Consider the following 72,089-nt stretch of genomic DNA (forward strand, 5'->3'; position numbering starts at 1 on the left):
TTTTTAACGAATATATACTTATACAGAATGCAAAACGTTGAATATTTATAACGTGAATAATATACACGTTGAATATTAAAATTCATTTTAACTCCGAAAATAAATTTAATACTTTTATTCATCACTTTGTTCTTATAATATTACTTTAATTCAAAAATGGACGTAAAGTTATATGACGTAATGAGTAGTATATGAGTTTGAAAAAATCATACTATATTGTTCCAACATACGCACAGTTGTGATTATCATTCGTCTTTACCTGATACCAACAGACCTACTGTTTCTACAGTTAGATCCGTCTTCAGTGATATGTCGTTAATTATCACAAACAGCTTTCTCCCTCCTGATTTTACTATGAAGTACACAATAATAGTATTGTATGAAGAGTAAAATTTGTTGAAAAATCTTCAATTCAGGCTGTGTTCCAATGAAGGACATACAGTATAATCTAGTTTATGTGCATTATTGAAGCAGAGGAGCTTGTACCTAATAACATGGTACTACAGAAAATCTACTTACCATAAAACATAATATCTCAAAACTCATGGTTATGCTATTTATAATAAAATTGAAGATGTAAATTCCTTTTAACCGACTTCTAAAATAAGGAGGTTGTTAAATTTTACCTGTTTATATGTTTCCTTTTGTTGTGTGTCAACCGATATTTTTTCAGAAACTCTAACACTGATTTCGATTAAATCGTCTTATAAACGAAATAGGGCCCATGGTGATCCCAAAAAATACATTCTATAGATTGGAGAATTATCTGACCAAGAAATTAGTTCAGAAGTTGTAAAAGGAGCGAGACAAAACAAAATGACGAGGATTTGGTCTTCTTGCAGTAGCAACAACTTACCTCAAAGTTGCGAGGAAACGTTATTTAACTTTGTTTAGCTTTGTAATGAAGTCCCTAAATCCATTTTCAATTAGTTGTGTGTACTGAATTTATTATTTTCTTTCATATGCATACCTTTTGATAAAACCTTGTTATTATTCGTTTAAAAACACTTTTCGTATAAAATCAAGGGTATAAAGAAATAGTTTTATTGAAGTTGGTGTAATCGATTTTGGTGAAGGAAGGTATTTGTGGTTAAATTTATTGCTCGCTAAGATAACTTTCTAAAATAGTGACAAAGTTTATACAATTCTTTACAACGTGAAATTACAGAAATATGGTATTAGTGTATTATTTTTATACAACAGTTAAAATATATTTGCAACTCCAAGCACTCCAATACCTTTGTATATGTACTCAAATTAATAATCTAGAATATAAAATATATAGAAAATTATTTCATACCTGTAGTTTTCAGGAAAAAATCCAAACTTTAAAAAAACTCCACGGTTTAAAACAACAAATGCAATTTTAACCTATTTAAGCAAACAATGGAATGATTTGACAGCATTATTTACTATATTTTACGAGTAGCCTTCTCAAATTAATTCCGGTTTAAATAATAAGTATTAGCGTGTAGTCTATTTAGTATGTAAAAATGTTTACTGTTAATATTAATTGTTTGTAAAATAAAATTTTCATTTCTTAAAATCAACGGCCTGATCTGTATTTCATTATCTTAATAATTTATGATTATTCATGTATGTGGAAATCAATGTAATAATATATTGCATATAAAGTTGTTAGTGTGTAATCTTAACATGGCAGAGAAAATACATTAAGACTTTATAAAATCTTAATAAATGAGGAAACCACCATGATACTAGTAGTTACCTCTTTTTCATTAATTTAGGTAAAACATAAACCTATTATAAAAGTTTATAAAATGTTGTTAATTTATAGCTCAACCACTTCAATATTTAAAACAAAACTTATATGTAAGCTTTATCGAACTAGACATGATAAACAGGGTAAGCATATAGAACAATACACGGTTCTGTTGTGGTGCACTTTTATGAAGGGGAGGGGAAGTAACAAGGTCCTGGGGGTCCAGTTTGTCACAATCATCCACCACGTGATAGCGCCCGTATTCTGCCCACCTTTATTTGTTTCACTCAGCCATTCACTCGGTCGCTCCCCGGCGTTAATTATTTTTATTCAGTGAACACCTGTTTTGTAAACTATACAGATAGTCTGGTAAGTTTTATAAAAGTTTGCACTATGTTAAACCGATATATCTGTATACAATTGAGCTAATATTTTAATACATGGGATTTAAATTTTATTTAGAGATGTTAAAACTTATAAAAATATATAATCTGAAACCATCATCATCAATCAAACATACCCTGAGATTAGTTATAATAAACTATGAAACTTATTGTGTTACAATAAAATGTATCTTCTTAGTACAGAATCCCATTGATTATGGAAGAGAAAAGAAAAATATTTCTAGCAAAAATTAATGACAATTAAAATAATCAATGTTAGACACATTAAACTGTATGTGTCCCATTAAACTGGGTCCTTCACTTTACAAAAATGAATAGAAATACCTCAGTGAACATAAATATAAATATATAAATGATAACTATAGACTCAGTAACCAAACTACCGCAAATGACAATGTTATCAACTGTCCTGGAGTAGCATATTACTAACTCGTTCAGTTTTTAAACATCCTGAACAACAGTTAGCCCTCTATTATTATAAAAACAACATGGAAAATAAATCTGAGTTTTTTAATTCACTTGTAACTCAAAAATGTAAAGCCTTGTAAGTAGTTATATTAACATGTTTCATTATTAATCAATAGAATCCTAAATCTTAAAGGACCCTTTAACGTGAATGAAACGAAACGTAAGCAAAAATTCAAACAAGGTAGGCCTACATTAAATTATATGAAATACGGTGGCTGCCTTTATTTATAAAACCATTAAAATGTTTCAAAACAGTTTTCAAGTGTTTTTTTTTTTTTTTTTTTTTTTTTTTTTTTAATTATCTGTCACTATTTGAAAATTCATTAAATTTAATTAAACAGAATTGGATTATTTACACACACATAGTTAATTACACAACATTATGGATTTAAATACATAGATAAGTAAAGAAGTGTCTATACCTAAACATCACCATACGTTTCCTCCCACAGACCGTCTCCCTTATATTTCGACAACACTCCAGGTAGGAAAAATATTTTCAAACAATATGGGCACTTACTATTGGTAAGAAACAATCTCCAAAAGCATATATTTCCAAACCTACTCTAACTTTACAAAATAAATTTTTATGCTAATAAAAGTTTTTAAATGTAAGGTTTCAAGATGATGAAGTTTATAACACTTTTAATATCAAGAAAATAGATATATCAACATTTAGAATTATCGTTGCATCTTAACTATGCAAATTTTCGGTGTATTTAATTTACACTGGTATTTCATTTACAGTTGATGACTGATGTCGCTGCGGTGAGCATCAACAGTACTAAAGCTACGTTGAGTGTAAAAAGGAACACGTGCTACTAGGCCATTTGATCCACCTAGATTTAATCGCACCCTGAAATTGTGAATGCAAGAATATTCGTCATATATCTGGTTTTTACGGGTCAGGCAAATAATCGGATTTTAGTATTTATTGTTTTCTTCTTCAAATATTATATTTATTTTGTACGTCACTTTCAGCTTTTCCATTTCATCTTTAAGTTTGTTGTACTCCGTCTCAGTTTGAGATAAAAATTCCGGTGTACGGTTTCTTTACAGATTTTCTTCTGTTTTTTTTTTTTCAAATAGTCCAAATGAAATAGTGAAAGTAAAATAATGAATATTTTCCCAAAAGAGGGAATAGCATCAGATTTAACAAATTCTCGTACATGAGATGTACTTGGACTAAATAAGTCTTTTCTTTTATACCAATCAACCCAAATGTTCCTCAAATTGGCACATTTAGGGAAAGTTAAATAAGTTCTAACTTCATTTATTTACTTTGTTTTCGCATGCCTGTCATTACACCCTGCAACAGCGCAATGGGTCCCAGGCAGGTATTTATGTTGTTTGTATAAAAAGCAAATAAAGTTGTACCTGGAATAAAAACGGAAGGGGAGAAGAAGTTAAACATAATGTGTTGCAATATTGAAGAAGTAGTAAACGAGGTAGCCTAGTGAATTTATCGTAATGCTGTAATTAAATATAAACCTTACTGAAACGTCTAATTAGCACAATATAACCACAAAACAATACATTCTAAACAAAGTAAATCCTTTGTATTTACCACATCCACAAGTCTGTGGAAACTAATATTTTTGTGGGAAATTACCGATGACAGGAACATTGAGGCGCATGCATCCTGATCTAGGGCGTTACGTCACTGCCCGCACTCGGCACAGTCTGGCCTTGCCCCTCTACTCTACCCATCTTGGTCCTTACTGTCCTCCGTGTCTCAAGAGGAAAACAAAATATCCCTGCAAGGTCTGTGGGAAATCTGTATGCTTGGAACGTGCTAATAAAGTGTGTTTTCAGTGCATTAGAGGACTTGGTTTTTTTATAACCACATATTACACAATCATTACACATTTTCTGTAAAAGGGTTACATTTTTATACGAACCTATAAACAAAACATATATCCTACATGTTATATATAATATCCATTTGCATTGTAATGCTTTGAGCATTTATTAACTTTTCAACAATAAGGTTTAATTATATTAAAAGCAATATATTATAGTGTTTTTTACATTATATATGCATTTTAAAGCTTTTCATATAAAATAAAACAGGTGTGTTTGATTAATTGCTTACATTCATAGTTTGAAAATTTAGGGTGGGCCTAAGATTAGTAACACTTCATATCTAAACCTTTTGTATAATAAATGTTGATTACAGAAGTTGTTCAGAAAATAACTGGATGCCTCCGAACCCTATATAAATTGTCGATACTCTTTATACGTAATTTGGTTTAAATTAAAAGAACCTTACGTTAAATATTTTAGTTTTACTGTTTTCTTTTTAAGTTATACAATACAAATACAACGTGAAATAAGTCAGTCAAAGTATTGTTAAGAACGTTTCATCGCTAATTGTAATTTATATTTTTGATTAAAACCAATACAAATGTTAAAATATTTAGTAAACCTAAAAATATATGTCGTAGAAGCAGAATTAAAAACAAAATGAGGGCTCACCAACTAGTTAGTAGTAGATGCATTATTTCATATAGTACAGTAACTAAGGGGTACAGGTACGCGAAAATCTAATTCTAATAACTTTCTGCTCATAAATTGCAGATTAAAAAGACAATCATACGACGAAACAAATTATGTTTTCCCCACCAATAAGGTAAATTGTACGTAATAAAACAAATATATGCACGATTTGAGCACACAATAAGATGAAAATAGGTTTATAATATCGCTTATAAAAAGAATAAATGTATATAAAATGTTTTAAAGTCTCAATTAAACATTTTTATAGCACATGCTGACAAAAAATATTCAGTAAACTCACCTAAAAGTCACTGATAAAAGGACGCGAAAGAATAGAAATTCATCAATTTCTCTGTTTAGTCTCTACAACAGCGGCTTTTAGAATATTGTACCATATAACATGATAGCACAATTCACGAGAAGCTCTTTTCAATTTTATTGATTTAATACAGCTTATTTCCTTATACCAAACAGTTATATTATTGCTCTCCTTACTGTGGAAAATTGTTCTATTACCAGCTAGAGATAACAACAAATTTATAGGGCATAACTTTGTTGCTACTATTTCAACAAAGTTTTTGTTCAATACGAACAAAAGCCATGGCTCAAATATTATAAACATACAATTTTATTGACGCCTAAACGCCATAAAAATGTTGTTAACAGCATTAGACTTTTCGTATGAAGTTACTGTAACGAACACTTGGACGCAAATAATGTGGCAGCCAATGCAAACAGCACGTGTCCTAAATGTATGTAAATGTTATGCAATTACTATGAAAGTTATAATATATAAAAATATTTTGTAATGTTTAAAGTGTAACTTCAATTTCAGTTCAGGTTCTCTTGAGGAACATATGTCAGAAAATGTCAAGGAAATGCTTGAAACATGGCCTGCTCTCCGTAACATTTATGGCTGTTCTCTAAAATGAGGGTATCTAATGGAATTAATTGAAATTCAAAATTTAAGTAGGAAATGATTTTTTATGGTTTAAGAAGTAATAGTTAAATTCCTATTTTTAAATACTTTTAAGATTTATGAACGAATACAGTTAGAATAAAAAATTCATATGTGAGTAAATGATATTAAGTATAAGTTTATACTGTCACTACATTACAATTACATTACACTTTTACATTTGAATTAAAAATAATAAAGTCTTTTTAATTCTAATGTAATTTTTGATTTGATACTTTCTATTAAGATCTGAAGCTGATTTTTTAAGTAATTGATATCTTATCTTTAAGTTATAGTAAACTAATTACAACTTTTTACGTGAAAACAAATTTACATTCTTATGTCAGTAGCCTAACTCTTAAACGCAATTCAACCAGAGGTATAACGCTTGGCCCTCCTCATAATAACATTATCGAGACATAAGGTTTAAAGTTAACTATTTCCTGTCACTCTTTCCCAATTCCGAAACAACACCGGACCTTGTGAAATTATTTTCCCCCAGTAGCCATAAGTGCAGCCCTGGATGGTTTACTTCCTGTTGGTATATGCCTGCCAGTCGAACCTACACTGAATACATTAAAACCGATGTGTTATTTATGTAAATAAAACATCGGTTTTATTGTATTACATGTGTTACAGCACCGCGAGTGTTCAGAGCTGCACACCACTAAATATATATAGGTGTGGAAGGTTTTATAGATATAAGCCTTTCTTTCTTATAAGTGGGGCTTTTTAAGGGTGTTCAAGTTTTAAAATGAAAAACTATCGTTTTTTCATCCGAAGTGGATAAAAAAGTGATAGCTTTGGATACTTCCAAAATAACATGACTGAACAACCATGGAATTTGTCTCAGCACTAATGAAGGTTATGACACAATAGGATGAAACATTCTCTCTTTTTCCTGCCAGAGGAGATTTAAAAGTATTTTAATTACACTCCGTCTTTCTATTGATTCCTAAGACGTCTCCAAAATAAAATTACCCATTTGTTTGAAAGTTTACATGCAACCTCAACATGGAAGTACCTAGCTTAACCACATTAAATAAACATATTTGGAATATTTATTGCTTGTTCTTCAATAGTGTTTGTTAGTTCCTGGATATATTAAAATACTGAGTATTAGAAATACCATTCAGATTAAAATTCACTGCAAAGAAAACAAAGGTTCCTTGCCTTGGGAGAACCTATCGTAAACCCAACGCAGGAAAAGATGTCAATATGACCTGACGCGCTACTAATTGTCTGAAATAAAAGGACAACAGAAAAAGATCATAACTGGTGTTAGCGAACCATATTATTTAGGCAAAACATTCCTCACATATATATTTCTGTATTTAGAGATACCCAAAAACCGCTTAATTTATATTCGTCTACTGTACCGAAAGTGTAAATTGAACAATCAGATAGTGTTAACGTCTCTAGGAAACACTACTATGTACATGCCATTTTAATGATAAAACATAGATAGCCTTAAGCTAACAATATAAATGACGTAGGTATTGATAAGTTATTCATTCTTTGTCATAATTTAGTTCGAATTGTACTATACACGGTTAATTGCAAAATATATGATTGTGCATTAAACATCGACGACAAGGGTGAACATATATGGAAAATATAAAGATTAAATGGAATGTCTGGAAATATAATCTAAATGGATAAATAGTGGAAACCATCCAATACCTGTGATACTATTGCTATCTAAAAAACATCATAGTAACAGCATATTGTGTTGCCCAGATATAACTTTAAGAAGAGGTGGTTGTTCACCACGCGAGGTGGTTGTTGACAATTCTAGTGTACTATAAGTGTCATCACTAGATCCCTTTATCAATGACTGGATATAAATTATTACTTAATAATTTATTTTCCAGCCTTTTGGGAAATAACTTTTATCTACCACCGTATTACTTGTAACGACAATTTTCTGGTTGGTAATGAAAGACGCAACAGTGTTAAGAACTAAGGCACGCACTATGCAAAAATCACCATTCTGCAATTTTTATACTCGGCACACTTTTATCTTTTCACTTACAATGTGGCAACCGCGTCAATTACAAACAACAATTCGTAATCTTACTAGGCATTTTTTAAATTTATGAAAACTGTCTACATTATAATAAATTTAGTTGGGTCAATATTTATATCTTACAATCTTAAATTTATATAACATTTAGACACAGTACGTATTATATGTATTAATTATGTATAAGTATAAACTGCAAAAATTAATAAATAATTATACTTACTAAATAAATTCTCCGTATTTTTATTTTTGATAATTGTGAGTTTGTGTTCAGGAAATCAATTTTAGAACATCTATAAGCCCTTATCTGATCTCGAGTTTGGAAACTTGAACTTTTATTCAAGTGGAACAATGAAATGAATTAATTAAAAGATTAATTATTTTCCTCTCAGTGAAAGTACTTCAGAAAGCACTAATACTTTTCGATTTATTAAAAGCAGGTTTTCATCTTGAGAGTTAGTTATTTTATTTATGGTTAATGATGCCTTAAACATGTAAAAATTACAATAATTAGGCTGTTCATTACCACAGTTCTAAACTTTGATATAGATTATTTAATAGCATTATCTAACAAAATAAAGATGTTTACAGTTAGAATAAAAAACTTTCTTATTCTTCAAAGAAATTCATAATGTCATTTTTACTGTATTAAACATCAAAACGTTCAAAAAGACTGCAAGATATTAATTGTACCAAACTTTAGTTATTGTTATTGTTTGTAGTTTCTTAAATAAATAAAAATAATACTTAAAAATCATACACATAATGATACAGACGGCAAACAAAAAGACAATTAGTTACAATAAGTTTTAGCTCATCTTGTTTAAAAAAATATCCTAAAGTTTGTGTATAGATTTTCGACATTCATATATAATATATATGATAGAATCATAAAGGAAGTTTATCAAAATATGGAAAATGTTCAAGAATTCTTCCACCTGAAATTTATGTAATAAATTGTTTAAAATAATCTTTTATTTTTAATAATATTTTATCACGTAAAATATTTTCAGATATTGGTTTATGTTAATGTTTCAAGTATATTTTTGTTAAAAATAAAGACAGACATACGATTACATATGTTAAATAAAGCGTAAATATAGGCCATAGCGTCAAAGAATCATTTTTATTTTCACCTATTTAATCGTAACCTAAAATATTACCTCATATTTTTTCAATACACTACATATACTTACGACATTTTTTTATTGTGCAACGCTGTGGATCTACAAGCTGAAAGCGTGCAGGTTGATGCATTTTGGAAGAAAAGAACTCCGTATACTTACTTGCCATCAAAAAAGAAATTACTGAATACAATAGTGGTGAAAGTATCTTTGCAGGCTTAATAAATTTCAGTACAATTCACATGATATATTAATTAATGTCAATAGAAATAGTATATTCTATTATATGAACGGGATAAGAATTAAATACAATCGTCTTTTGCAGAGTATTAAGTCAAGAAGTGAGGATCCGAATAAAATATCACCTAACATAACAGGTGATTTTTATTTTTTACCTCCGCAGTGATTGACATTGACCTGGAGATGTTTGGTTTGGGTACAGAGGAGTGGCCGTGTACTGCACACCCTCGGGGAGACAGACGACCATAGCCACAATTCAGTATTTGTGTTGTACCGTCCCTGTTTGTTTACTATTCTACACATCAGTGGAACGCCGCAAGATATTTGGCTGCTAGACCCTTAGCGTTGTTTCTCTCGAAAGTTTACCAGAAGCCAATAGTTTTTACTTATAACAGTACTGATATGTTGCTCGGTATTTTAAATAACAACGTATATCCTTTTGGTTATTTACGTTTTATTATTTTGAATTATTTATTTTTGTATACTATACATATTTAAAATGATGTTAACTCTTTGAAATTTGCTGAAAACTAATACTCCGTTATAATTTATTATATCTTATCGTTATATATCTTATAATTTATTTTCACAGTTCACAGTTCAAAAATCTTTATTTTTACAATATATTGTAGCAAATACATATTGTCAAGTGCAGTATGCACTTGTGACAAATCTTTACACATATCACATACAATTTTAATATAATTTGGTCGACTGCACATTAAATTAACAAACTAAATCCTGCTACTACCATTATTATACAATGTTTATATGGTATATAACTTATACTATATTAAACTGAAGAAATGGCAACAACAGACTCCCAGCTCATACCAGATCCAAGTTTCACATATGACAACCATAACAACAAGTCTACATATTCACACATGCATTCATAAGCTAATAATAAGTACATATTAAACTATTAATACAAATAACAACAATATACATCTATATATCATAATAACATCAATAAATAAACAAGTCAAACTAAATAACTAATCATATGAATTACAATAAATAAACAGATAATAAATTATAAAATATCTAATTATAATAACAATACAAATAACATTTAAATAGATATATAACAAATAACGAACTGTAATAAATACTATAACAAATCAACACGAAATACACCAATATCGTGAAATATAAAGAAAATTCAAGAATTATTCATTAAAAGAAGGGCTATAGACTGCAACAGATTCACATAATATTGTTATGAACATATTCTTTGACTTTCATTTTGAATTTGGGCTTACCTTGAAAAAAACAAATCATTACCACATTCCTTCAAAAATGTATTATAAATTTTAATACCGTTATAACAAAATTGGTGCCTGGAGATTTCTTTCGTAAAATTAGGAACAATTAATGATATTTGACTAGATGACCTAAGATTTAGTATACTTTGCTTAACACTGTAATTAAAGATATGTTGTTGAATGTAATTTAAAATACATGACACATACAATTGGTTAATGTTCGGTATACGAACATTAACTAATTTTCGTACCAATGGGGGGGGGGGGTTATTTTATCCCTATAACACATTTAATAAAAATTTTTTTCACGCCAGTATAACCTTTTTGGCTATAGTATCAATATAATTAAAGTAAGTTATTCGGGGGAAATGATAGATCGATTGGAAACGTACTGTTTATAAGGGGAATGTTTGTGCTCAGCATGTCATTGAATATTTTGGCTAAACGCTTGAAATCATGGATATGAACATTATGTATCAGAGTATGGTTCCATCTGCCGCATCTGGCGCGGACATTCTAGTCGACATCATGTTAGAAATCTTTAATTAATAATTTCTCGCCAATTTAAGTAAACGTAGTCCAGAGCCTCTTGTCTACGTATTGAAACAAATATTTTTTAACCAACAAATGTTTTAGATGTACTAGTGATATTATTATGACACATTGACACACTCTATTTTAAAAACAACCCGGACGTAGCATACTGACATGTATTATTCATGTAAAATACAATTGCATAAATTTTTTATTTACATATTGGAGAAAAAATAAAACGAGAGAAAGAACTTAAAACTTTAATAAGGGCTCGTATTTGTTTCACAGAAGTATGGAAATTGATACATTGTTAGATTACTATAAAGTTGTTCTGTAAAAGTATAACTGTAGTTTTCTGAATTAGGGTTATTGTGTATGAGTATTGTTTGTAAATATAAGACGTTAATGTATTATTTGAACACATACTTATATCACAGTTTAAACTCTTTAAAATTTGATATCCATACCATTCACATAAACGCTATTGCTATATAAAAGTTATAATATTATTTAAAATAACGTTGAAGTACTAAATTATAGGAGTGGTGTAGGAAGTGATTTTGACCCTAGAACTCTACCCTTAGGTCCGATCTGCTCCAACAACAAACTTGACCTAGCCACTGAACTGTAGAACTTCCATGACAATTGTAGTAATTCCTAGTTGACACTGTTGTAATAATTGAAATTCAATGCATATTAAAATAGATATTTAAACCTAAAATTCTGTGTCAAGACCTTTTTTCTTATAAAAAACACAAATAATTGGTCAGTGAAACGAGCAGAGGTGAATACAAGTTATATAGTACTTTGTAGAGACACATTTGCTCTACAATTATTTTATAAGACGTATGTTTTAGAGTAACTAAGACTTGACAGAAACATTTCCTATTAAAAAATATTTAAAGAATTCAATCAAATTTAATATTAAACTAAAACATTTGTACAACAAATTAATCAATCCAATGAGGTAAATCCATCCACATTCTTTAAAAATAATTAGGAATTAATTTTAGCAAACTATGTATGTTATAAATTTGTTACTTTTGTGATACGATCGTAGTTACTCGTGAGACTACTTAAAAATGTTGTGTTTTAATACTTTGACACCAATATCAATACATGTTCTTCCTAGGACTTACATCTTTAAAGTCCGTAGGATATTTTGGCCGAGAGAAGAAGTAGCACAGATAGAAGAACTAAAATTCGGTCCTTAATAGTGTATAAATTATATAGTGTATAATTATATGTATTTTAAAATATTAGAAAATTCTCTCAATAAATTATATAATTTTATCAAATAAATCTTTTTGATTATTTTCAGGACGACCATCTTAAATATTAATGAATGATCAGTACAATTTTATGATAATCTCTTTCGTAATTAAAGTAATAGTCTTATATAGGCATTTCCCTCGTATATACACCGTTTAAAACTGTGATCGGCTTATTTTGTAGTAATTTTAAAACCTTATTTTTGAGCAATATGGCAAAGCAAATATGCTCGGCGAAGTGCGAAGAGTCCTTTCGGAAACAAGTAAGCAAACAATATTTCTAAATTTGCAAACAAGAAAAGTGGGTGCGGAAGCTCTGAAAATGTTTGCTCTCCATTTGCATTGGTTCCATCTTTGTATTTACTTTTTGTACAGATTTGTCTTTCGTATACTTTAGTTTGCTTCCTGGAAAATCCCATTATGATGTGTTTATCAATCTATGACTGTTATTTAATGTAGGTACATCATGCGGGTGTGGGATGATATGAAATATACTCTTGATAAAAGCAAAACTTTGCGAAATGACAAGTTGAAGGAAACTATTATAAAAATGCATGGTTATACCACTGTAATAAACCATATATCACACAAATAAAAGTGGAAAATTTTGGCCAGGCGTTTAATAACCTGCAGTTTTACATTGGAGCGTATTTTACAACTCTATTTTGACGTGACAACGTCTTAAATTAGGTTGCGGCTCGGAGTCACTCATGAAAAAGTGTAACGCCCGGTAACGTTACGATGCCCGTCCAGTGGGTCCGCCGCACGGGATCCGCACGGGATAAAGCAGATAACTGTGGGTCTGCCGCACGGGATAAAGCAGATAACTATGTTTATTCGTGAAAATGTGTAGTGCTTAGATTCGTCATTTACAACAACTACAACAATAAAGGTAAATAATTGTACACTGATATTTCATTATCGTAAACTATGATTGATTGATTAATTGTTAGATTGACACAAAAGTTGAGAAACTGAGTTTATAGGTTATGTCATACCTCTGCAATCAATCTTAATTCAGTCGATTGAGAAAAAACAGCGCGTATTGCTAGTCAAACATTTAAAATAACAAATTATAACCTCTAACCTGTCATAACAGTGCGACCAAACAAACGAACTAAACCGACCAATCACCACGCGCGGAGTTAGAATTTAACTGTGTTTAGCAAGAATTTCAAATTCCAATTTTAGTAAATGTTTTATTCAACTTTACCATTTACAATAACAAATTTTAATTAATTTCAAATTATGTACAATGTTTTAGTAAACAAAATATATTTCTATAGTTAAAATTTTTGCAATTCTTATTTTCATTCAATTCCTTGTTCCTATTGTGCAATTTAATAATATTCATATCAATAAATATTCTACCGAGAAAAAGACGTTGTCACGTAAAATCTTCGCCCGTAAAACCGACTTTACAGGCAACCATAATTTTTATTATATTTTTAACAACTGGCAAGACAGATGGCGTTTAATTGAAAATTCGATATTTTAACATAATTATTAATAATAAGATAAGCTTTTTATTCCTTTTAAGAGGGATTTGGTTCTTAAGTTACATGATGCGAAATGTGTTAATTTTTAAATACAGGTAAATATACTCGATCGATACATTACTTGGATCTAATATAGAGAAATCTGGCTGGTAGGTGGAAAATGATCTACCAAACAAGTTTAACCTTAGATACGCTGAGAAGTATTGCCTTGTCCAGACAACACTACAGGAAGTTACTCTAACTTTCTGAGAAAGTTATATCAATGAGGTATAAAGATAATAATCCTAAACTTGTTCTAGATACCTGTGAACTTCGTTTATTCTAAATTTGAAGCATAAAAAGACAAATTATGTACACATAGGGAGGCAGAATGTTTTCTTAAAAATAACAATTAGAAGAGCTGCTCAAATTATTTTACCTTTAAGTTTGAATGTTAAATCACGGTTTCGTAGCATTTTGGAGGACTTGAAACAACACAATTCTCCACCTCCTTCTCCCTTAAAAAATGTATTAAAGCCATGATAAAACCAGTCTAATACCTCGTGCTATAGTGCACGAAAAAACGTGTTGTGCTACGAGCACATACGTCAAAATAATGTTTCCTTCCGAAAGGAATATGTCATAATAAGGCAGGAATTACTTCCGCAATACTCGTTGGAAACTGGAGCAACAAGTGTGACAGGTGTTACGTGCAGCTCAAGACACGATTCTGTGAGCCTTATACTTTTAACAACTACATACTGGTAACATAAATCCAAACAATAATCACTTGAACAAGTTTTAATATATTTTACGATCATTAAAAAAGACTCGCCTAACGAGTTTTAATATTTTTAAGTGAATGAAAGGAGGTTTATTAAAATGCCCAACATATGCGTGGACGAAATTCTGGTCTTTACAAACAAAAATATACACTGAAATCAGAATAATGCTTGGATGATTAAATAATTTTATTAACTTTTACGGTCACAAATTTGAATTTAAGTGTTAATTAAAATAACATTTGTATTTCACAAAAAACAAGCGTGTTCTTATTAGCTTTTAAGGACAATTAAAAAATAAAATATTAATTTTAAAATTTACAGTAAATGTTTTTTTATTAAAGTAGGTTTCCGAGACCTAAGTATTATATTTTTGATACGGAGAAACAAGGCAGAGGTGTTTTTGAAATTGTAATTAATTCGAACCAGAAATACTACTACACGTGCAAAACATGATAAACGTGACAAATAAAACATGAACATAATCATGAACATTGAAATAATATATACCTGATGAATGCCTACTTATGTTAGAAAAATTAATAGAAAAAAATCATAAGTGCTTTTAGGTATTTTAAAGACTTGAAATTTCAAAATTGAATGTGAATCAGAGGGTAACAGCTAATAATAATAATAATATCAATAATAATGAAATGCCTTTATTTCTAGGCGTAATTTAGTTATAATACTACCACCTTATGTATAACTACACTATACACTAAATAATAACAGGGATAGCTACTAATAAAAGCCCATTGCCAGTAACATATTTGACAAATGTATCGTACAGTTTTTTCAGATTTGGTTTTATATTATCTATTAAAACGAAATGTTTTAACTTATTTGTGTACGATTTGGAGGCTGTCTCTTTTAACTGTTTAACATACGTTCGGGTAGGTGGTTACATAATTTTAGACCGATATAGGAGAAGCTTCTTATTCTGACTTCCACCCTTTCTTTGGAAGATAGAGCTCGTCTTGATAGATGCTGCGTTCAGCGACCTCGGTACTGAAGTCTCTCACCTCGATACCGTAGTTCCACAAAAGCAAGCATTTTGAAAACTAAACATTAACCTCAATATGATGTTCATTGTAAACAGAGTGAAAGCATCCCTACAGGGAGACGCTTGATCGTAATATCAAAAAGCGCTATTTTTCATTTGTTCGGATTATTTCTGTGCACACAACTGAGAGGCTGTTATCATATATGGGAAGGGAGTATTTAAATACCACCGTTACATGGTCATTGAAATACATGATCTGCGGTATTGCATTAGAAGTAGAGCTCTCAGAATTGTGCAAGTATCATGGTCAGACAAAGAAAAAGCAACCTTAGTTAACAAAATGTTTCTTTAACTTTAGAGTGCCGCAGCAATGTTATTTGCTCATTTGCAGTAAGCTAATGACGAATACTTATATTACCCCATACTGTTCCAAATGTGGTGATAGCTCTTTTAATGCGAATAAAATACATGAGATACATTATGTTATATCTATAAATTGCTTGTTAAGAAATGTATTTGGTATGATTTGGGAAAGGAATATATAACTATTTCGGGAAAATGCCAGTTACTGCATAAAATATTTCATCTGATACAGCCTACATTCAGGAATATGTCATTCATAAAAATGATGTATATAAAATAGTTATAATGTTGTTTAATATACTTCTATACACGTGAAATATCCCCGGCTCATACAGCCAAGACGATTACTATTCAGTGAAGGACAGACCAGGTGTAGGCCCATACATTACAGTAATCCAGGTACCTCGCCCTACCCTCCAATTAATAATACGCTGTGAAGCCAGGGTATGCATTACTTACCTTGCGACGTAGTACTATGCATGAAGCTGTAATAAAAGATTTATTTTTGGAATTCTGATTAAACCCCATTGTTAAATTCAACTAAATACGGTACAGATTATCCAGCTAGTGTGTTTAATATGATTTAAAATGTTTCTGTAAAGGTATCTAAGAACTGCATCTAATTATCTACATAAAAACAATAATTATTATACGAAATTAGTTGGATTATAGAGTGCAATATAATTTGCTTTTCTCACTTTAAAATAATTAAAAGTATATACATATTTTGAACAATGTAAATTAAACATTTATTTGCCGGTTAAAATGAGATACACGAAAATGTACCCTTTAATTTACATTTGTTAAAAACAAAATATAATATGTTTTAAAATATAAATTATTTTGGTATGCAACTTTTAAGAAACGATTATGTGACATCATTTTAAAGGAAAATTACTGTATGATAACAAAATCAAAGTTAAAAAAATACCATGTGTAATGTGTATAAACCTTTTTTATTGCTTACTTGCTCTTTTGAAATGGTACAATTTTTTAAACATAGTTCCCCAAAATATTTCTCTTAATTAAACTTGTAAAACAATGTTCCACATTATGTAAATATAATGTTTTTATTCGAACCCAGGATCTGCAGTTTTAGCCCTCCTTTTTTATTTGATTAAAATATCATGTAAATTCCCTAAATTTTAATTAGGGAGGATTTCTTGTTGTTTCTTTGATACAGTGCTAATCGATTTCCTAGTGAAAGATAAAATCATATTATCTGACTTACTTCATATACAAAACCACATTTATTTAATAATATGTGTTTGTACAATAATATAGAATTTAAATATTGTACTTATATTCATTAAAGTATCTATTAATAAGAATGAGTTCCATAATTTAAAGAAAACTTTTCATAAATAACGAAACCAATATTTTTCATATTGAAACAAACCACTTTCTTGTTAATTGAATAATCAAATAAAAATATCAAGACAAATGAAAATTATTTACAATTCCATGCAGATAGTATACACAACATGTTGCTGTCCTCTACTGTAGTTAAATACAAGTTGATTGAGTTACCGCATTGCGCTTGAGGTATGGTGTTCGGTCAGGAAATTTCCAGAGGGAATAATCGCTTAATAGGGGAATTATCTAGAGACCGGTAAGCCTTACGGAAATAGCTGTTATAATAAGGGTTATATTATTTACTTAGCAACACATTAACCTAAACAGTTAAGTCTAAAAAGTTTTTGGAAATTACTAATAATGATTCATAAGATTATTACTTATACTTCCTTAAAATATTTACTACAAATATACTCGTATAAGCGATTTTTTTAATAATAAGTAAAGCAACGATCAGATAGAGTTCATATAGTTTGATAACGATATCTGCTGCGATTTTACTTATTTCACATGTTTTCCTGCAGTACATGAAATTCAACGAGTTTTTATAATTTATTGAAAGTTAGACAATGCATAATAACAAGATATAATATATTATAAAAGTATTTATATTCATATTTTATTATGCAATTAACAAACAAAGTTATTATGTTTAGTTATAGATGAAAATAAAACTATACAAACTGTATGGATCTCCGTATTATAATTAGATATATTTATTTATATATAAACCCGCAAACAGTAAAACATGTAAAAAAATATCCCTGTTATATTTGTATTACTACATTATTGTAAAATTTACTTTTTTGATTATGCTTCCTACGCTTGTTATTACATCGTAATGCACCAGAGAATAAAGCATATTCGTATATGGAAATTTTAGTGGTCAACCAAGCCCGAAGATCATTTTTGAATCTATCTGAAGTTGACCAATTTCTATATAGCAGTAAATCGTAAAGATAAATAATTTTCTTACAGGTGAAGTTCAATTTTCCAGAACATTAAGTGACTTATTTGATGTTGTGACTATGGATTTTAAATTATAATGACATGTAGAAACGTTGTTAGTTGTAAATTAATGACATTACTGTATTACATAAACTGTATACGCTACGAAACCCTCCTTTACTGCATTCGTTCAAAGTCAAATAAAATAGTCGTATACATTTAGTGGAGCAGTTCAGTATTTATGTGAAAGAAATGGGCCTGCATTATTCAAAGATGAGCACTGATGAGACCTAACGATCATCTTTCTTTTGTATTAAGTTTTTTAGTCGATGTAGAGGTTATTAGCATGGGTTTTACGTGACACACCAAGATCCTATTTTATTAGAAGTTATTATGTTACAATAATTATAATCACTTTATATATTTATATTTCTATTACTTCAGGATGCGTACGACTTTTCATCCCAAAAGCTTAGTTTCCCAAACTATAATTTCTTCTGTTTTTCAAAAGATAAGGGATTAAATTTTCATTGGGTTTAGTTTAACATATATTTAGGTTCAGCTGTCAACTAATACATCGTGAAACCGAATTCCAAGGAGTAAACTAGTTCGAATACTCCAAATTACGGACTATAATTTGTATAAAAAACTATCATAAACGCATATTTTTTTAGAGAGATAGCACGAGAAACGTGTGGAAAATCTCATGCCTTTATAAAATCTGGAAGAATTTACAAAACAAAATAGTTCTTCTAACTGATGTCCTGAATTTCAGTGTAGTAATAAAAAGCAAAATCAATATATATTTATTTATATCTGATTCTTGTTTCAATCAGATAAAAAACGATCATTAAAAAATCCTTTTTTATCAGAGAAGGTATTATTGCGAATCCATCACGAGTAGTTGCCTAATAGACCCAAAAAGATAACGTAATCATTATAGTCTTTCCTCCTGAATAGAGAATGTAAAATATTTGGTCATAATTTGCTCATAATGAAATACCTTAATTTAATTATGTCTGTGAAAAAATATCCCAATTTGAATATTTTCCTTTTGACAGAACTATACATTTAAAATACCTTCATATGCTAGGTAATGCTTTGAAGTGTTGTTTTGTTCTATTGTATACTGAGGTCTTTAGTTAAATAATACAATGTTGGTATTACTAATTTAACAGGCTATTTGTGTATTATATACTATAAGCGTGTACTGAATAGAAATAATTAAGGATGTGGAACGACCGAGTGAATGACTGAGTGAAACAAAAAAGGTAGGCAGAATACGATTGCTATCACGCAGGGGATGATTGTAACAAACTGGACCCCCAGGACAATGTTATTTCCCCCCCTCTTCATCACAACTCCCCAAAGGAATCTCCTATCTCACCTACCTAGTTCATCAGCTTTAGTTAGATTATAACTGTATTAAACCGTTAAATTGGTTAAGCTAAAGTAATGACAACGAAATGTTCTACTGTTAGTATAATTTTGTATTTAATGAACAATATCTTAATGTCTTAAAGTCAATCTGAAAAGTCTTATCGCGCAGTAAATTATTGTTTGAGAAGTTTTATGTCTGATTTTAGAGTAATTACCTTTATTAGCTGATTACAAAAACTTCTTTCTCCACACTGCCAGACAAGTCAGATTTTGTATCACGAGTCACTATATAAAATATTGTAAATCATGAAGATTTTCTCACTCATGTCCACCCTAAAAGTCTTGGTAGATCGGGTTTGACATCGATGTACTTTCTAAGGATGTACTCAACTTATTTGACCATGACAATGATACATTAAAACACCTAAAAAGACGCGAGGTGTTTTTATTTTCTTCCAGCAATTTCGTATTAAATCCGTCCAACTTCCGTGCTTCAGTTTTGTGGGATAAATTTTTACCTATTATCTACTTCATTGTAATACTAGAATCTTACCAGACACAACCAGATAATGCTGTTAAGTCATGCTCGTGAACCACGATATGACAAAAGAAGGAACAAATTAAAACTTTCTTGTTTTAGAATGAAAAAATCAAGTTAAAAAAAAAACACAAAAAAGAGGAAACCTTACCACTTGCTGAAAAGAACTGAGCACGTTTCTTCCGGTTCTTATAGACTGAACAAGTTGTTTTCCAATATACAATTTATTTATTAAATAATAGTGAATACCGTAACGGCCAGAATTCCTTTCCAGTTTCTACTAAACTCGTTATTGTGTTTTTTGTTAATACATTCGGCCGAATGATAGAATGAACGATAACTTAAGTAGGATTGCAAATACCATTTGGGATTGATAACTAAATCACAACATGTGCATTATTTTACAAAACAAAACTTAAGATTTTTGAAGTGAAAACTTCTTTAGGCGCGTTGAGCGTTTTGGTAGTGGGTAAAATCCTCGGTTCGCGTCACCGACATGCTAATGATACTAACCTGCATGAAAAAGTCAGTCTCGCTGTGTTTTTTAACCGTAGACTTGGCCGCGGACTACTAACCTGCATGAAAAAGTCAGTCTCGCTGTGTTAAAACTGTCCCGGCGGAGTATGAAAACAGACTGCGAAAATCAGTGACCTTTACGGCTTCCTCTCGCGAGTGAAGCCAATGTCGTACAATTCTGTAAGATGCGTCAAATTAAAGCTCTTAATATTGGCAATCTATTGGTTACATTAAAATATTAAAAAAATTTCGAAATAATTTTGATTATTGTTTACATTTTACATAGCGTTTACAATGACAAGAAAAAAGTAGTAAGCGAGGTTTTTTTTTATTTTTTGGTCAGACAAAATTTTTCAGCGAGAAAGTTGTGTGAAAATAGATGAATATTTTTTTTGTAATTTATCATTTTTTTATTGGAAGTTTAGTTTAGCCTGTAGTAGCTTATGAAGTGATGAGTGAACGTTTCTGCCGGAACTGTAGTTGGCGCATTGGCTCACTGATACCGCATTAACTCAATAAATTAGTTTATTGTGCAATAAAAATACCTTTACGAAAGAACCAAGTTAATTTAACTAATTTATTAGTTTTAAAAATATTGTGGGTTTAATTGTTATTGCAATTATATACTTTATCCGTAGCAATAACTGTATTATTTACAACGATGTTCAACTAACTGTTGTTCAATCGGTGTTTACTCACTTGTATTCTATGTTTATTAATATTTAACCTCTTCATCATGAAATGAGTATTATTACGGTATAAGATTTATCTTACTAGCGTGGTAAAATAGATTTCTAGTTATTTGATAATATTTTTTCTTGGATTTTAAAATTGGAAAATTAAAAAAATGTTATAACAATTTTAGATTTTATGAAATATGTTTATTTATTGTTTTTATTAAGATATTGTTAAGATAATTGTATATTAATTATTTTTTCAACCACTTTGTATTTATATTTTGTTCATGATTTGTTTAACCCATCATATGTAACTAATAAATAAAACATAAAAAATTTCATATAATTTTTTGCATATAGTTTTAATTACTCTCAACTTTATAGTTCCGTTTTCACTTCTATCGGCAGTCCCACGACTGCTATTTTTTTTATTGAAAGGTTTCTAAGCAATCAATAGTTGTTCGATTACCAGTACACACTATTATCATGCTAACATTGAGCTTCATCATACTATCAGTATTTGGCAAATTAATCATCTCAACTAATAGTGTATTTTTAGTTAGAAACGTTAAGACCACTGCCACATGTGAAATATACCTTTCTTCTAAGGCGGGAGGGATATCTATTAGTAATAAGATCACAATGTAGTTATATTTAAACATGGAATTGAAATTAATTATTTTAAACAATTATGCAAGTTCATAACATGGACAAATAAACTATTTCATTATAAATAGTAAATAAATGATAATTGTGTAACTAATTAGGTCACAGAACATTCTGTTTACCCTTACTCGTTAGTTAAGTTCATATTAGTTATAGAATTTCAACATAATTTACAACCTTTTATCTGTTTAACAAGAAAAATTGAATATGACTGCCCTCCACTTATTATAGACAATATTAAACAATAGCAAAATTAAATTTGAATGTACGTTATGTTCGGTGTAACTTTTATATGTTTTTTTTAATACTCACTTTGTATAGCTATTTTTATATACCGTACTTATTTATTTTTTATAAATCATAACTATGATATACCCAAATAAATGTCATGAATAAATACCTCACAAAAATGCACCACTAACTCCGTTCTAGCCACCAAGTAGGGACACTAGGAAATGAGCCGCTGGGACCTTGTTAATTCTATGATACCAGCTGCGTCATTGTGGCTGGAAAAGGCTACTGTGACTTTCATTAATCTCTTTGCAGTATTTATTCTATCTCCACTGCAATGTGTCAAACAGTAAGTGTTCACATGAGTAAGCTATAATATCTCACTTATTCAGTTTCTAAGAAGGGTTTGTTAAACGATCAAAGGCATTTTATGATTTTTATGTGGTAAGTTATGCATGATTGTGTTATTTTTGTTTTTTCATACGTAAAATTTATTTAAAAAATTCATAAACATGTAACTTAATTATAGTTACATACAAGGAATGAAATTTAGCTCTGCAGATTGACATAATGGAACAAGACGGAACCCCAATCTGGCCATCAGGTAGAGATTATATTGTATAAGGTAGGATTTTAGAAAACAGTTGTTGCTTCTAATTGTTAAAATGAGAAGGATAAATATAGACGCACTGAATTCCTATGGAATATATGGTTATTTCTAAACCAGGTATAACATAGGCATGTAGTAATCTATGTTATCATTTCTATCGCAAGAAATTTTCTCAGAAAGATCAAATTTCCAGTAATGTAGTTCTTAATGACATTTATATCATTTTTACTACGTGTAGCGTTATTTAAAGCTACATTGGCTAATTTTTTAATTAAAACTTAAATGAAAATTTTGGAAAGAAATATTGGGATTTAATTTTAAATTAGATTGTGAGAAGTTAGGATAAAAACGAACATGTAATCCTTTGGCAAGTTACTGCTGGTAATTTTCAATTATTAGGAAGGCGGTTCACTGCCTTGAATTTATCTGAACTTGTCTTGTTACAGCTATTGTTCTCCTAGTTGGATACAGCTGGGCCAATGAGAGAACACCGCGGATGTCCATCAGAATTGGTGGGAAGGGGAAGTATATAACCGCCAGCTCATAATTTTCGCCCTTCTTTTGGTAATTATCGTGAATTAAGTTAATTACAGTGCGCCGTGTTTCTAATTTTTTTTCCGTGAGGGATTTTGAGGTAAGGACCACATTTATTGTACGTTATATTGAAATAGTCTTCCAGATCTGATATTAAATTAATTTTGTTGCCTTTTTATAGAAAAAATTAAATGCATAGAAACTACAGAGCAATCTGCATAACTGATTATCGATGAACAATAGAGCACAATAGAATCATACAGGTTACATTTGGTTCAAACTTGTAAGAAAAGTGAATTAAAATTGAATTTTGTTAATAACTTTGATTGAATTTTGGAAATATAGTAGTTTATTAATATTTAATTTGTACTGTTTTATATTGAATTATTAATTGGTAATTAATTGAATATTAATTATTGTTTGATACAGTTGTATCTGAATTGCAAAGAATTGAAAGTTAAGGTACAACTAGTGGAAAGAGAAGTTTGATTTTTAATGTAAAATTGTGAGTGAACTTAGAAGTGAACATTTTTATTTTAGTTATTTCCAAGTGGATTTTGATTTTGATTTCAAAACTACATTATTTTATATTAGAAGAGAGCTCTGATTTTTAGTTTGCTATATTTAAATAATATTTTTATTTTTGCCAAAGGACCTTTTAAATTTTAAAAAACTAAACGTTTTGTCAATTCCTTGTAGAAAATAGAGTGAAAAATTCTGAAACATTGAACTTATTAATTTGCCAGTTTAAAATAAATCCATTATTCTAATTTTAGAACTGTTATTTTTATTTAAGACACCAGACAATATTTAATAGTTTAAAAATCTAGTAATAATTTTTACTGAATATTCACTCGGAGCTCACTAATCAAAAAATATTTTATATCGTCTAGGGTATCTACAATCCAAGTCGTTATACTATGACATCCTAGGTCCTAGTGACGTTTTTCAGAGACACAGTCGTTTCAGAAGTAACGTAAACATTAAAAATATAACTGACGACTCATATAAATGTAAGTGTAGATTGTGCAGTAAGTCCGAGGAGATCGTCGAAATTATCTTTTTGAGATTATTACATGATTGGTGTTACGAATAACACCCAATTTGTAATTTCTCAGTTAGTTGATAAAATCCATGTCACTTTTGAGCAGAACACATTATGGGTACGCGTTTCCTAGTAACAATCAGGTAGTTAAATAAGCTCAGGTTGACGCTCTGGGAACTAAAAGCCATTATGTTCCCTTTAGTCTAACCCTTGATCATGAATCCTTCTGAGAAGGATTCATAATCAAGGATCTAGCCTAGTGTGTTTGTATGTGTCTCCAAACAATACTTTTAGAGAAAGGACATAATTTTAATTCTATGAATTTAAATTCCACATCAATAATTACTTAAGTATGAAAATAAAACTTTTTGAAATATAAGTTTACTAAATATAATATACTTAAATATAATCCTTATATAAAACTGAAAACTTTTGAATACATGAAATACAGGTTATTAACTACATACAAATATGAATATTTTGAAAACATAAAAATTCTACTTACGTTGTTTAAATATACATGTACATGGTATATGTTCAAGTGCATAATAATAACCTTTAAGCGTACCATTACTAAACCTGTCCTTTTGGAAATCAAATTGTGAGTATATATTTCTGGTTTATATCTTTTTCTCTTTAAACTTAACGTTAGTGTTGACTAACTACTTATTTGTGAATAGTTACGTTTTAATATTCTGTAAGCATTGTATAGTACAACCGTTTCCAGATATAAAATAAAACTTCACCAATATCGTACCTATGTTAAACTCCAAGGACCAATAAATTGAAATAAACGTTTTCAAAGGTAAATGTAAAGATTTACTGGTTTTCAAATCGAGTTCCCTGAGGACTCTACCTATTTACATTGGTCTGTTTTCTCCGATAAATAATTTCCTTTTGCCTTAACTTTGCACTTTGAAACTCACATTTGGCGACCGCTTTGTGTTATTCCAAACCGATTGTTGAAGTTTTAAAATTTTAGTGGTAATATAAATATTTTAGACCTTTAACACACTATACATTTCAATCATACATAAGGCTGAAATATTTACTCTAATTAAGAACTGCCAATATAGATTTATATTTGTATTTTGTACATGATTTTAATATTTGCTTATATAAAGTACGATATTCTTATAGCTGTACATCCGAAAGGTGCAAACCAAAGGTAGTGGACCCTCAGTACTTGGTGCAGTATAAATAGTAACCAAATTGTTGGCCCGTTTTTTTCGAAGGAGACTTGGAAAGAAATATGAACATCAACTTTTTCATACATTACTTGCCTAATATATTATTGAATATTACAAAACAAATTATTAATTAAATGTCGTTCGTGTACGATGGAGAGCCAGTCCACCCATCTGTAGCGATTTGACAAACTCTGGCTGAGTAATATCCTCAAAAATGGATTGGGAGAAATGGACAAACCAACTGACCCAGATCCTAGATATTAAAGGACTTGGTATATGCATTAAGCCCCATGACTTGAGAGGGCATGATTCAACGAATCGGGGCTGCTGTTCAATAAACAAACTATTAGAAAATCTTAAAAGCTGTAGAAAATGTCACTTTCAGGGTAGAACGCAGTTTGGGAAATAACAGATTACAGTTCGAAAAACTGTAAATAAGGTTTTTTTTAACAGCATAATTGTTGGATCTAAATAGTTAGAACCTAGATAATTGTAGGAATTTTGGAAGAAAAATTTACTTACATAATAACCGACAGCAAATGCAGGAGTTAAAAACGCTGTAATGCAAGAAAATGTCATGCAAATTATAATTTTTGCACCGTATCTCAACCATCCAAAATAAATTTTTTTTTAACTGGAAATATTATAAGAATAGGTTAATTTGAATTCACGCTAAGTATGTTTTTTTAGGGTTTTACGTCTTTGAAAAAGCGTAAATTTTAGAAATTAAAAAACATTTGAAATGTTCCTGCAAAGTGACAACTGTAACATATATTTAGCAATAATACTTCTTTGGTAATCTTGGTTACAGATTTGTATTTCTATTTCATGTGTTTTGCTTTTTGATATGAAAGGTAATATTTAAAATTTTAACATTTTATTTAAAACAGTTTATTTGAAAAGTGGATGAAATAGAACTGAACTGTAAGTGACCTTACTAGTTAAAAATAGGCGATATCAGAACATAACAATTTAAATGAAGTAGAAACTATTACTGGAAATTAAACTGTACCGTAGCTTGATTTAAACTAGTTTTCCTTGATTTATCAAGAGAACACAACACAATTAGTCACAAAGATTTTGTTTTATATGCATTTTATTTATTACTAAATATTTATTTATACGATAATATGAAGTAATATAATCTGGTAATAAACCATGACATCTTGGTATTGATGCAAATGAATATAGTGACGAATTTAAAATTCAGTGTCGTCTTCAATGTCACCAATGTCTCCACCTGCTCAGCCTTTGATTATCTTTACACCTATCGTGTATGATAAGTAATGTTACAGCTAAGTAGCAGAAGCATGTGACACATGTATTATTCAGTAGTGTCTAACAAGCCTTCATTGTCACCGGTGTCTCCACCTGCTCAGCCTTTGATCTCTACACCTATCGTGTATGATAACAGCATAATTGGTACAGTTTGATACTTGGTACAGTTTAGTACCAGAATCAAGTGACAAATGTATTATGCTGTGTCTGTTACTGGCTACTATTGAACATTTAATGCTTAACTAGGATTTATTGCAATTTTTAAAAACCAGTTTTTACTGACAACTTGTTTAACGTCCTATAACTAGAGGTAAAACAATCCAATAAACAATAGTATGTCAAATATCCTCAGATCTTACGTCCACCATACACGTGGTTCTTTGAAATGTGGAATTGGTTTTGACAGCCTCCAATACAGCACCATTTATGTTTCTCAGATCATATTTAATAATCTCCATTATTTCTTGTCCATTCTGGATTTCTTTGATTGATACACTGTAAACTTTTCGTCCTAATTTCTTGGATTCTTTTATGTTGATGTTCTTAATAGCAGGAGATAGTGAAATGAATTTTCCCCTAATGATTAACACAATGTTAATCCTCAAAGATTTTCGACCATTACAATTACATAAGAAATCTCATTTAACACTTATGTTTAATACGCATCCAAACTATTTGGAATTGTTTCGTAAAGTGCATACTTTTTTATTTTTAATCGATAAAGTACAAATAAGTTAGAGATGTATGTTGAATGACCAATAAAACAAAGATATAAAAAGCATTTAAGCGAATATTTAATTTTCAATCAAAGATATTCCCCATAATTGTGCAAAAAAAATAAGAATATAAAAATGTTTCAGTTTTTAATTTGTAATTCCAGGGCTAAAAGGAACATTTCAATCATAATTGCCAGGTCTTAAACATATACATTTTCTGTCTTTTGATACTATGACTAACAGTTACCCGTGTCTTCCCAATATATATGCTTAAAAAGCTTAATACAGCTTTTTAAGCATACTTGCGCCAAGAGACGACATAGATAGGTTTCACAACAGTCTTTAAATGTACAGTAGAAGTTAGTCTACCTTGTCTCCTCAGGTCTGCAGTTACTCGCTGCTTTCCATCCCATTTGATAGCCTTTGCACGTGTAAGAGCACTGCTGGTTCAATTGAATTATATTTTGCACGCCATTGTCAAGTTTGCATTGTTTCCACGATCAAGAATATATTATACATACACAGATTTAAGAAGCCTACTTTTGTTAAAAGACAAATAACATGGGTGTTATGACACTCTTTTAATATTGCAAAAATTAAATACTAAATTTGTTTTTATGTCTAATTCTGAATATTTGCTAAAAAAATGTTACAATTACAAGTGAAATACTACACTATTTACGTGTTTGTTCCTTTTGTACACTGAAAAATATCTTTAATATTTCAGAACATTTAGAGCTGTTATTTTTAAATTATTAAAATGTTAAGTACAGTTAACCTTCGTCTAGCATAGTTTTGACAAAGGGAGTCTTATGAGTCAAATTCTGACCACCTTATATTTTAGGGCTTATTCTAAAGTAGAGTATTTACCTAGTTGCTAAAATCTGAAAACTTCGTGAGTCATGAATTTAAAATATGGATATGCTGTCTTTGAACAGCGTTTACACACAAATGATTACATTTGACAGAGTATTCATTAATTTTTCAAAACTTTAGAAACCTGGATGGGATTTTCGCAACTGTAAGAACCAGTTGAGCGTAACCCGGAGGGATTTTCTAAATAATACTGGGCCTATATTCATCCCACGGACCGTAAGAGTGCCCTTGTAAAAGTTCAGTAAAATCGCTTAAATGGTGGAAAATGTATGAAAGCAAAACAAGTAAACAAAGACTCTGTCGCATTTATAATATAATTAGGATTCTAGTTTAATTATTTTGGATCTCTTTCGCCTTAACAGCCTTGATTCTAGTAGGTTTCTCTGATTTAGACACTAACTCTATGCTGTTTACGAGTAGTTATCTTTGTTTCTTTAATCATAGAAAGGTATTATACAAATTAATTATTGTTGGTTACTTTATTAGTAACCACAACAAAGCGTCTTTTACAATTCACTGTCGTAAATATAAAATTAAATGTATAATATCTAACACATATATTTCTGTGAACTCAACAAAAAATTATGTTTCTAAGAAATATCATAAGCTTGGATGTGCATATACTCTTTATCTCGTCAAATATAATTAATAATATTAAAATATATATAAGAAGTAAAATAGTTATTACTACTACTGGGTAAATAGTTAAAATCCCCCATAATTTCAATTTCCTTTAGTATAATTATGCGTAAATAAGGCTTTGTGAGTTATATAAATAAAAAATAATCTTGGTTTATTGAAAACACAGTATTTTCATCACATTAAGCGTTCTAGGTATACAGTAATCGATTCTGACCAGTTTTTTTTAGTAATATATTAGGAATTAGTTCAGTGTGTGAGACAACTCAAAACCACATAATAATCTGGATCTATGTAGGGGATAATTGTTTATGGTCCTTGTTTTCTACTGGAGGGAATAAATTATTTATGCTTTATTGTTAGTAAACTTTAAAATATTTGTCATTTGGAAATAAATGTACCGGGATAAGAGCTAGAATGAAGAAACGGCTATGTAACAGGTGATATACATTATTCATATACTCTCCTTACACTCGTTTATTGGCATTTTACCTTTCTGCATCTTCTTGAATCTAACTTTCCACAAGTTATTTCATTTGATATTTTTGTAAATATAATCTACAGTAACTCAATTTTTATTGTGAAATAGTAATAATAAGAAAATAGTAAATTCATTACTATTTTAATATATTTTCTTTTCTGTCCAGTATCAATACATCTACTTAAATACATGAACAAATTTGTATTAGCAAATATACCATATCCTTATGAAACATTGAAGTAGTCTAAAAAGTTTAAGTTTCATCTTGTTTCACAGCGGTTTTCGATCCATCTGTTATAAAACATCACTTTGAGATAATTTGTTTGTCTGGCTCTAAGATTGTGCAAAAACTCGAGTGTTATAATCCTTAATGTGTTAGAAATATGAGTGCCAATTATGGTCAACAATGTATTAAAGATATGTACAAATTATTATATGTGGTTTTCAATAGAGCCTATTATGTTCTGCTGCATTTAGGAGCAGTAAAATAATTTCACATTGCATTAAAATATAAATTTAAATGTTTATTAAGGACAACTAAAAATTTAATCCATTTTTTATTACTAACTGTAACTTATTTCTTTACCTCTTACTTAAAACTCTTTCCACATTGATTTAATAAAAATATAATCCTTACAATAAATGTGATTTGGAATTTTTATTTCCTATGTTATGATTGGATTTAAAGCATCTTTAGAGCTTATGTGTGAAATGACCCATGGAATATCTCTATTTACTGGAATAGTTGTCAATGGGCATATATAGAGTTTTACAAATTAACATTATACGATGAGAATTATATTTAAAATATCGTAAAATATATTTAATATTGTGTTAAAATATATTTATATTACGTCTAATTATGAATTACAATCTATTCCATAGTATATAAACATATACCACTGTACAACCTTAATATTACATAGGTCTTTTAGTATGTTTATTTTTTTCATTTTGTTTGCTTATCACACATTTTTCATTATTTTACTCATCATAATTCAAAGGTTTTTAATTACGATTCTATCCAAAGTGTTATAAAATACTTGACATTTACCATAACGACTTTTAATTGCACATATAAACGAGTTGTGATAGTTAATTGTGTACGTACATTTAAAGAGTTATATAGAATTAGTCATACAGTTTCAACGTGACTTTAATTTTTATTCCATTACGGAACAAATATATACATTAATTTTGCATATTGGACTATTTCATCATTATTTTTCATAAAAAATTAGGATAGGTCGGCAACGTGAAGATTTTTGGAAGGAAGTTAGTCCCTCAAGTAACTTCACTTTCCACTTTATGTTTGAAATAAAAGAAAGTCAACTGAGTACTGAAGCACCCAGCACAATGAAATGAAGGTCTCACTAAACGATCAAACAAAGTAACTTCATTACATGTGTTACTTACTATATTGCATGATAAACTGTATGATTTTTACTAGTTTGTTAATGATCTATCCAATCACAGTTAACGTAAGACAAATGTAAAAATGTATTGCTATTTTTTTAAACTTTTATAGTAGTTCCTGGAGTAAGAGGAACCTGTATATAAACTTTTAAGTCTTTAAAACGTTCTATCAATCATGGATAGACAGATAGACGGACGGCCAGGCATCAACATGATTAGAACATAAAGAAAATCGTATCCGGTGTCTATAACAAACCTAAACATGAGATCTTTAATGAACTGTAAATCATCTAAAACATCATGTAAAACATCTAAGATATTAAAAAAATAATTTTATTTGTTCCTATGATTTAATTTATTATAGACAGTAACGCTGATGTTGTAATGTTGCAGTATATTTATGATAATCCTAAAAAATTTTCAATCCCGGATAAAGAACGTCTTATTCTAGTTCAGGGTTTATCTGCAACTTTAAAAAAGTGAATAACCAAGTGTAATAGGATTCCAATAATGTCTCTCCAGGTAGTCTCTGTTATCGCCACATAACTCTCGCGTCGGTTCTCGCGCTGTGAAGTGTAAAATTCCTCGCTTCCTAAGTAGTATCATTGTTTTACACGGTGTGTTTAATGTATGAGGAATGCTACTATAAAGGGGTTACAGTAAAATAAAATGTTTTAGACTATTTTGATTTTGTTGAGCGTTTTGGAATTCCCTGAAGTAACCAATATTTCGCCTGAATAACAGTTCCAGAGTATAAAGGTAAAGGAAAGATGAATAACACAAATTAAACTTCGTAAAAGAATTGTTTAAATATGTAATGTTGTAAATATGTAATACATTTTAATGTTTAATGTTCAATACATTACATAATTGCTGGTTTAAGAATGCTGGCAAACATTGTACGTGAAATTACCAACAGTGGTCATATAAAACCTGTTATTATATTCGTAATATAATATATAGGAAGTTGGTAGTTGCAATCCTAAAATCTCTTGTTAGTTTTGTTATGGAGTATAAAATAAAATATTTGAATTTAAAATATTTAAGTAAACTAGAAGTCTACTTTTATGTTAGGCATATATTTTCTGCCCAAAATAAACAGATTTTAAGATATTATATAATAATTAAAATATATAATTATATGTTGTATAATTTTATGTTGTTATAATTGTAGTTATTATTGTTAATTACAAATAACGATTGTGTTTAAATAGTTTGGGTATATTATAAAAGCTGGTAGTTGGTTTCAAATTTAAATCTTGTTCGGCAGATCTAAAAGTGTTGAGGCCGCTTTGCTTCGTCGTCAATGAAAACTATGCATTACTGTATCTATATTGATACTGGGAGTTTGCGTGTCTCACTGTGTCAAAGATAACAAAACAGACACGGTACAATTCGTGATTTTTTTGCGATTTGGTATTGATTGCGTGTTCATGAAAGATTATAAAGAACAATCGTTATGTCGACTGATTTATTTATTTTCATAAGTTAACCCCAACCACATTTATATGCACGAATTATTATTTCAAGAACCGTTAAATATTTAATCAAATATTTTGAACACTCACTTGAGAATACACTCCAATCACGCAACATGAATAACGTATTGTGGTAAACAAAATCATAAGACTGTAATGAACAATATGTGATTTAATAGGATGAAAAATGCTATTGTAAAGCACAGAAATATCAGTTCATTAATTCTTGTATAATCATATCTCTTTTATTTTAGTATATTTATTATTTCTGTAAATTGTTGTGTGCATCTTTTTACTTAAAATTTTCATAGCCCAACCAACAAAATTCCGAGGATTTTTTTTCTTGAATTAAGGGCCGTAAATCAATGTAGTCTCAAAGAATAAAATAATATATGGACTTAATCCTTTTAGGTGCGGGAGTAAAGGAACTTCCAAAAATGCCCTTAATGTGTTTTGCCATCCTGGCATGTATACACTCCAATCACGCAACATGAATAAGCGTATTGTGGTAAACAAAATCATAAGACTGTAATGAACAATATGTGATTTAATAGGATGAAAAATGCTATTGTAAAGCACAGAAATATGGTGATATACAGGACCTAAATTAAATAGCAATCCGAGTTCTTCTAATGCATATCTATCATGGAAAATCAACAATGCCTAAGAGTTTTATACATAATACTTCGATATCTCAAGTAAAATGGAGATTACATGATATCGCTTATAATTTTCATGCACAGAGGAAATGATTTGTCATCATCTGGAAAGTCCATTTAGTCAAATTCGGAATATAGCATATTATGTGCAGAGGTTGATCCTATGACAAGTTTGATTTCCTAAAAGTATTTATAAAAATTTGAGAACCATAATCTTTAAATCTTTTGTCGATAAAATGTATAAAAATACAAAGTACTTAAAACTAGTTGTTAGGAAGAAGATATTTTAAAACAAACTAATGCATACACTTAAACATTAAACATGAAGGCCTTCTTTACCATGTTAAACATTTACCTTGTTTATTTCTAAGATATATGTAAATATACAGGTTAGCCAAAACAAAAAGATTCTTAAAACAGTTTATAAAACCATATTTGATTTAAAAGTATACGCATGTAGTATGATAACAGAGAGTAATATTAAAAGAATTGTAACTGTATACTTTATTTAATTTTTACTCAGATGGTTCACTACCACTCACATCGAATATTATTGTCAACAATCTTATTATGTAGTAGGGTTTAGGTCAGTTGAAACTCCGTCGTTAGTATGTTTAATTGTATCTTAAAAATGTCCGGCTTTCTCGGAACTTTATAACATACAGAAAAGTTTAGGACACTTAAAAGTTTTAGACACAAATTTATGTCCCGAAAAGCACTTTTTAATTTTTAACTACACTTAAATGTCTAACTATTGCGGAATATCACGTAAGCAGTTAAACTTAGAGCAAGAACGTATTTAGAGTTGAAATGGATAGTTCTTGAAATATTGTAATGGTATGAATTTTGAACGATAATGTATTAGGTCACCTAAAGTAGTCACCTTTACGTTTAGCTTGTAATAATTATAGGTGTTACTAGGGAATTCAGTTCACTTCTTTCTTGTTTTATTATCATTTATACTATCATAATTTTAATTAATAAAAACAATAGTATAGTATATGTATTTAAAACAAAATCATATAAAAACAGAGTTGCTTAACTACATGCATATCGTAGCCAAACACGTTGCTTTATCCGAAACATTACAGAAAATATATTTAAAAAAATATCCTGATTAACCACAGAGTTTTATCTGAAGAAATATTTCTCAACTTTGTTTCATATATTCTTTCTTATAAATACAGGAAATAAATTTATCACACAATAACGTATTATTATTGAAAATAGTAATATTCGCAAATAACAATTTGAAATATGTGCAGCTAATCGTAGCTTATGAAGTTTAGGAACCAGCATATAATTAAACTGTTATTATTCTGTGACATGTATGAAAATGTGAAAATAAGCCTCTCTGGATTTTATTTGATGACCTTGACCTTGATTGTGATGATCTGATCACCAAACAAAAAGTTGGTTCACAACCTCTAGTTCATAATCCTAATTAGGCAGATAGTGTAGTATACATGGAGAACTGTAAGTATCACAAATATATTTGACCATTTTAGAATATTTATAATTCAAGTGACAATAAATACTGTAATTCATAATTGGTAAAAGCACGTCAATTATAAATAAAGGGTGATTAAAAAAGAGCACCGGTTTCGAATCAATAGTAAAACTTAGTTTAATGGCTAGCAACAATGTTTAAACATGGTTATGTTTATCTATCCATAAAAAATTAGAATGTTGTCATTGCTGGTATTTCTATCGCTCTTACATTCTGTGTGTATCCGTGGAGAAGTTTGTTAGAGCCCAACATTTTTACACACATTTTTTTATCGCAAAAATGTTTTTCAGAGTGGAGAGTTACGCAGCTATAACTTGTGACATTCATCTTTCAGGTTATCTGATGTCATTTTTTAGTTTCCAATAAAATTTGAACATCAGTGAATTCGAAGGAATAGAAATGGAAACTTTTCTATCAAACAGCCATTGTCAATTTATTTGACAGACTTTTTGCGTGCCAGCGCATTAGAGGATACCACATGCAAGACGTAATTTTTCATACTTTAAATCTAAAAAGCAGAAAGGTATTTTAAAACAACTAACGCACACACTTAAACACTAAACATGAAGGTATTGATTTCTTAATGTTTATTTCTAACATATATGTAAATAAACAGATTTATGTAAAAATCCAGTTTTATGCGAAATGTATAGGTTCGTTTTCCAGATATCGTGTGAACAGACACACAGATAAAGAGACAAAAAGAGAAATTTCGCCAGCCCCTCGGGTAATAGACTTCAGTAACGCTCATACTTTTAGGTAAAGAGACTACGGAAATATATGCATACAATATTAAAATTTGTGTTAATTTATGAAAGCAAAGTTAAAAAATTTTAAAGGCAATGACTAGGCGATATAATTTAAACTACGTTATTACGGATATGAAATACACTTTAGATTTCATCACAGGGAGACCGCTACTATTTATTGCTGAAATGCGGCGAGAATCAGCCCTGAACCAGGGCTCACATAGTAAAGGTTCTATGAACATGTTGGTGTATTTTTTTTATTAATATTGCTCTATTAATTTGATATTTAAAAAACAACGATAATGTTTAACCACCCATTAGATGCATCTACATAAGTGAAATAAAACTATCCAGTAACAAAATTGTTAAAAACAACATACATATTCATAAATAATAACAAGTAAACAAATATTCCGTTCACAAAATAAATACATTAGAAAATACTACAACAATGAAGGACGTTAATACACACTAGATCAAATGACGAAATGTTCTGTTAATAATAAGATATACCAGTAAATTGGATGTCAAAGCTGGCCTTGGTAAAGAAGGATTGACCTCGCTAGTTAACTCCATTCATCCTTGACAAAAGGCCTTTTCAGGCGACCCACGTGGCTGTTACGTCATCACATACGAGGTGAAGATATATAACGCTCAACATGTACACGTTTTGTTCAATGTCCTAAATAAAATTATCATTCTCTTGCCATTTAGTCCTAAGAATTTTACTTCATTAGAGATGTAGCCTTGAAAAGTGTTTTATAAATATGTATAACACAATATAAATAAACCTTTTAACACTTTTTTGTAAACTTTTATTTTTGTTACACAAGCAAAAAAAGTCGTTTATTATCTACTTTAGAACATTTTGAAATCTTCAAAAGTGCCAAAATTAATCATAATATATTATTAAATGACAAAGCTTTTCTAACAAAAAATGTATTATTCGATAGACTTTTAAACAATATACATTGATCACACATAAAATTAAATACAACACATTTAGCCACCAAGGTAGTGAAAAAAACACATGACAAATAGGTTTTATATTATTTATTTCATAACTTAACCTTAGTTAGTACCTGAAGATGAAATCACAGATTTCGAAATGTACATCGTAACAAAAATAAAAGTTTACAAAAAAAGTGTTAAAAGGTTTATTTATATTGTGTTATACAAATTTTACTTTATAAAAGAAATTTATTGCTTTATTAAATAACTATGAATGTATATTTGTTTCTAAAATGAAACTAAAATATTATTTGAGAGGTGGTATGAGCAAGGCTGCTAACAATGATTTTTTCGTAGCTTTAACATGGGAACCGTACTTACTTTATCACATACTTATAGCGTAAACTTAGTTGTATAACAATATAAACTATACGAAAGTGGCATTTTAAAGTAGCCTAGTATGCCTAACACATACATAGTTTAGTTTAATATTATTGGTATAGAGCTTTTCAAAGCTTAAAATAGAATTTTCCATATAAAGATAACGTTTAAATAACATACAAGTCCCTCTTAAAATCAAGCAGTAGTCTGTCTGCTCTTGGCACATGGCTTCATCTTGGTACAAAGTACAACTCTATTGATTTTGTCTTCTAATGGTAATAAATTCAAGTTAAAATACGTTGACTAATTTATTTTGATATGAAAACCCCTTATCGTAATGATTAAAATGCAGACTAAATAAATTAGTAAACAAATATAGCTGTAAACAACTGTATATTTTTTCACTGAATTACTAACACACATGATTTATTTTACTTTGTTTCATTATCAATCGTTCTTAGCTGAGTGTTACCGAAGTCTATTTCTCTATGCTGTTTAAATAATATGGCATAACCAGTAATAATACTACAATAAATAAGTCTAAGTAATACCTCACAGTAAGTTTAATTTTTACAAAATTTCGGATAGCAGCTACTTGTATAAATCAGTGATTATAGCAAAATCTAGGCCTTCGTCGATGTTTTATAGTTTAAAATGCTGCGAATAGATTGTAAGGTATCAATTAAAATTACAATATATCTTATAAACTGTAGAGAGCCATTTTTATTCATACAATTCATACGTTGGTCCACGAAATGTTGCCTGGAAACTTTCTTGCATTGTAAGGTCAAAATATTTGAATATTTTGTTCGTAAAAATATTTTTCAATGTGATCTGAACTGGAAAAACTTTTATGATAGTCATGACGCAGGTTGTATAATAGTCAGAACATTTAGGATTTGTAAATACTTACAAATTGTATATCTTACAGTTTTTTTTATAATCGCAGTTTACTAAAAATTTATTAAAACACTATAAGTCGAATGGTTGTTAACATAATTTTATTGAAATCAATTTAAATGTTTTCTATTCACTCTAGAGAGCCGTTTTGAGTCAGCAAAAGAAGTTTGGTCATCATATGTTGCTTTGAATACCTTTAGACAGAAAGAAAAAAATATTTTAATATTTTAAGTGTGTTAACATTTTTAACGTGGTTTGAATATGAAAACATTTGATTAAAACCCTGACCGTGTTAAAATTTAGAATGTTCGCGATTTTTAAATACTTACGTAATTTTATTTTAAGATTAGTATAGTTTACTAACAAATCATTAAAATACTATAAATTACGTTACTTCATACGGAAGACTCATGCGTTATATAGCAATTGTCACTCAATAAGAACGTCGTTACGAAACTTGTTTATGTTTTCTATTGTGATAGTTAATTGGATTGCCTGTCAATATGCAGTGCAGCTGTGTGTCATTTATAACAGTTAGGAATGCCTTATCACCCATCTTGAGGTTATCGCTTAGCATCTAATCTACCAACAGCGTTGGATGTAACAGTTTGCCTTGTATATATCAGCATGAAACGTGCACTTGTGTTAGCTTTTCTTGGTAAGTGGCATTATTTATTGAAATTAAGATAAATTTTCTAAAAAATTAAAGCGTGAAGTTTAGTTTACAATAAATTTTTAATTTTGCACACTCGTATATTATTTAAATATAATAGGATTACTAGCACCGTCTAACAACCTAAGGAAGGACATATGAACTTAGAATATAGAAGTCAGAAATATTCAAGAATATTTTTATATAACTAGACAATGTATATTACTCAGTCATAAAATACAGCATGTGTAAAATGTCTAAAAACATCTTAATATTTTTTTACAGTAGCAGAAAAACTAAAAAAAAAACTTCTTACAATTTTAGATGGCAATACTAACTACGTTTAATGCAACTATAATACACCCTGTTATGCGGGATGGCCTGTGTGGGTGTTATAGAAACCAGTCTAGTTAATATGATTATCAATTAAAATTTCTTTATTCTAGAACATATTACTGCATACCAAAGTTCATAAGGTTGGTATACTAGTTGTATACCAAACTCACATCAGCTCGTGAAATAATGTTTTCTATATAATTAAAACCCGTAAATAAAGCATACCAAAATTTCATATATAAATTATGTACTAGTAGTATAATATGAATTTATCATTACAACAAACTGCTTAAGAAATTAAGCAGTTTGAGTATCAAAAGTACTGAATCTCGTAAAATGTTTCATACTTGAGTTTAGTCTATTAACCAGCTTACACTGTGTCACGTTGTGTAAGCTTTACTTTGGAAATGTTAATGCATTTTTTCTTACTCCATTTTTTAAATGTTTAGTATCGTTATCTTTCAGAAATTTATTTTTATATACCTATATATATATATATATATAATATATATATATATATATTTACATATATTATATATATGTTTTTTGATATACATACATACATATATATATATATATATATATATATATATATATATATATATATATATATATAAAGGTTGTACCCAAATATTTTAAACGTATTGGACACAACATCAAAGCAAAATATTTCGAATTTTCTTCACTTCATTTAGTGTAGAGTACATATGCATGTGAAGGTTAATTTACGTGTAAACGAAGGTAGCTTTCGTACTTACTGATACAATTAAGTCTATGAAATATTTTACTATATAGGGTATAAAATAATCGACACTGGACCACCGTAAATTATTGCAAAAATGACTAACAAAACATATTTTTCTTTTTATTCATTCTCTTCAGAAAAGAAAACCTGTTTAAACCCATTAACCGCGGCATCGACATATCATACGTAGGAAACACCTTATAATTTGGCGGTGTCGATTGTTCCGACGCCCCATAGTTGGACAATACATAGCATACTACACAGTTGAAATATCCGAGTAACCATATAGCTGCATTCTAAATGATTTGATGTATCAAATACTGACAGTTTTATCTTTTACTTCCTCGTTGGTATTTAATCTTTAATGTCATTATGATCTGTCATCTGATGAATTTGTCAGATGCAATTTACACGTTTGGATAGTATTAATGTTTACTTCGTTTTGATATTATGCTTTGATGGATAAACAAATCAAAAAGCAGTGTACAATTTATATTTATTAGTGTAATAATATCAATATTGATATTTGGATGTTTCCAATGCAGCTTGTTTGTTTGTTACTTCTATTAATGTTGCTAATTGCACAAGATTTTGGTGATTTATGTTGACATTAGTTTATTGCAGGAAAATGTAATGATGTGCATGAGCTTTGTATAGAACTGTATTGCCATTCAACTAGTATACCTAAAACAATACAAAACATAATACGGAAAATTTTGAATATAAAACTGAATAGTGTAAATCAGGTTTAAAAATTTAGTACAAAAAGTATGAAAAATCGGTGAATAAAAACGTATTTTATTTTTACAAGTAAAATACGTATTATTTATTAACTCGATAGCAAAACAAACCAAAGCTATGCAAACCTTTGTAGCGGTTTCAGAATAACTAAAGTTTTTTCGAAAAGGTTTTGAAACATTTATCAATTTAAGGGAACGTTATAGCAAAATAGTTACGGCACTGAAGGTTTTATAGGCTGTCCATTCACAAAAACATAAACAATGTTATTAAATTAGTACCAAGATATGTTGTAGACTTGCTCTTTATTTATAATATACGACTTATTACATAAACAATAATGTAATAACCAGACAAGAAATATAGAAGGGATATACAGGGTGTTTGAAAAGTATGGGTACGGCTTAATATTAAAAAAAACCCTACGAGATAGCATCTATAAACTTTGCACAGTGTCATATCGCTATGTAAACTATTTTTTCTTGCTATTACCATGACATGCCAACCATGGGGGGATGGCCCACAGAGGAAAACATGGAAATCTTAAATTGAAGCATGGGTCGAGTGATACCTCATTTGAATGAGCTCACTTAGTAGTGTTGAATACCGCAAACCGCATTTCAAAAGGTTTATCCAGTCAGAAATGGCGGGTTGTTTTAGGTACACATTGTGAAGTACATTATGCGCTGCCATTTCTGACTATAACCAATAAATAAAACTAAAAAACTTCGGTATTTATTTTGTTTTATTTGTTGTGTTATAAATTTATGACATAATTTGCTAATTAAAAAAGTCAGTGAAAACACATTGGTTAGTAGAGTGAAACGCCGCCAACCGCATCAGAATATGACGATCCAGTCAGAAATGGCAGCGCATAATGTATTTCACAATATGTACCTAAAACAACCCGCCATTTCTGATTGGATAAACCTTTTGAGATGCGGTTTGCGGCATTCAACTCTACTAAGTGAGCTATTTCAAATGAGGTATCACTCGACCCATGCTTCAATTTAAGATTTCCATGTTTTCCTCTGTGGGCCGTCCCCCCATGGTTGGCATGTCATGGTAATAGCAAGAAAAAATAGTTTACATAGCCATATGACACTGTGCAAAGTTTATAGATGTTATCTCCTATGGTTTTTAAAATATTAAGCCGTACCCATACTTTTCAAACACCCTGTATGTTTGTATTGTAGGTTCTAATGTTATGACACGAAGGAGTTTCGTATTCATATATCCCTTCCAAGTAAATAATGTTCTAATTGGATAAATCACAGTGTAAGGTGTGTTGTCTTTACTGGATTTATATTATTGTTATCCGCAGTAATTCCTGTATTATAAATCTACTCCCTTTGCCGCAATTTATCCTGTAAATTGAAACTGATAATCCTACAAACTAATCCTGCACTATTTGATCCACATAACAAATCCATTTATAAGTTGAGAAAATAAAGTCAAGTATTCTGCAAGTATACATAAATATATTTATTTCGAAAACTTGCATAAATTTAAGTAACAATAGTAAAGAAATTATATTATTTGTTACGTAATTTATGGGACATTATACGATACTCTATGTAATTATTAAGATCCATTTGTGATCAGTTATTTAGATTAGTAAAAAATACTGACATTGTTCGGTATACATCAAAGTATTAAGTATATTCTGTATTTACATAGAATTTAAAAAGTCCTCATTGGTTCGAAATCTATTATTAAGATGATATTAATTTTGTACTAAACATATATCTTTACCTTCTTACAAGTTCAACATTTGTGCCTTCATATGTTCTTACTTTTATTATAGTTTAAAAAATTATTAATGAAAGGTAATAAAAATTAACATAATAAAATATACGTGAAACTCCTATTTTCAAAACCATTGTGGTTATCTGGTAACGAAAATGGCAAGATTCTATCACAAGCGTTACAATAGAAAATGTTAGTAAATTAAAAGTAGGAATATAATTTTTTTGGACTAAGATGGAATTACTTTATTCATTATGTGAAGGCACATTAGGGATTGCTATTTTACTCCTAAACAGTAACGTTAAAATGACCAAAACATATTATATATATAATATTTATTTAATGTGAAAGGTAAAACTGTTTCAAGCTGTATTCAAGCATGATCAAACAATTTGGTTTGATTGATGAAATAAATAAGCAATAATGTGGTTTGTTGAGTAATTACTGTAATAAGTACAATAACTAATTTTTGAATTTGTAGTCAGGGTACTTGAGTTTTGTTCAATACAATAAATAAAATTTGGAAATAAACTTCAGTAAATAAAATAACTTGGCTAAAATTTAAATGTTTAATAAATAGCCTACATGAGGTAAGGAAAACCAGCTCTGGATATTTATATAAGGTTTTCATATTATTGTTCAATGGAAACTATTCAGGTCTCCGCTCGGTAGAGAAACATTCTAAAAGGTAGCAACTCTTGGATGTATTGTTCAATATTGTAGTTGAGACATTCTGCACCCAATTTCGCTTTGTTGGTATGTCCGATTGTTGTATTTATCTCTGCTAATTTGAATTTATTGTACGCTAGTGGTAAAATCGGCAGAAATATGTTATGCCCATACATTTTTATAAACATTAATGTTCTAATAATAAAATAGAGATTATATATAATTCTCCCACAACCCATAATCCTTCTAAAGCTCCCTTCAACGATGGCTGTCACTATTGTCTTTAAATCCATCTACCACAGTATTATGTATATATTAATGTATCAATATTAATATATAAGATTCTGATGTCCCATTTATAGGACTAGTGCATCCATACGTTTTTAAAATTATTTCATAATAAAATTACAGTAACTGCAAAATAATTATTGTTTCTGTATAAGTATGTTTAGTTATTGTTTACTGTTGTACCCGATAGAAGTACTCTACACTACGTGTCGTGTAAAAGGATTAGCTGAGGTTATATGTAACATGTCCAGTCTATACCTTGTTTCATTCTGTAGATGTTCTGCTGATAGACGTGAAACATGGAACAAAACATTTTTATTCACATCGCTATGTAAAAATGAAATAGTAAAAAGAATTTAAAGTGTTTAAAATTAATATATTTCGAGAATATTACGGATAAATAGGGACCATGAGTTACTGTGTCACTTTTAATGACTTTAGTACGTTTGTTTTAGCTATTTTCTCCTTGTTAAGTCCTTTAAGACTACTGGTAAATGGTTCGCTAACGCTCAGTTCGCAAATTCCTTTGAGTTACACGTTCTATAAGAGAAGGTTCCTACATAAAATGTATGTTTCATTCATAATTTCAAGTGTTCTTTCTCTAATCATCAGAGTGCGATGAGAAAGACCGAAACGAAATTTTTTAGCTCTTTAAGTGACAGGCTTTGCTAACTCTCAGGCAATTACCACATGCACATATTTATTGGAGGTTTTGATTTATTGAGTGTCGGCATAAGTAAAATGATAGCGAATCTTATAATTACAGAAACTAGTCAAAATAAAACCAGTTTTTGTTGTTTACCTGAAAAGATATTTATGTGATATTTTGTACTGTATCAATGTCATAGACTAATGAACAAAAGCAACGTTTTACGTCTATTAACCTCAGTCACGGAACGGTCTAGCACCAACAGATGTGGAGCCAATCACGGAGTTGTAAGCTATGTCATTTATAAGAGGTGAGCTAATGCAAGCCATTAGCAGTTTATCATTATAATGGTTGCCACCGATTGCCACAGTAAACCGTTCTGGTCGGTATTACACGGTTTATGTAGAAACATCCCAGACTGAATTGATATGATCCAGGAGAAAACTTTACTCTAAAATGTGTTATCACTTTATATTTGTTATCAAACTCTAATTTAGTAAACTTATTTTAACAAATGTATTTTGTTTATATCTGTTTTTATCATGTTGTAAATACATGTCTTTTTTCAATGAAACACTCACATAAAATGTTATGTACGTAGTAGCTAACTTTTTTCATTCCCATTTCATAAAAAATAACGAAGGCTAATATCTTTTTATTTCAGTATCTTAATTTTTTATATGGTAGTAAATGATTGGGCATGTATTCCATGGTATTGCTTAGAGATTTAGTTATTAACCCGGTAAATCCATATGGAAATGGATTACGGAACTGTTTGCTGTTATTGTTGTTTACGTAAGTGAGTTTGGTTTATCTCTATTTATTTATATATAAATAGTTTATGCTTGATTATACGAATGCACTTGAATACTTAATACACAAACGTAACACAAATATCTTTTTAGAATTAGTTCATCAATTTAAACACAGAAAATACTGTCATACCAGTTAGTTTTTTAATGTTATGATTCTAATCATATGAATTTCATTAAAGTAGGGAATAAATATAGAACATATCCTGTATTAATTATAGGTTAATACTGAATTTTTAATAAATAAAATTATGTTAAGCCGGAGCCTACCAGATTCCAGGAAGTCCTAGAGGGCAAGAGTTGCCAGAGGCTAGGGCCTGCTACAAAAGATTATATTTGTTAATGGTCCGTCCATACTACATTTTGTACTTAAAAAATTTAAATTTACATTTCTTAAAGCATTTTTTTATAATTGTAGTATGCTAATTGTTTTAACAGTTATACTGTACAAGAAGATTACAATTGTATTACGAGTATAATTAGCTAACCATCACAGATGTATTTGGAAGTGGCCTAATTTAACCACCATGAGGGAAATTCGTAATCTAACCACAAATAATATCAGTGAACCTGCGAAGTAGACGTATTTCAGAAATAACTGTTTCTAATGCTTGTTCTCAGTTAGGATTCCAATATTTTGTTTTATTTCGTGCAAATCATGCGATTTGATCTTGCAATTCATGAGTTTTCATTATTAATTGAAAAAGTCATTTTTTGCTTAGCTTATACTAAGTTATACAGTCTTTAACGTTTAAAGTATATTTATGAGCTTTCTGTGAAAGAAACAATGAGTTTTCGAAAATTTTCCAATAAACGTAATAAAAAGTGGCATTGTAAGGAGTCATATGTTGTCAGTCTTTGGTTATTTCGCGAAGGCCTATATTGTGTTCTTTAGTATTTAATAACTAATTTAATTTGGTTTGATGAAAAAATGAACACAGCAGGTTTGAAATTATTCCTGACATAGCCTATGTGTGTCACAAGGTTGTGTGTTAGGTTAGTTATCAACGGAATAGTAGAAACCAGATTAGAGTTTCGGAAACGTATTGACTATTTTTTATAACTGAATATATAGTGCTCGGTAAAATCATGGAACCTTAACAATAATTTGAATGTCAAAACGGTCCTTAAACGGTATCGATTTGTGAATACTGCCTTGGCTGTTAACTTATTGAATATGTTTGCTGTATGTAACCGTATAAAATAGGACCAGCAAAGCTAAAATCGTTAGATAGGTTTAGAACTACTAATTAATCAAAGGATAAATTAGCCTTAAATACATGAATCATGAATATTTTATTAAGTTTATGTAAGTTTCCTGCCGATTTTAAGTTTAAATGTCTTATTACAATTTCAAAACCAGCTGTTTCCTTGCATAAACCTAGGTCAAATATTTTTTTTTAGATTTATTATAATTTACTTATTAAACCCATGAATTTCAGTTTGTTTACTTCCATAAGTGCTTACGAAAAGTTTCAGGTTAAGATTACTTCTTATTCATTTAGAAAAAACTCAAAAATTTTAAGTAACAACTATAAAATTATATACAAAAATAAAATTAAACACACTCTTGTCAAAAAGTAACACTACAACTGATGTAAGACACAAGGTACTTTAATACTACATATAGCTTTTGAACTGCACAGATTGTTGAAATACTTTCGCAAGATCTGTAGTCCTTTCACCCATCCTCTACAAGATGTGACCAGAAAGTTAATTCCCACTTTTCAACATAGGAAGTAATACTGGTATTAATATAAGCTAGTTAAGGCATTAAATACAAATTTAACCTTTTTTAAGAACACGGCATTACCAGGTGTAGTCGCAGTATCACAATGCAAGAGACCGCCTTGGTACAAGCCTTGCTGGATCTACCTGTGCGGCTTGGACTTGACTGACCCAGTGTGTGCCTGGGACCCTCACCGTGGTGCCAGACTCTTCCGTAACGACTGTGAGATGGACCGTCACAACTTTTGCTACAATCGGAGTAAGATATTTTATCCGTTTTTATGTTCATGGAGCTAATTTAATTAGTCGTTTCTTAAAGGAAATTAAGTAGGTTTAACTCATAATACCTTTGGTTCATTATTAGGCGAGCCGGTAGCCTCACTGTCTAAGGTACATTTGAAGCGATTTAGATATAGCGAAAGTTCAAATTCTGTTTGGGACCTTTGCAAATTTTACCAGTCCCGGCATTACTGTAATGTACCACTTTCTGTAACTTCCTCCGCTCATTCTGCTTGAAAAAATTGGCATACAGGTTAAAAGCCTATGAGGAAGGCGAGAATAAAGCCAAAATAGGAATTACTCGATCTCGTAATGTTTTAAGAAAGAAGGTTATTTTTAAGTTATATAATAAAGGAAGATTATTATGAATATTTTATTTAATATATTTTGCCCTCTTACTTTATTATTCTCACATACTGCAATACATGTATATGAAAAGCTGTAGTACAATAACATATGTGTCTGTACTTCTATCAACTATCGGATCGTATGTTGAGTGTGGAACTGGATATGTGGAAAGAAGCAAATATGTGAATCAGAGTTAGCATTTTTGACTATTTAGCTTATATAGCAGTATCAGACGTACATCCTTATTTCACATAAACATTGGATTTGTATTTTTAATCATGAAAATGTACGCCTTAATCATGCATTTTGAAAGCATAATGATTATGGACGTTTACCATCATCATATGATAAAAAATTTATAACACAGCGTTTAAAGGATTTAAATCTATCTCCATTGTCAGGGAGAAAATTAGAACGTAAGGCAATGGTGAGCCACTTAACATAGAAAACAAGGATAATTTAGAAAAAAAGAGATTACACATACTCGAAAACTGATTGGTGTCCGTACAGGAGAGAATTATCCCAGACATGGTCACTCTATAGGATTCAAGTTACGAACACTAGAAGTCTTGAGCCCAAAAACAGGTCACACCGGGCGAAAGTGACCCATTAACTAGGTAAGTAATGTCCGCACTACGATGCAATGGGATCACAGCGTTTCATCTACAATAAAGTGACATTAAGGCGATGCTCGAGAGAGGGAGGGTAAAGCCAGCCCCCAAAAAAATATGTTCTTGTCATAGGCCTTAATGTAATTTTTTATGAACACAAGAAAACAGGTTAAAGTAGGCACACGGACTAAAATCTACAATTTTATCGAACTATAAAAATCTTTAAGATAAATACTTCATGCTTTTTGTAACACAGCAAAGGCTTTTTACTAAAAATTGTAAACATTTAAAAATTAACGTACATTTCAATCTCTTGTGTGCAGGGAGTTTTAAGGAGCAATTGAAGAATAGGCAGAAAATATAACATTAGTACTACTTTTTGAACAAAGAAAACCATTCCTAGACAAAATCTAATAAAAACTAAACTAAAACAAAAAATAGCAAACTCGACTTAAATATGTGTCTAATAAATAAAATTATACTTTAATAGCGAATAGATAGGGGAGACAACAAGGACACGAAATGTTAAAATTGAACAACTAAAGAAAAGAAAATTGTAGAACTGGTAGAAAAGTCTAAATTGTTTAACTTTTAGACTGGTGTTGAAATCATCACATCAAATCTCATGAAGAGAACGCAATACACCGTGAGGATAGTTTAGTTTAAAACAAATTTATTGGCGCTTCATGCATAACATTAGCAGACTACCGCTAATATGAGGTTACGCCACTGAGGCACCGATATTTAAAAAAATAAAACCAACTAAGTAGTAAACATACTTGTAAAGATTTTAACAATTAAACATTTCAACAAAAGAAATTCATACACAAGCCATGATATTGAGGTCTATGACCAAAACGTTTGATCGTAAGCGGATGCCTTTATCCTTCCTGTCTCGACCATCATCTTTCTGTTTCATTGTTTTCTTTGACACTCCATGATGCTCCAGGAAGTGTCGGCATTGCTTTTCTTGTTAGAGTCTCAATTTTGCCTCCTCTGCTATGATGTGTATTTGTGCTCTTAACAATCTTGTTCGTGACAATTCCTGGATTTATATTTTCCTGAATGGGCTCAATGTAGTTTTAAGGTATGTGTAATAAATTGCATAAGAACGTGAAATTTTAAACTCTAATGCCAAATATTAATATTTTTTCATACAAAATGGAAAATACTCTTACGGACACAGAAAGTGTATATAATTAATTTATAATTATATTAATGTACTTTAATTTTTCATATGATTTTTTCGTATTTAAAATTTTTGTCAAAGGCTACAACTATATCTAAAGACACGTTTACTGTTTAAGTAGAATAAATATAAGAAATAATATGAGAAAATTGCATAGATTTACATTAAAATAACTACACAATTATTCAATATTTTCTTAACGAATTCCTTTAAATTTTAATTCTGTACGTGGACTTAAATTACTGATATTCTAATTCAAATAAAGCAACGGTACAGTCTAGCTAGAGTGATAGCCCTCTAGTTAGTTGTTAGTTGGAACTCATACAACTGATTACAAATAAATCTGTAATACAAGTTGGAATCAAACGTTTCTTGATGTTTTTTGTGTAAGCCAATATGCTTTTATAATATTTAGAAATATACAAAAATAATTCCTAACAATCAAGTAAATTTCAACCAACAAAATGTGTACACAGGCCATGAAATTTATGGTTAGAACCAAAATGTAGAGCCGGAGACGGCTGTCGTTACCCTTCCACTTTTCGATAATCACTTTCTAGTATTTTTAGTTATCCACTATCGCATTTACTGGTCTTACGTGGGTTTGTGCTCTGACTTATGTACAGGAAGATAGCTTGGATTTATTTTCTCCTGTCAGGACTTCAAACTTAGTGACAAGGCATTGTAGCATGTTGTAGGTTTTGAGAAATTGTATGCGTTAAATTGCTTATACTGGATGAAGAGGCTAGATGTCAATACTCTAAACGCAGTATTATACATTTTGTAATATATAACGATGACACACGTCCAAAATTGTATTCTCTTTTCAAACCTTCCTTGGTCAATAACAAATTTCAACCATAGAAAGTATGTAACTTAAGTTTAATTGTATCAATTAAACTTGGCTATTTACTGGTCTAATAAATTGATGGACTAATGTCGTTATTGTTTTACACTATTAATAATTATAACAAGCATAGCTTTTGCATTTTAAAATTCTCCAAATTTATACTAAAAAGTAAAAGTTAAGGAATTACCTGTACTAAAAGTTACAATTATTGTCCAGAGCAAAAAACTATCAAACAGTAAATATGTAAATAAAAACAAAATTAATATAAAATAGTTTTTATATCTTTGCGAATATTCATTTTATTATCTATTATTGTTATCATATTGATAATAATTAGTAATAGTTGAAAGGATAACAGGATTTCGGACATTTGCCAACGCCATAGCTTATAAAAAGTGTAACACAACGTTTTGAGGATTACAATCTATCCTTTTCTTCAGGTGGGGGACGTACTAACATACAAAATTAACGAATATAAAGAAGTAAAGAACTTGTGTTAAAACCTAAAACGATGGCAAATGTCCAAATTGTGTAATTCTTTCCAACCTTCCATCGTCAATAACAAACTTGAAAAAAATTATAGTATTAGTTGTTTTACAAAATGATGAATACATACACTTTAAAAAGGTAATAGAAGATATATAAATTTTAAACTATTCTTTGATCCACTAAGTGTATTTTTATCAAACTTAAGTATATATCTTATATTTATGTTGATTTTTCAGATTACAGTGTGTTGGCGTTGCAAGTAAATTCAAAATACACAAAAAAGTACTGTTGGGGGATACATTTTCAAAATATGAAGTATATTTATAACAAAGTAAATAAAAGTAGGAAATTAAGAAATTTTGTATTAAATTATTAAAACGGGTGTGATGTATTTATACAGCTGTATAAACCTAACTTCTTACATAGAATTCATATAAGTTTTACTTAAGTGAAGATAACACCACGAATATTCCTAATTGGATTAATGTAAATGTCGATAATAAAATAAACCCATTAAATTCTTTAACAAAAGTCACTATTGGCTCTTTTTGGTTTCTTTTATTTTTGCGTTCGCGTTATTTCGTTAATCCTGTGTCAGAGAAAAAACATACAGGAATATTAAATATTTTTCCTTGTATATTCTTTAGGCGTTTTTTCTCTCCTAAATGTTTTTTTCTTGTACTGTGATAACTTAAAATCCTTAAAATTGGTATTTTTCTAAATGTACGCAAGCAGGATTGAAACACAAAAAGTATAAAAATGGGTTTGAAAGATTCTCGAGTCTAGTTGACCTGACACTGGATACCTCACTATGATAGTTTTACTATCTCTAAAATGTTAATACTAAAGTTAAAATCCCTTTTTTATAATATTTGATTTAAATAACATGAAATTCTTGTTATTTTTACATTATATTATTTTTATTAGCTTTCTAAAAGAATTTCCTCTAGGATACATGTGCTGGCACAAGCATAGCTTTAATATAATTTATATTTAAAAGTAAAAACATTTAGGCCACTGGAACTTTTTTAAGTAGTATTTGGGTCTTTTTCGTTTAAGGGCCAGCACAAAAGACCCTAGCTTGCCTATTCAAAACTCAGATCACGCGATGCTTACCCGCTGCGCAGCGCTTTGCGCTGCTTGCTCTTTTAGAAAAAATTAACTTGAGCTTGCAAAGTCCAAGCCCAGATAAACTCACCACGCTTTATTGACACACACAAAACTCAGACAGAACTAACGCAGGTTTCATTACAGGCAAAAGATAAGCGGCGCGCGTTTACCACTGATAAGATAAGACGAGTTTATACTAGAAGTAGTACCTGGACTACTGCCCTACGAACTAATAACACCAAAACAACCGTTAAATGCACTGTCAGTCAGGTATAGTATGTTTGTAAGGTGCTGGCCCTTAAACGAAAAAGACCCTAGTATTTTTTTAAACAAATATTGTCATTTTTTTGTTTTCATTTGTGTCGGCTCAATGCAGAGAATTCAAAAAAGATTGGCACACAATCTTGATTTTACACCCATTGTCACACGATCTTAATTTTATCATTTAAACACAAAAAGACTCATAATAAAGCACGATTTCATATTTCGCAAGTAATATGAGTATATTAAAAATATACCAATGGTTTAACTGTAAAGACAACTAAATGGCATGTATTAGAATAGTATAGTTTCTTCTTTTTTCTATAATATCTACTAAAATAAAAACTCTAACTTTAGATATTAAATATGTATGATAAAATACAACTATATTATAAAATATTATCTAATACGCTAATTATTGCAGCATCGTGTAATAAGTTTATATGAAAATAAATCTAAGAACCATTTCAAATTAAAATTACAATAATCCAAGACAAATAATTAAAGTAGTCTGGGCTCTACATGTCTTTTGTTCTAAGAATCACATATCAGTCAACAAAAACTAGGGTTATAAAAAGAAAGAGCCAAAAGTGCTACTTACATTATAACTTCACCAGATAAAATAAGACATTCGTTGATTTAGACTATTTTATTATGGTTTTAGGTTAAACAAAAATGCAATATAAAATAGTGTTCATTGAGATATATCTACGTATACCACTGTAACCTATATTAAGAGTTGAATAATATGGTACTCCTAAATTTATTTGGTTATAAGGCAGCTTCTCACTTACCGAATTAGTATTGTTGCCTACGTGTTGCTACAATAAACTATATTGATAATTTTAGGAATTAAAATCTGATTACCACGACATATTTATGTTAAAATACAAATAAATACTCCGAAAGTAATCTCTGAATTTGTCTTCAAATATTGAAGCAATCCTGAAAAGTAACTAGTTATTTATGGATTATACAGTTTAATGTTCTGTTTCCGTTGTAAATATCTTTCATGTCATTTTAATTGTCATTTTGCTGTACGAATAATACGATTTTGAGTTGATAATCAGTTCTTGATACTTTTTTTGGAAAATGGTTTACCGTTTCAAATATACAATAAAAGGGTGTTTCAGATTATGCTATCGTGGAAGCAGACAACAACTTGGAGGAAGACATCAAGTTGTGCGCCAAGCTGAAGGGTATGGTGCAGACAGCCGACAAGAGGCCCTCTGTGGTGAAGGATGGAAACGTCATGGTCCACTTCTTGTTAGAGAAACATAATTCTGATAAGAAGGATAAACCTTCCTGGTCTCTAAGTCAAGAACATAGCAAGCAGTTAAGGTATCAGACTCAAGAAAGGCACCGCAATCATCATGGAGAGAGAATAGACAGGATCAATAATCAATTCAGCGATACCTTCTTGAACTCAGAGAGCTCATATGAGTCATAATGTTATCTGGTAATAATTACACTCTATAGAAATGTAACAATGGACGAATACTATCTCATACTATTTATGATATAATATTATATATTTAATATATGATTTTCCCAGCTGGTTCTAACGTTCATCATATAAGTGTAACAATACGAATACTGTTTTATTACTTAAACTACAATAAGATAGTGGGCAGTATAGACGTATTACAACAGTTTTTTTAGGTTCGTTATTCTTGAAGAGATTACAAATATTTGCCTAAGTGAAGAAGTTTTACGTGAATAATAATATCTTGTTTAAAACATTTTATCCATTCTATTATTCTAACCGAAGATGTACTTTTAAAAGTAAAATTCTAGTAATCACAATTACTATATATCTGCCACGGTTTAATTGACATGCTCAATAGTGTTAAAGCTAAGTATAATTTATATATTTGTATTATTAAGTTACATTTTTACGTGTCATAATATTTTAAATATTAGAACCTAATACTTCTATTAATTATTTATCTAAAAAAATTCTAATTAATAATTGTTTTATAATGATGTACACAAAATATACTTCTTTAATTCCCTAAACGAAATGTATGTCAAAATTCTTAAATACCTTGCCCATCGGTTTGCACAAATGTTATGAAATAGAATTTTCGCCCATTGAAAAAAGCGCGCGCTCCTCAGCCCGCTTAAATGTGACAGTTGGTATGAAAAAAAAACGCCTGCCGCCGATCACCCAGCAAACCACGCATAGCTCTGTAGCAACGCTACGTAGAATGGCTATAGGGTGCCTGTGGTGCCTATGCTCACCTCGGTGTTCCTGTGGTCTCTCATACAAAGAGGCCCGGGTTCGGATACCAGCCGCCGGAGACAACTTTTTGTTTACAACGCTGGGCCAATGTCGCCATGACACCATCCACCATCCTCAAAAGTCTCATGTTAGCGCTCAAGGTACGCCCGTTCTACTACCTCTCTATAGTAGCATTCCAAGAACATTAAATACTAAATAAATTATTGGAATCCTATTACACTTGGTTAAGTACTTCTTTGAAATTGCAGACTTACTTCTTAATAAGAATAAGATGTTCTTAATCCTAGACTCAAATTTATTTAAGATTATCATGTAAATTGCAGAAAATTATTTACGTTCTATGAAATGTTAAATCACGAGAAGAAATCAAATTATTGTTAAGTAATTCATAATTTAGAGTTATATTTAGTTCTTTAAAAATCTCATGATTGTGTTTGTTATAAGCAACCAAAAAGATCTTTTTTTAAATTATCTTGATGTCTGTTTGCCCGTTTATCTTTCCATACATTCGATAACTATTGATAGAAAGTTCGTAGATACTTAAAACTCCACGTGTCTTCCCACTTAGGAGTTACTCCAATGAATTTGGGATCAGAATCTAAAAATCAAAACTATACAATAAAAATAAATTTATAAATTGATTTTACGCTCATTGATTTACGGATCTAACTCTGATGGCCATGAGAAAGTCCGAGAACAAATAAATTAAAAACAAACTCATAGAAATTATACATTTATCATGCGATATAATAAGTAACACTTGTGATGAATTTTCTATGCTGGATTCGTTGGTGAGACTTAAATTTATTGCGCTGGGTTTTGCGATACCCAGGCGAATTTATGGTAAATCAACAATAAAATTGTCTTCCTACATCCCAATATTTAATTTTTCTTTTGAGAGTGGGACATGATATAATTTAATTTTTATTATTCGGTTTTGTACCGCAATAAAAAAGTCACATTGATGTTTTGTAGCTTATTTCATGAATCTCTGAAAATATAAATTCCAAACTAAACATCACAACGAATTTATCTGTGAGATTTAAAATCTTTATGGTTACATTTGAAGTCCTTTATAATATTTTGAACGATATATTAATTAAAGTAATGTTGAACTATGATAAATATAACAATAAAAATTGTGTTCAGACAAAAAATAAAAAAGAACAAAAGCTAATTTATATGTAATAATTAAGTTATACAGTGGCGTATATTTATATATTGTCAAGTAGTTGTTACTTCATGATTTACTCAGTATAAATATATTTTAATCAGATATAAAATATATTTTGCAGTGCCTTTTATTTGTACACAGTTAACTGCGTTCTGTTGATTTTTAAAACTGTATCTGCTCATTGAAAAGTATTCGTATAAATTTAGGAAATACCTCTAGTCTCTTTATACAGGGTGTACATAAAGTCCTGCACGGGTATAATATTTTCTGAACGATAACGGATAAATAAACAAGATTTGGTATATCAATACTACACCTAAAAATCTACTTTTTGAAGGAACTATCAGTTTTCTGTAATATCATGGGAACGTCCTGCAAGGAGTCAGAAGGAAATCTTAAATAGGAGCATAGGTCAATAGGGACATCATTTTAAAGGGCTTATCTAGCAGAGTTTAATGCCGCAAACCGCACTCAAAAAGATTGATCCAGTACAAAATGGCGGCTGTTCAAAGACTTTACTTGGTTACATTTTATTAGTAGCCATAACCCCAGTAAAGCAAAACTGCAACCAAACGAATACTGCAGCTAACTACTACATTATGCTTGTCAGTTGTACAGAAGTGAATTATGACATTAGTTATCCTCAAGGGTTACAAAATTTGGTCCTAATATATTGATAACAGGGAAAACCTGATAACAGTAACAATTAGAAATCTCTTATCTTTGGGTCGCAGTTATTACTTTCCTATTAGTCAGTCTATTCATAGTAGGCTATTCTAGTTTTCTTGTTTTAGTAGTGCTGTCCATCCATTTTATCAGTGCGCTTTAGTACAAAAGAGTTTGTCGTATTGCTTGTAGTTCTTCAACTACACTATGTTGCTTGACGAACGTGAACGTGAACACTTCTTATGATGGTTGGTTGGGGAAATAACAGACGATCACACATTTATTTAATGACTACTTTCACGAGAGGCAGCCAATTTCTAGAACAACTGTAGGGAGAACTGTTCAACACTTTATGGAAACAGGAAGTGTTTCCGATCGTCATAGGTCACTGAGATTTCTAATTGTTACTGTTATCAGGTTTTCCCCGTTATCAATATATTAGGACCAAATTTGTAACCCTTGAGGATAACTAATGTCATAATTCACTTCTGTACAATTGACAAGCATAATGTAGTAGTTAGCTGCAGTATTTGTTTGGTTGCAGTTTTGCTTTACTGGGGGTATGGCTACTAATAAAATGTAACCAAGTAAAATCTTTGAACAGCCGCCATTTTGTACTGGATCAATCTTTTTGAGTGCGGTTTGCGGCATTAAACTCTGCTAGATAGGCCCTTTAAAATGATGCCCATATTGACCTATGCTCCTATTTAAGATTTCCTTCTGACTCCTTGCGGGACGTCCCCATGATATTACAGAAAACTGATAGTTCCTTCAAAAAGTAGATTTTTAGGTGTAGTATTGATATACCAAATCTTGTTGATTTATCTGTTATCGTTCAGAAAATATTATACCCGTGCAGGACTTTATGTACTATATAACTTCTAATTATGCTCTAATTCCATTGCTTACATAAAAAGTACCTAAACATCAAAGATGAGCCTAAACATTCATCATCCATTAGGCTCAAATTTTTATGTAAGAGTTAAAATATAAAGTGAAAGTTAATAAAGTGAAAATAATAATGTTATTTCTTCAATAAACATTACATTAATATTTCAATTGCAATTGTGAAATTATTTACAGATTCTTAACGCAAAAGAACATATAAGGTTTATTAAAAACAATGAATAATAATTTTTATATCTCTGTAACGGATTTTTGAGCACTATGTTCTCGGTAGTTATATTTCAAGAAGATTTGGAATCTTACACTAAGGTTTTTGTCAAAGCGTGAAAGACATGTAAAAGCCCTCAAACCACTTTGTAAACTGATTAAACTGTAACGTTTATACATTAATTAAACGTTTCATGAGGATATGAGATTTGCTAAATACCAGTATATACCTTCGTAAATAACCAAGAACACTGGACAGCAATTATTTCCCTAATGAGTTAAGTTGATTTTTAGTTAGAGTATCAGTTCAAATTGAATTATAAGAATATCGCTTACAAATTTGTAAAATTAAATAACCTGTGAAAAACTTATACTCAAGACGACGCGGTGAGGTAAAATGTCAAAATGATGTATGTACTCGTATATGAATAATGTATATCACCTGTTACATAGCCGTTCCTTCATTCTAGCTCTTTCCCTGGTATTTTTATTACCGACTGAAAAATATTTAGTGACTGGCTTAACAATAAGGTATAAATATTTTATTCTCTCCAGTATAAAACAAGGACAATCAATAATCATTCCCTAAAAAGACAGAGATACAGTAAGTATGTGGTGTTGAGTTTTATCACACACTTAAATAAATCCCAATAATAGATTTCAAATCTTTTTTAAATAACCAATTACTGCACACTTAGAACCGGGTTTTAAAATTAATTTTTATAGTCTGTATTTTCATTCAATTAAGAATAATTCAGTCACGTATCTCGCAACACCCTATTTACGCATGATTATACTAAAACTAGTTTAAATTATGTATGTATTTAAAAATCTAAAGGTGGCAGCAAGAAGTGTTCTACTAAAAAAATAATTTTTGACAATTACTACTTCTGAAAAAATAAAGAGTATGTTTATATTTAAGCTCTTGATATGATTAATAATTAATAAAGTAATGTATTGTTGAGTTAACAGGAATAAATCTGTTCAACTCATTAAGTAAGTTTTATTTTTACGACTAATTCTAACATTTTTTTTTATAATTTACTAAAGTTTGTAAATTAACTCTTTATAGTTATAGAATGGAAATAAATGACGTATAGTTAGTGCCTAAAGCAGAGGAACCTACTAGAGTTGGAGGTCGGCCAAAAGGATAAAAAATAATTGAAACTCTAATCATAGTTTAATAAGGCTGAAACTATATGGTTAATAGTTGTCTGGTGAGGTTGGAAAGCTGATTTTAACCCCACAAATTTAAATGTGAAACAATTACGCTAATATTTTTATTATATAATTATGGGGGATATCTCTATTTAAGTAGAATATTCATTCAAATGTATTTTTATATTTTTTAATAGTTTTATCACTAGCCAGGAAGAAATTTATAACTTATTTTTACTTTAACGTTTAAATGCGTTTCACAAAAATGTATGTACCATAGTAGAAAATCCAAAGGATTTTGGAGGCGTGTGAAACAAATGTTTTAAATGACAACTAATGTAATTGCAATGGTCGTAACATGTTTGACCTTTAACATAGCGTTATGGAGCAAAACGTCCATAAGGTAAAAGTTCATTTCACTGTATCTGGCTCTTAAGAACAACAAATCACAGACATTCGGACAAGAAATTTGCAATAGTACCAACCGAAGAAATCCAGAAACTATAAGGAATAATAGAGATGAGTAAGTATAATCTATAAGCATAAAGTGTGCCGTATCGGTCCATCAGTAAACAATTGCACATTTCTGAGAACCATGCGCTGGGTAGATCCATGAACTATGGACAATAGACTTGATTGTTTATTATACTGGGTTCTCTCTAATTGTAGGACTTTAAATCCGAGTTGTAGATGAAAATATAATCTGATTTTTTTTTAATTAAAAAGTCCTAGTGATACGTTAAATATCTAACAGTAGACTGTAACAGATACTGAATAATACATGGGTCACTTGCTCTTGCTGCTCAGCTGTAACATGGCTTATACACGATAGGTGTAGAGATGATCAAAGGGTGAGCAGGTGGAGACACCGGTGACAATGAGGACTTGTTAGACAACACTGAATGATGCATGTATCACTTTCTTCTTTAACCTCTATACCATACGCCTTGGTTTATTGCCGTGTTTTATTACTTCGTATTATTGTACGAATGTATTTTCAATATTATTACAAATCCATATGAAACACAATTCTTATGTTTGTAGTTTATTGTTACTCTTTTATTGAAAAAGGGAAAATTATTGTAGATTAAGTAACAGTATCAGTATTAGTTTCCTATTATTTTTATTTGTTCTGATAACGATCGTGTTTACTAGTAGTTAAACTTATGGTTCTCTTTCATTCTTCACTTTGGTAATAAACTGTCTAAAATTAAATATGTAACTAATAATATTACAATATAATACAAAATACAATACATTTAATACATAAATCCAAATGTTTATTAAAGATTGCTCAAGAAGTACTATTTCTAAAATATTATTACTTTTTAATACATTTCTAATTATTATAAACTGTTAACATTTAATTTATATAACAGTTTTAAAGCCTAAAAACTTATTCATTAAATATATAAATAGATCTCTTAAAAATCTAAAATTGTAGATGTGAAGATTGGCCTTATATTGGGTAGTTGAAAAACTTCAGAATTTAACGTAGGTTCTTAATAAATATAATAGGTTTTCCTTTATTAAAACTGATACTCTAATAAGTAATTAACATTTATATAATTACCTACTTTCTAATTATGTTATTAAACTAACGTTATTTACAGATGTTAACTGCTATCCGTTGTTTCCTCAACACAGTTCTACTCTGGAAGTGACGACTTATACATACCTTTAAATCTCTTCTCCACTTATTGATTGAACAGCAACCCTGATTTATTGCACGATGTCCTCTCAAGTCATGGGCCTTGTTACATATACCAAGTCGTTTATACTCCCTTAAACGTAGTAGTTTATAACGTGATATCCTGGAATCTGGAAGGTTGTAAACAGGTCCACTTCTCTAAAATAGTTTTTCCTCGTCCACAGTTTGTCGCACCGCTTTATTGTGCATAATCTACATTTCTGGGATAATTTGTTTTGTAATATTCAACAGTAAATTGGGAAAGTAATCTATAAGAAGTCTTTGTACGTATTTCTTCGAACAAATCGGGTTACCATTTATACCGCACCAAGTACTAAGGATCCAGTACATTTAGTTTCCTACCTCTCGCATCCAGCGGGTATTCTCAAGCCTAGTACCTCGGGCAGTTACGGATCACTTCTCCATTGCTTCGCGGGTTGCTTCACCACACCATAACACCTGGGAGAAATGTTCTTCTTCTTGCATTGTATTATGGTAGCACATATAAAAGTTCATATAAAACATACCTAGCATTGCTATTTAGTTTGTTATCAAACAATTCCATCACATTTAACTAATAGATAAATCATCGTTTACATTTCATAAGATTGTAAGTGATTAAAAGACGAGTGGTAGACATGATATCTTAAACATTGTAAATATTTAATAGCTGGAATTAAGTAAATTTTAGTGAATTATCCTCTATTATGACGATTTTTCACAATTATATTATGTTAATCAATAAAAGCTTGGAAAATACAAATGAAATAATTTTTTTCATAATTATTAAGCCCGCAAACAGATAATCACATAAACTGGAGTATTATAAGCATAATTAAAACTGGTTAGTTCAGTTATATTATGCGTTGTTGTTTGTCACATCACAGGATGAAGTGTTGGGTGGCGCTTTCTATTTACAGTGGGGTAACTACAAACATCTTGGGTCAATACGGTTTATGTATATTGATATAACGGCTGGTATTTAAAATAAATTGTTTAGCTTTGAAAGCTGCTATAAGACTGCGACCTATTTAACTGTGATACGTTGTTTTAAACACTCACTACTGTTTATTAGTACTGTTTGATATAAATTTTAGTTTCATTAATAATTATTCCCACATAACATTGTCCTTGGTATGAATGTTATATGTGAACAAATCCATACAACAAATATAAGGTTGAGTATATTTATAGTCAATCACACTATTAAGCAAGGCATAGTAGCAAATATGAAACTCATCTGGCTGTAAATGTATATTAACTTTTGTCTTTCAGATAAATTTAAAAAAAATTAAGAAATCTTTGAGAAGGTTGGTTATAAGTTCACTGTACTTAACAATAATAATATGATTTGTCTATGTTCGTTCAAGGTTTATTTCCCTTCAAAGAAAAACCTGGCATCTACAAACCATTAAAGGAAAGAATATAGTTATTAGATACGTAATATAGTGTTTCATCAATGTGTATATGAATAAAGTCTTTAGCTTGGTTACGTCCAAGTATTGATGGATGCAGATGCATTCTATTTATAGAAGCAATAACCATAACTATTTATTGTTAGCTACATAATATTGGAGATAAGAAATAGGTCGATGGTAAAAATTGGAGTATAATAAAAATAATGTACAATAATACATTAAAGTATAAATTTAGTGAATCACCAACAATGTTGTCCTTTTTCTCATATATTCAAAGTATAGAAAGAAATCAGGCACAATAAAGATGCAGTAACATGCTATTCATTTATAAATTGCCATTGAACCAAAATAAGTAAAGTTGATATTCCAATGTTTTAACTTTAATTTTATAATATTTATGTTCTTTCGAAGTACATAACACGTATTGTGTATTTCAAACGATTACATATATTGTAATACTAATTGAAACATTTCTCAGGCTATAAAGTAACTATTTCTGTCTATAAAACTTTAATAGAAAATACAAATTTTTAATTTATAAATTTTCTAAAGATGCCACAAAACATCAATTAATTTCGTGGACTATAACACAAAACATAACAATTAATTCATAAAAATCAAAATAACATTTTTACATTGTTTGTAACTTTGAAGACATACAAATTTTACTTTCAAGAAAGCTGAAGCCTTCCAAATCTATTAATACGGTGAGGTTTGCTAATACTTAATGTGTAATAATACTGTTGTACACGTGGAAAAAATACTATTGTTGCAATATAACATGTTACCATGGTAATTTTATTTGATATAAAACTTCTGTGTTGAAATTTGGTTATTAGTTATAAAAAGCAAAGAAATAAGTACATCAAACTATATTATATTTCCTCAATATAAAGAAATATATGTGTAATTTTTATACTTCACAATTTTTATTCAGTAAGTATAACTTCTGTAGGTATGGTGTCCCTCCATAAACAGATAATATTTATTTAACTATTCTAAAACCAAAATAACTAAAACATTTGCATATAAAATTATGAAACTCACAGACCTTTATGAAAACATAATATATAAGAATGCATAATAAAAATATTTAGCTTTTAGTATTTCTTTTATTGTTATAGAATATCTTGCAAAAAATGGAAATTCCGTTTGCCCTTTGAAGTTATTTAGCTGCTAGTTTTCTTTTTAGAATGCTTTAATTATACATGGTAATTGCACTTTATTCCCAAACTATTAAATACATGCTGATAATAGAATAAAATACTACTAAATAAATACTTCATTTATGCAAGAATATTAATCGGTATGAATGTTAAATGAACAGTGTATGTTATTATGCTTAACAAAAATACACACTTTTCACCTATGAGAATCTCTTTCTGTCTATAACCATATATTAAAATCGTAATCGTGTAAAAAATGGTATCTATGTTCAGTTTTTATTTACAGTAAGTACTTTAGCGTGACGTATGTATGTCACAAACGTGAGCTACATCGTGTGCAACAACCCATAAACTTGTACACCAACGCAAAAATATAAAACATTTTAAAGAATCAGTTTCGAGTAATACTAACCGGTTGCCAAATGTGAGTTTGAAAGTACGAAGTTAAGACAAAAGGATATTCTTTATCTGAGAAAACAGGCCACTGGAAATAAATGAAGCCTTTAAGTTAAGCAAAACTGTTTTAAAACCAGCAAGTCGTTTACGTTAACTGTTGCAAAAATTTGTTAAACTGATCGATCTTTAGAGTTTAAATTAAGTATGGTATTGAAGAATTTCTATTTTATTTAAGTAAATAGGTTTTATTTATAATACTAACACAGTTCCAAATGTTAACTATTCTAAATTAAGAAGTTAATTTACGAGTAAGTTTATTTTCAAACGATAAGGAGATTTAAATTATGGAAGGACTGGATTTCTCGATTAAGAGAGAAAAAATATAATCAGCAAATACAAGTACCAAATTTGGCTAAAAATATGCAGGTTTAGTAGTTGTATGCAATTTAAGGTTATCATTTTATATGTTTAACTCTGGTCCATACTTATATATTTAAATAACGCACATACAAATTAGGTTATGTTCCAAAGTTATTATTTATATGATTACAAGATAAAGTTCATTCAAATACAGTTAATAAATAATATAGGTTATCTGTATTCTATCTTTCGTAATCACACACACACACACACACACACACACACACACACACACACACACACTCACACACACACACACACACACACACATATTAATATTAAAATTGTATTGTTTCCATTACGGCAATCTGCAGTACGAAATATAATTTTATGTATGTAACAATAGTTGTAAGTTATATATTTATCAGTTTTTTTATGATATTCACATATCAAAAGTAGCAAACAACAGTATTATGAATTTCTAGTTAACTTTATTTATAAAAAAAACTATGCAATGGTACTACAAAATGCATAAATACACATTCGAATCTTTTACAAACCCCTCTTAGAACTGAACTAAACGAGATCAGATCACTTGCTTTTGTGAATACTTAACGTTTCACACATTGCAATAGGGATAGAATACGAACTGCACAGAGAATGATGAAAGGCAAAGTAGCACTTTCTGCCACAACGCCGCAGCTGGCATCACAGAAGTAACGAGGTCCCTGCGGCTTATTTCCCACTGTCTCCGTCAGAGTTGGTTGTCTCTGGATTTGTGTGAGGTATATATTGATTATTTTATTTGGAGATTTACATTTATTGTGTTACAAATTAAGTCAATATATAAATATAATTGTACAAAGTATGTATTAATTAAACTATATTTAAATTACCTGTACACGCTGCATTCTACGTATATTCTAATTTAATTAGGAATGCACTGGTCAATAATATATAATCAACGGAGACCAGTCATGGTTAATGTTAGTAACTGAACTGATATAAGTTGATAAATGGTGGTGAAACCTTATAACTATGTATATAATTAATAATAAATTATACAAAGAGTAAGGGTAAACATAAATGCTGTGATTTATTACGTATACGATTATCATAATTTATTACATATAACTAAGCTATATCTAATATTACAAAAAAACGTAAAATTTAGGAAACAATTTGCATAATGGCTTAAAATAGTTCATTTCAATTCGATATTTAAATATAATTGAATTATGATCATATTGCTAATACATATCCCGTCCTGCTTAGAAGAAAGGTAATTTCACATGTGGCTGTCATTTTTATGTGCTTTATTAAAATTTCATTACTGACATTTTTAATGTTACAGAAAAATGATGGTACGACGCCACTTAATGTTGACATGTTATTTGGTAATATTCATATTTAGTTAAAGTGAGTTTGGGTTACTTTTAATCAATCCAAATTTGTGTTTGTAACCATATTTACGTTATCGAGTACTTCTAAAAGATATGATTGGCCGAACTAATTAACACAAAGAAAAGAAAGAAGTTTGACTGGAATGAGCTAGAAATAACGGCAGTTATAGTATTTATAATATTCAGTTATAGTATCTCATAAATAAACTGTATATAGAAAAATAATTGTTTATTTTCATATGAATAGGGATGGAATTTGTTTAATTCTTTTTAACAATTGTTTCCTGGACAATGATTTAACAGCAGTCCCAGGTTATTTCCGAAACGTAAAGCAGTGAAGCCGGATGGATGAAGTGCAAGATTGCGGGAGGGAACTTTCGTATTTTTATGTGTTTTAATTTATCCTAGAAATGCCCAAAATGATGTGGTTACATCTGGAGAATATTCCAGAAAAACATGCATGCCACACCCGTTCTACCCAGACATTTAGGGTGAATAATGGTGAGCAAGACTAAATGATTTACAAGCCTTTATATAGAGATTCGAGAATAAATTAATCGTGTCAGAAAAATATTTGGAAAAATAAGTGTATTCTAACAACAAACTACCAATTGTAAAAAAGGGATATTTTTACTTACTGACTCAGCTTATATGTGTAACTACTCTTAAGTAACACATCAAAACTTTACAAGCACTTGACCTCGTGCACGGTATAATGTATCATATTGACTGAAATACCTTCAAGAAATTAAGAAATTATTCATTATAGAAATGACTTTAACTTAAATATTAAAATCCAACTAAAGCTGATGAGCTAGGTAAGCGTATAAAACAAGATAGGGAGATTTTTTAGAAAGGGGAGATGAAGGAGCGGGGGTAGTAACGAGGTCCTGGGGGTCCAGTTTGTCACAATCATCCACCACGTGATAACGCCCGTAATCTGCACATCTTTATTTGTTTCACTCAGTCTTTTACTCGGTAGATCCACGGCCTTAACTATTTAAACTATGGTGCAAACTATGGTGGGCACTATGGTGGCTATTGTGCAAACTACAAAACCAGACCATTAAATTAAAACTACCAACGTTGCATTAGTTAAATCAAGAACTCCAGTATTCAATAGAAAAAATAGCACTTTATAGCCTTGACTAGAATGTGATTATATTGAAAAATGATAACTCTTAATTGAGAATAAAAAGTCCAAAACTCAAAAAAAGAGAACTAATAGTTCAGGAGAATTTGATGTTTAATGACAATAAATTAATTTCACTAAGACCTTTCATGAAGTGTATTGCGTATTTATATTTTTCCTATACATTCAATTTCTATATCTTTTACTTTTTCTAGTATTTACTATATACACATATTGCTTAGAGTATATATGTATTCTTACTTATTTTCACAGGATATGTTGAGAAATCCACGTTAATTATCTTGATAATAGGACAAAACCTTTGTTACTGGTATGGAGATAAGTTTATAGTAATGAATATGTAGGCGTCTTTAGGCTGACTTTTAAAATTGAACCAATAATTTGGTTCCTCCAATGTATCAGTAATAAAATCAGTCCACTTAATGCTTTATGATTCCTAGAGTTAACTAAAACTATACCCCAAATAAAACAAAGTACATCAGCATAAAACAGCTAAATTATTATAATTAATTATATATATATGATATATATATATATATATATATATATATATATATATGATATATGATATACAGGGTGGAGCGCGGTAATTTGCTTTTTTGCACTGCAGGCTGTGGCGGCACTGTTGGTCGAAGAGAGGGGAGAGTGGGTGTGGCTTATAGTGGCTGATGGGAGATTTGTATTCCTCCGCGTTCCAGTTGCCATCATGCAGTGGACACGAGAGGAGAGGTTGTTTTGTGTTGAAGCGTATTTTTCAAATGCCCACTCGATCATTGCAGTGCAGCGTGCTTTTCGTTTACGATTCGCTGTTCCCCCACTCGGATGTGTTCCTGGTCGGCAATCAATTATAAATTGGGTAACTGCATTCAGAACAGCAGGGAATTGTCATGTGTACGAAGGGGACCTCAGAGAAGGAGTACAACACCGGAAAACATCAATATAGTTAGAGCAGCAGTACTGCAATCTCCAAAACGCTCTGCTCGGAAGCAATCACTTGCTCTTGGCATTTCAAGACGTTCTCTTCACCGGATTCATGATGAACTGAGATTTCACCCGTATAAAAAGTGCGTGGTCTATCAATTGTCAGCACGGGACTATTTGACAAGGCGTACTTCTTGTGAAGACATGCTTGCAACTATACCGCGTGACGCAATTGTGTTCTTTTCTGATGAGGCACATTTTCACCTCAGTGGGTGTGTCAACAAGCAAAACATGCGCTACTGGATTGAAACAAACCCCAGAGAAGTCCACCACCCCTGCATTCAGACCGCGTCACTGTGTGGTGCGCCATATCACGAGTAGGCATCATTGGCCCTTACTTTTTTCAGGATAAGCGTCGTGCCATAACTGTGAACTCCAAACGGTACTTGACTATGATACAGGATTTTTTCAGCCGGCTCTTGAGGCAATGCAATTAGAGGATACATGGTTCCAACAGGATGGTGCCACTGCACACACAGCGAGGGTTACCATGAATTGTTTGAGGCAAATGTTTCCTGGACGGCTTATCTCTTTGAGGGGTGATGTGAACTGGCCGCTCACTAGACTTAGCCCCATGCGATTTTTTCCTTTGGAGTTACCTGAAGTCGACGTTGTATATCAACCGTCCCAACACCTTGGAAGACCTAAGGAACAATATTGAAGCTGAAATTGGCAGAATACCAGTCGACATGCTTGTTAGAGTTAATGAAAACTTCGGAAAACGTATGCAGCAGTGTGTGGATGCCGAAGGTCGACATTTGCCAGATACATTATTTAAAACCATGTAACCATTAAAAAATTCCCTTACTGTTCAATATAATTAAAATAAAAAATAATTTTGTCTAAGGTTCATAATTTTTTTATTTCATTTCCAAATCAGCAAATTACCGCGCTCCACCCTGTATATATATATATATATATATATATATTTACGGAAACGAGGCACTTGATGGTCCTGTGTTATACAGCGACCCATGCAGGTCCATCAAGCCCCCTATTTAAACCATCATATAACCGTATTATGAATTTGTTCTCAGCATACATTTATGTTTTATAACTTGCTTGATAAATGTATGCTAATATTTTTTAATATATAAAAACTTTTGTCCACATGCTGGTCCGCGTGTAATGAGCGGTCCATGTTGGTCCTTTTTATATACCGTACAATTAAGCGGTACATGTTGGTCCGCGAGTCGTGTGGTTGGTGGTGGGAGAAAGAGGGGAAGGGACCTGCATCTGCCTTTTGATTGTAAATTATTGAAAGGACCTGGACTTGCCTTTCGTTTGTAAAACTCCAAGTTATAAAGCATTAATTTCACATATTTTATTTAATTTTAAGGTAATCAATAATATTACCTTAGGTGAATGTAACAGAATTTCTTGGATAATCATTAATATTAAAACATAAATTGCTGTTGTATCTGATCTGTGGCCTCCTTATTTCCCACAGACATTTATTGTATTTCATAATATTAAACATGTAATTCAATATAATGAGGTTTTCTAAATCATACGCATTAAATAGATTTTCAGTTTAAATTATTTTCCCATTTATAATTATTAATAGATATGGCAATGCGCATGTTTTAATGTAAGTAAAATGTATCTATGCTGTGCATTTTTGTCATAGTACTGTTTTTTAATTTGTTAATGGGTCGCGTACCTGTAGTAAATTTAACATAAAAGTTAATTGACAGTGCCTGTTTTAAACACGCAGAATACTATGCTTCAAGCGTCTCAATTATTGCTGGGTAGTTGTGTGGTCAGCAAATCAGCGAAAGGATTCGAAATAGATAAAATAACAGTTTTATTTTGCCAGAACATCCCAAATTTTATAGCACTCTTCAAAGTATTTTTTATTTTAAAATTTTTAACATCTACATCACATATATTACCTTAACACACTAAAAGAATGTAAACATTCTACATTAATAATATTTTTAAAATAATACACCAATCATCAATGATGAACTTAAATCTAAGAATTGTGTCAATTTTAAACTAATGTTCGAATATGATCGGGGACCAGGAATATATACACGTACAGGCCTACTAATTCCATACTAACTGCTGAATTAAATCTACCAATTTATACTATAAGATAACCAGCAACGTATTTATCTCCTAAAATTATAAATACGGAATGAGATGAAAAATAAAAGTTTTACATTTTATAATAAACCTGCCATACAAAATTAAATTATAACTATGTGATATTGAAGGGAGTTGAATTCACTAAAAGCTAAAAAATAAACATTATAACAAGTTTATACAAATAAGGTCTTAACATTTCAATTTATTGTGGACAAAATCTTGAGCTGATCTTATAAAATATTATTAGTTCTCAAGTTCTGCACTTAATTGTAAAGTTTTAAAATTTATTCCTTTTCCCAAAAATGTTTTATAGAAATAAATGCGCACAAATGTTATTATTTTATTAAATTCGCCTATTTTTTTGGACATTGGCACCTTTACCAATTTTAAGAATACAGAAGGCCAATGCGCAATACTGTTTCTTATATTACCCCTTTTTATTGGCCCTTTAATTTGTAAATATCGAATGTAACATGTGGTGTTAGTCTTTCACTACTTTAGCTTATACTGATTATGGTTGTATTTTATTTAACAATCATACAAGAATTTACTTCCTCAAGTTACATATTAAATGTTTGATTGCAAGAAACCACTGAGCACTAATTTAAAGTTACTGAATTTGGAAAGAAATATTTTCGTATTACGCAATGAGATATTACACAAGCATATTTCCATATAGCATAATATAAAACCATAAAATGTAGCTAAGGTCTGTTCACACTCTACATTCACAGATGGTATAACTCTTCGTTATACTCTGCATTAAAAGATGGTATATAAAAGCAACATAGATCTTTTCACATTCTAATTCTGTATTAAACATATCGGAGTTGGTTAATAATATACGAGGGTGGTCTGAAAATTTTGCTTTCTGAACGTGATGATGGAAGCTTCGTTAACAAAAGCTACTGAATTTCTTCTGTTGAAAGTTACTCAAAAACGTTTTAGCTACGAGTATTTTCGACGCGCGCCGTTTTTATGTAACATTCGAGTGAGTTGATGTGAGTGTTTTTGTGATATGGACACGATTATCGTTCTGCCATTAAATATTTGTGTTTGAAAGGCAATACGCCTTCTTAAATAAAACATGAGTTGGATTCTGTGTATATAAACTCTGCACAATCATTTACCTAAGTGAAATTTTGGGCTGCTTCATTTCAAAATGGATCTTGGGAGACGATGAACGTTCGGGACGTCCAAAAACTGCAACTACCCATGAAATCATCGACAAAGTTAACCAAATGGTGCTAGACGACCATCGAATTAAAGCGAAAAAATATATCACAGGTTATATTTCTAAAGAACGTGTCTATCACATTTTAAATCAACATTTAGGCATGAAAAAGCTGTCCGCGCGTTTAATGTCGCGTTTGCTCACGTTAGACCAAAAAGATTTTAGGATGAACATTTCCAACGCTTTTCTCGTGCAGTTTAGGCGGAATAATCCAAATGCGCTGATTAATTACTGTAGATAAAACTTGACTACACCATTATATACCCGAAAGAAAAATACTAAAGGGGAACCGACTCAAAAAAAGAGAAAATGCTGCTTTTTTGGTTGGGAAAGAGATGACGACTGTTTATGCGATATTAATAGAATTAATTTAATCGATTAGCTTCAAAAAGGTAAACCATTGCAGGAGCATACTATCCATAATTACTTGACAAGGTAAAGGTAGAAATTTTTTAAAGAATCGCCCACATTTGTATAAAAAGAATATAATGTTTCACCAAGGCTACGAACCTTCTCGTCCCTTAGCGGTTATGATGGCGAAAATCCATGAATTACGGGTTTAACTGCATAACCATCCATCTTACTCACCAGCTCCGATCCCAAGCGAATTCTTTTCGTTCCTTATCTCAAAATTGCGCTCGGAGGACAAAGATGATCGTCTAATGAAGAGGCAATCACCTTCGTGAACAATAATTTTTCAGAAAAATTTTCCGAGTACAATTTTTACGGGTTACAGAGATGGTATCGCTGATAGAAGTGTGTAGAGTGACAAGGATACTATGTTGATTTTTTTTTTATTTCACAAATGATGTCATGTTTGTTAGGTCGGAAACTTTTCAGACCACTCTCGTAGATATAAAGCTTTATTAATGGCTTTTAAGACCTACATACATTGAATGTATAAAATATTTGTCAAGTTCGTAAATTAGGACAAAAAAACGGATGGATATCAAAATTTTATTTTTGTACGTAATTTAGAACTTTAGGAAAGGACAAAGTATTTCATAAATAATTATTTATTTATAATTCCACATATCTTAAAAATGTCTATATTTAAATCAAATATAATTTAACAATTTTATTATGAATAAAATAAAAATATTCCCACAAGCCACTTTTCTAGCACGTACGGTAAAATGTATTATCCTTATTATCAATGATTTTTAGGCCTAAATATAACATGAAGGTATTAATAATATTATAAATGGAAAAGTGCTTATGTTTTGTTTGTTTTGCTTTTACGCTTTAACTATTTAACCCATTGTACTGCAATTTTACGTATACATTCTTAGGGTTCCCTGGATGAATATATGCATATTCTTATTTCAAAAATCTCTTCGGGCTACGCCCTACTGGTTTATAAAATAGCTAAAAATCCAATTTTCCGTCTCTACAGTTACAAAAATTAGTTAATTAAAAGAGCCTCTTAAATGTCAACTGTTGTAAAATATTATAGGTGCGAATTTTGCACATTGATTATTTTATGATCATCATTATAAATTTCTGTGTGTTAGGGAACCGCCCCAAATAGAGAATGGTGTGAAGGTACCGATAAAAAGGTTTAAAAAAATATATTTTTTAATAAATTTCAACGTTTTTATACACCTAATGCTTAAGCCGAATAAGGTTGCTTTACTCATATGTGCATTGCACTTGATTAGGGGGTCTAGCCAAATAAACTCTCCCTCCCCAATTCTTTCACATTCATACACACGATAATAATACCTTGCTCAAGTCGTTGCAAAGAATGTTAATTAGCTTTTAGTATATTTTTAATGAAAACGAATTCAAGATATTTCTATAGATTTAAACACTACACGACACAGTAATAACAGCTAAATATACTCTTATGGGATAAATATAGAAGAGGTTTCCAATGTTGCTTGATTTTGAAAGTTCAACGTTTTTCAGGTTTTTCAAGTTCAAAGCCTTAGTTTTTCGTATATAATTGTGTTATGTATTATGTATATAGCTCTGTTATGAAAATGCAATGGATAAACACTCAGTAAATCGCGTTAAATCACTGCTTCCATCATAGAGTTTAGAATATTTGTTTGCACTAAGTCTGGTGCATAAATCTAAAAGCAAGGCGTTCTTAAAAGTGTGTCACGAAGTTCTGTGTCTGATAGTACTTATGATCCCTAACCAAATATGTCCTATAAGGAACTGAGACCTATTTGATTGGATTTAAACCCTATCAACATTTAAACGCTATGGGACGCCAATGCACAATACTGTTTCTTATTTACCATTAAATGTTAAACATATACTGTAACTTTTGATGTTAACCTTTCACTTAACCCATTTCGTTTATAATTAACTGCATTTTGACCAACGATCATACTTGCATTCCTTTCTCCAAATAACATATAAATGTTACCGTCTTATTGCAAGAAACCACTAAATACTAATTTAAAGTTACTAAACACGGGAGGAAGTAATTACTCACTACATAATGAGTTACATCAA

The 72,089-nt window shown here is 30.2% G+C and overlaps 1 protein-coding gene across 1 annotated transcript; it reads left to right on the top strand.

The window, feature by feature from the left end:
* Positions 1-38,367: 38,367 nt before the first annotated feature.
* LOC124357549 lies at positions 38,368-53,393 on the top strand. The gene is made up of 3 exons (XM_046809455.1): positions 38,368-38,524; positions 46,321-46,491; positions 52,503-53,393. The coding sequence occupies exons 1-3, from the start codon at positions 38,494-38,496 to the stop codon at positions 52,817-52,819; spliced, it is 519 nt and encodes a 172-aa protein (XP_046665411.1). The 5' UTR covers positions 38,368-38,493; the 3' UTR covers positions 52,820-53,393.
* Positions 53,394-72,089: the final 18,696 nt, after the last annotated feature.

The sequence above is a fragment of the Homalodisca vitripennis genome, chromosome 3 (genome assembly GCF_021130785.1).
Source record: "Homalodisca vitripennis isolate AUS2020 chromosome 3, UT_GWSS_2.1, whole genome shotgun sequence".
Taxonomy (NCBI): domain Eukaryota; kingdom Metazoa; phylum Arthropoda; class Insecta; order Hemiptera; family Cicadellidae; genus Homalodisca; species Homalodisca vitripennis.

Excerpts from the sequence above, each read along its gene's own strand:
- LOC124357549 (XM_046809455.1), top strand. The coding sequence starts at position 38,494 with ATGAAACGTGCACTTGTGTTAGCTTTTCTTG. Across the intron at positions 38,525-46,320 it reads ACTTGTGTTAGCTTTTCTTG|GTGTAGTCGCAGTATCACAA; the intron begins GTAAGTGGCATT and ends CGGCATTACCAG. Across the intron at positions 46,492-52,502 it reads CAACTTTTGCTACAATCGGA|ATTATGCTATCGTGGAAGCA; the intron begins GTAAGATATTTT and ends AGGGTGTTTCAG.